This window comes from Dendrobates tinctorius, unplaced genomic scaffold (genome assembly GCF_039654945.1).
Source record: "Dendrobates tinctorius isolate UK_male_01 unplaced genomic scaffold, ASM3965494v1 ptg000211l, whole genome shotgun sequence".
Classification (NCBI taxonomy): domain Eukaryota; kingdom Metazoa; phylum Chordata; class Amphibia; order Anura; family Dendrobatidae; genus Dendrobates; species Dendrobates tinctorius.
Window position 1 is genome coordinate 28,571,778 of NW_027361878.1, and position 72,089 is coordinate 28,643,866.

The following is a 72,089-nucleotide window of genomic DNA, read 5'->3' on the forward strand; positions in this document are numbered from 1 at the left end:
ATGCTGGGGCCCTGCCCAAGCAAGGGGGGCCCACTCGTGGGCGTCGGTACTGGCACTGGGCCCCTCATAGTACGGCCGTGTGTCTGACGGCGGGTGTGCACCACCACCGTCAGAGACACTTGATTGCACTATGAGGGACCCTGTGCCAGTGCCCGCGCCCAAAAGTCGGCCTACCCACCTGTCCAGGGCAACGGCACTCGCACGGTGTTGTGCGCTAGGTGGTGACCCCGGCCATGGGGGGAGGCAGCACAGTTAGGGAGTTTTAGAAAGTGGCATATGCTGATGTTGGACATTCAGCTGATGCAAAAGGCGAAATAGGTCAAGTCCCAGGAAGAGGTGGACCAAAGCAAGCCATTTTTCTGTCACCCTATGTGTCATCAGGGGAAGGTGGGACAAAATCCTTGGAAACCCATGCATGGTTCATTTTAATGAAGGTTAGATCATCCACATTTTGGGTTGACAGATGGGTCCTTTTTTCTGTCAGGATTGATGCAGCTGCACTGAAGACTCATTCCGATAGCACACTTGCAGCTGGGCAAGCGAGCTCCTGTAAGGCATATTGTGCCAATTCAGGCCAGGTGTCCAGTTTAGCAGCCCAATAGTCAAAGGGGAATGACCTGTGTGGGAGAACATCGATATGGGAGGAAAAGTAGTTTGTAACCATAGTTGACAACTGCTGTCTCCTGTCACTTTCCATCGATGCTGTATTACCAGTTGTGCGAGCGGTACTTGAAAAATCAGTCCACAACATTGTCATGAAACCCCTGTCTCCAACGCCACTTCTGCTGTGTGCACCATGAACACCTCTGCCAAGCTGCCCCCGGCCCGTACGGCTCGTGTGAGAACCATCACCGCTGCTGTGTGCTGGGAATGCCTCAAGCAACCGATTTACCAGAGTTGCTTGTTTATTAGCCAATATTAGGTCAAGGTTCTCCTGTGGCATGATGTTTTGTAATTTGCCTTTATAGCGTGGATCCAGGATGCTGGCCAACCAGTAGTCGTCATCGTTCATCATTTTGGCAATGCGGGGGTCCCTTTTAAGGATCCGCAAGGCATAATCTGACATGTGGGCCAATGTTCCCGGTGTCAATGATGCACTGCGAGTGCTGGTTGGAGGAGCACTTTCTGGCAAATCCACATCCCTCCAGTCACGCACAAACCCTGTACCAGACCTTGCCACGCCAACATTTTCACTTGCCCCACGAGATGCATCCTCCTCCCCTAAGTAATCATCCCCATCATCATCCTCCTCTTCTTCCTCCAACTCGTCCAGGAGAGGTCCCTGAGCAGACAATGGCTGAATGTCATCAAGGATTCCCTCCACCTCTTCCTCCTCGTCAACATTGGCTGCAGACGCCTGCTCCTTAAGGTGCGTCAAAGTTTGCATGAGCAGACGCATAAGTGGGATGCTCATGCTTAGGATGGCGTCGTCTGCAGTTACCAGCCGTGTGCATTCCTCGGTACAAAATCCGCAGCATGTTACTTCTTTTGTGCGGTCTTCCATCTCCCCTGTCACCAAATCCGCAGGGGGAAAACCGCGATGGAAAACCGCACAAAAAACGCATGAAAACCGCATGAAAAATGGAAGAAATCCGCAGGAAAAATGCAGGTCATTTGACCTGCGGATTTCTTCCATTCTGCGCGGAAAAATCCGCAGGGCCAAAAAGTCCGTTACAGCGAGTGATCCACTAGCTAGAAGACTATATCTACACCAGCAAGCTAGAAAAATACTTGAAATAAAACTAATCTACTTTATTCAAAATTAGATTTAAAAAGGACTTAGTCCATTCATAAAATATGCACATGTACAAAAAGACAAACACTTACAAGAAAAAACCGCTCAGTCAGATGCGGTAAGACCAAACTTTCAAACACCTTTCCGGTATACCCTTAGTGTCGTTATCCAACTATACATAGACACCCCCTCAGAGTATCCGCTTAGTGTAAATTTCTTTTGAAAAAGCACACTCTCATGGTGCTAAAAAATGTCTTTTACAGATCCATTGTTCTAAATTTATGTGCCACTACTGTGTAACATACATCATCATCACTAACAATGATCCTAGACAAATTTCATAGTAACAGCCTTATTTCAATAATCACCTAAAAATAAAGAATGGCATAGTATACAGTCTGTAATTATGAAACCAGGGTGTGAACCTAAACATTCCTCTTTAGATCATGCAGTTCACCACCTTTACAGATTTTTTATGTCATCTTGTATATCATGGAAAGATCTCACCCAAATCTTTACATTCATGGGTTCCTCCATGTGACGCTCCCTTCTCCCTACGCGTTTCACCAACCAGATCATCAGGGGAGTACTGAGTACAGCGTTATGCCTACATGAGAAAAATGCCATCACTGGGCTGTTCATTTACCCGCTTTTTATAACATGCACTCTTTAGTGTGTTCCCGCCTCATAAAGATGGGCGGGTGTATGCCCGTGACCACTTCCTGTTTCTATGTTACTATAGTGACAAGCCCGTTACTCATATATTCCTTCACATCACTTACTAACTTACTCACATCGCAGGGCCAAAAAGTCCGTCTGCACACAGCCTAAATCTTAGTGGCTATGCAGTAATGACACAAACCATAAAGAGACCAACACATGAATGGAAAACCCCAGAACTCTGACGTACGTTTCGCTAGGTAGCTTTCTCAGAGAGATCATATGATAAGAGGTCCGAGCACGCAGCTCATTACCCATGGGGATAGAAAAATTCCTAAAACTGATTGTGGTGTAATATTGCAGTGCTGAGGCACATAGAAAATGGGAGTAGTAGTCACAGTCAGTGAATAATCCAAAGATTCCAGTGATGGGAAGGTGCTGAAGTCATATTTCTCATTATTTATTCTTCTACCCGTTAAACCAAGGCTTGTGTGTCAGAGAAAGTAGTGTTAAACACGTCACCAATTTTCTAAGCTAATATATTTTTAAAAGTGCTATTGACATGAAATTCTCAATAAATATCAGCAACAATCCATCCAATCCACAAAGGAAGGGATAATGTGTATATCACTTTAAGGTATACACATTGAATGTGATGTGTAATTTCTCACCGAAATATATGTACACCCCAAAGAAATGTATTCAAAAGACGGCAAATTATCAACTTTATTAGTAAGGACAACATGAAACAAGAGACATTATTAAAATATATATATAAAAACGGGAGGGGAAAGGGACGTGTCCAACTGGAATCAGATCTGGGTATTGCATGATAAGCTTTGAGAAATAAATATGTATAAATGCAGGCAATATATAAACATAAATGTGTGATAACAAATTAATAAAAAAAAATCAGAATATCTGTTGACAAAAAATAGACAATAAATATATAAATTTTAAGGGAACAAAAAGATAAATTCCAAGTGACAACAAGGATATATATAAATATATAAGATGACATATGTGTGTTATATCCTACAGCCTAGAAAAAATACAAAAAGAAAATTATTTTATTATAATTGATAACACGCCATCCAGACAACTAAAAATGGCAAAAAGTAAGTATTCACTGCCAGAAAAAGTATTTACAGTATATGTAAAATTGGGAAAGAAAAGACATAAGAGCCAAGGATAAATATCTGACCTGTATATAGTAACAGACACGAGATCAATATTTTATAGGAAATTCCCAAAGCCCCATTGTTCATTGAACCCCTTGGCTTCATGCATTTAATGGTGTGATCCATTTGCTTTCTAATTGGGCCAATTTCTGGGTCATATCACCTCGTCTATTACCTGGATAAAGACAATCAATTCCCCACAAGCAGAGTAAGTGCCACTGATGGAAGTCACAAAAATATTAGGCTAAAGGGTTAAATTTTACATTCGCACCCAAGTCTTCCTGTGGGATCTTTTCTGCCGCCTTAATATCCTTCATGTGTTCAAGGATCCGGATTCTCAATTCCTACGTTTTTATGTGAGCATAAATCAGACCACAAGGGCAAGTTGTAAGATAAATGACTAAGGTCGTCCTGCAGCTCATACAATGTAATATCTTGATATCGTGCTCTCTTGCTGAATCTGAGAAGGTTTCTGTATTGTCAGTTTATTTGCTCACCTGTGGATGAGCGCCAATTGTGACATCACTCATGTGTAGCCCCGCCCCCATGATGTCACTCATGTGTAGCCCCGCCTCCCGTGATGTCACAATTAGGTTCCAATTGTGATGTCACAGAATCCTTGGCTATAACCAGCGATTTTGCAGTGAGATCCTTTGTCTGGAGAAGCTGATTGTGCCGAACACAGTAAGCGATGTTCCTCCAGGCTCCAATGCTGTTTAGACTACTTCTAGTTCTCAGCGTGCTATTAGCACCTGCAGAGGGTGCTCCTATCTTTATGCTCAACCATCTATCAAGACGAGCGCAGGACAGGATCTATGCAGGTAAGGGCATTATCACATATACACTGACTATGGAGTTAACCCCTTCCCGCCTCAGCGAATTTTAATTTTTGGGCTTTTTCCTCCTCTACTTCTTCCAAAAGCTATAACTTTTTCCCTTCATATGGCCGTATGAGGATTGTTTATCTTTTTGCGGGACGAGTTGTAGTTTTGAATGACACCATTCATTTTACCATTCAATGTGAAATTGGGGAAAGATGCAGTTTGGGTTCCAGTGTCCAATCTAATAACCCATAGAGGAGACACCGAGCATTAATACTGCTCTCTCCTTGTTGGATGCACTGACTCCTACATGTAGCAGAAGGCGCCCACAAGAGACAGGCGATAAGCAGCTCAGAAATCAGATATGTCCTTCACATGTAACATTTCACCTCCGGCCCCAGAAACTATTAGGATCCATTATTAGGGCCCAGTTTATGAGCGTCTTCTCCGTGTCATTAGGGGTTCTGTAACTTCTCTTCTGTGACTGGGGATTTATATGACGTCACATAATACGAGTGGAATGGAGGATTTTTCATGTGTTACTTGTAATTTCAGGTGACATCTCCCATCATGTGGATATAAAAGAACAGATCTCTGTATTGTCCATTATATATTGACATGACGGAAAAATATTCCATCATTTTTCCAAACTAAATTCCCCTCTTTTAATAGTCATACTTGGTTCCTCAGTCCGCCCAGTCCATGTATTTGGTTTCCACTTCTGAACACATTCCAGCTCTGGTCACCTGATCACTTATGTTCTTTCGCTTTTTAGAGAATGTCACCGTGCCTCCAAAAACATCTGAGGATCCAGTCTGTAGGATTGTTATACCTGCTGCCGTCACTGTCTTCGTCCTCGCAGTAATCATTGGCGCCATTGCTATCTTCTATTGGTAAGTATAGTAAGTCATGATTTATGGGCTACACAGGAGTCTGTAGAGGAAATGTCACATCTTTAGGTTACTCCAGTAATGGGAATATTTTATGTAGGCCTCTTGTGGTTCACACACTCGTCACCCCTAGGGCTGTGCCCTGTGGGTAACTGATGGGTACATATTAGACTTTGTAGGGATTCACGCTCTCAGGCAGGGATTACGCAGCGTTCACATAGTCAATGAGGTTTGGTCCAGACCGGTGCAGCTTTATTCCTTTCATAAAACTCCAGCTCACAAGCTCCATCCAGCAGACTGAAACATCTGGTGAACACAGGCCCTGGTTTCAGCAAAAAGTTATAGGGGCTTCTTATCAAATCCTGCAAAGCTCGGACTTAACCCTTTCCTACCTGGCTCTGCTACAACTTGTATATACTTTACTAAACTAAATTGCTGATTGTCAAAGACATCAAAATGACTGACTGGTGATCTCTCTACAGATAGGACTAGATAAAATGTTTCATTCTCGCATTCTGCAGAGAATGACACATAAGAAAGACATTGTGATATCCAGTCCGATTTACAGTCACATGGTTCAGCAGAAAACTATGTTTTCTCTGAACGCTGGAGCATTTCTCTGGAGATTGGGTCCCTTGGGTCCCTTTCAGTCTAATGTTCTATTTAGAAGTTATAATAATCTGTAAATGTTAACAATAATCTTAATCACATAGAATCTTGCATTTTATTAAATCTAATTTCAATATTTTGTGTTACAGGAGAATTTGACATTTCCTGTCCTTCTGGTGACATTACAATGCCGCACAAGGCCGGTATATTGGAGGTGAAAGATTCGAAGATTGATCCAGACTTAAATGATTATACATATCATTCTAAGTCCTCACAACCTGGACATCAAACGAGATATTTACGATTCAAACAAGGCCTTAAAAGAAGTGAGTGATTTTCATATGTCAGCTCAAAGTTTATCAAAAGACCATCTTTAATTTCTTACAAAAGTGCTTAGGGCCCCGATTATCAAAACTTTTACATCAGTATTGTTACGGATCAAGCTTTGAAACGTCACAAGATTTTGGCGAATTTCCAGGCTGATGCCAAGCGGGGAGTATTCTGCCCATTCATGTGCAGCAAGCTAAAATTCATAGTGTATTACCAGTTACAGCCTTTAGAAGTTATTTTAAACTCATTTATCTTGTTTCTGTGTACAAGAGAGAATTCTCCTTTAAGGAATAGTGTGTTATGCGTAGAATGCCTCCTTAGTTTTCCCAGGTAGAAAGAGAAATGTACACATCTTTCCTGGGCTTTTCTTAGTGATACACTAGTATCCTGGCTGTCTCGCTTCACTTTAAACTCCCTACAAAGCATTGTTTCTGACCAGCGGATTCCGGTGAGACTAGAATTCATTTATGTGTTTGTGTTAAACAGCCTCTGTGTAGTCTGTATCTCTTAGTTTAGTTAATGCTTTACACTGATTACAGATAGGTTGCATTTCTGAATAGAGCAAGATAGTGTTAGAGCATGAACGTTGCCATAGCTGTGTTGTAATGTTACTGTGCAGCCTCTTTTATGTTAGTTACTGATGTAATTGCACTCTGTATCATGCTGTTGTCTCTGTTATCTGCCACTACTGATACGCTGTTTATTCCCTTGTAGTTTTCACCCGTTCTCCACTATATCGTCCGTCACAAGATCAGCCACAAAATCGACCACATCGTCGATTATGGTCTGTGATTGCCCACCGTCATCGTTCACATGATCACCTTCCTAAATACAGTCGTAAGCATAGATACAGTCTGTTTACGGGGGAAGTGGATAAGGATTAGCTGTATGCTGAAATCCACACAGTACCATACGTGGCAGAAGTCAGAATAGCAAACAGACTGAGAAAAGAACTCAAGGTATCTAGCAGGAGACGATGACTCCACTACAAATCCCTTACATGGTGGCTACCATGTGAGGATCAGGCAACCCGAGATTAAGCAAAAAGAGACAGATTCCGGGCTCGGTCTCTGCTCTCACCCATGGATATGAAACTTAACGGACTTTCCGCAGTCAGACGTGTTCACAGACAAGTGACTTACCTGCTGCATAAAGAGGCAGATTCCAGGCTTGGACTGCTCTCACCTATGGATATGACACTTACCGGACTTTCCGCAGTCAGACGTGTTCACAGACAAGTGACTTACCTGCTGCATGAAGAGGCAGATTCCAGGCTTGGACTGCTCTCACCTATGGATATGACACTTACCGGACTTTCCGCAGTCAGACGTGTTCACAGACAAGTGACTTACCTGCTGCATGAAGAGGCAGATTCCAGGCTTGGACTGCTCTCACCTATGGATATGACACTTACCGGACTTTCCGCAGTCAGACGTGTTCACAGACAAGTGACTTACCTGCTGCATGAAGAGGCAGATTCCAGGCTTGGACTGCTCTCACCTATGGATATGACATTTACTAGACTTTCAGCAGCCAAGTGTACTCACGACACAGGTGAGGTACAGGCTGTAAGAAGAGGCAGATTCCGGGCTCGGTCTCTGCTCTCACCTATTCGCAGCCCAAGGGAAGGGCACTCCTTTAACCATGGTTCCCTAGAGGTTTCCCCCACTGGGGGTTTTTCCTCTCCTGTTAAAGGATGACTCTTCATGAGTCAAGGGCCCATCATCATCAGGGCCACATTTAAGACTATTGTCCTGACTTTTAATGGAAACTTTCACATTATCCAACTTGAATAAAGTTATTAATGAAGTCAGGGTATATCATGTGTATCTGCGCTTTATTTTATGGATCTTTATAATACAGAAGAATATACATAGCACTTGACTACTTTGTATAGTCATTACCTTGGTCAAAATTGAAGGACAGATGAATGAAGCACATTATCAGCAAATTTGTAATCATCTGTCCGGAAGCTGCGCATGGGACGTACTTGGACATTCTAACATGACAAGGATCTAAAACACAAGGCCAAGTTGACCTGTCATAGGCTACAGCAGACCACAGTGAAGGTGTCACAATATGTGACTGGCCCTGCGTGACACGACCTGACGATCGGTCCATCACCATAACAACTGGACAAACAAGGGGACACCAGGGAGACAATTACAATGGTGGGCCTGTCATAGGGAATGGGGAAAAGGACACCTCCTGCACTCTCCTGAGCATGTGCCCTGCTCTTACTAGCGTCCCTATACAGGGTCTTTCAACCTGTCGCCGAGCAGGATACCTTGTCCCTCACTTACCCTGCACCTGTCCCTCACTAGGGAATTGGTAAGTGCAGACACTGGTCCCACCACTGCACTAATAAACACCAAGGGGAGATACAAAAGGCAGGGTTAAACAAAACAACACTTATCTTTCTCTACTACCAATGCTTCAAGCAACAAAGTAAGGCTCCTGAACTCAGCTTTCAGCAGTATCACCACTGCTCCAGATAAGCTGAACCACCACTGCACTAGGTAGTTCCAGTCTTCACCACAGTTGGTATCCCTAAAGGACCTGTCATAACCAAGTCAGCCAATGTACCAGGTAACCTTATATAGGAAGGTGGAAGTGGTCACCACCAGCAAACGCAGACTAACTAAACATGTAGTAACACCAGCGGCCACCGGGGAGAAAAACTAACATTAACCCCCGATGGCATGAAAGGAAAAAAAGTTTATATGGGAGCAGCCCAAACTAGCACACCTCATCGGAAAACCACCTACAGAGAGGACTCCTAAATCCAGCAGAGTTCACCTCAGCAACCACCTGACTCTCAGGTTCATGGCAAACGTGAGCTGATGGAGGTGACAACGTATGCTCTGGAGGCACCGCAAATCTCCCGAGCACCGACCTGGGGAATGAGTTGAGTATGGGCATTACTGGAGGTAACTCCAGTTGCTAAGTCCCCTGGCCAAGGATGGCTAACACCTGATACGGCCTGATCACCCGAGAACTCCAGACCCCAGCAGCACACTTCCACTGGATGTTTTTGGTGGACACCCATACATACTCATTTACACACAAGTCCGGACCGGAACGTTTATTGCCATGCACACGTTTTCCACAAGAAGGTAAACTCTTTAAGGAACTGACAACAGAGGTGTCCTCCTGTGTCACAACACTCACACCCCCACAATTCTGAGAGGGAACCACCACCCTCCTCCGACCCCTCCTCCTTGAGGACTCTGCCTCTCAGGGTTGGCTAATGGTGAGAGTTGAGACATTCCCCTACTCCCTGGCAGCACTGCTGCTGCCCCCACTGGAGAAGAAAGGGACGGTTATAGAAAGGCGGCAGAGATAGTAGCCCCGGGCAACAGCCCTCACATGACTGATCCCAGCTGACTACTTCCCTAGACCGCCAATCTATTACCAGGTTGTGTCTTTCCAGCCAAGGGAGGCCTAAAATGATAGGTGGTGGCATAGCCCCCAAGACGTAGCATGACAGGGACTCTTCATGATGAGTCCCTATATGCAGATGTATATTTTCTACGACTTGGGTCAGCCTCCCCTGGCTCAGTGGGACAGAGTCAATGGCCTGGACACTTAGGGGTTTGGCCAGCATCCTATACCTCAGGCCATGGGTCTGGACAAAGTGAGCGTCCACCAGATTGACTCCCACTCCACTGTCCACAAACACCAGTATGCCCTCAGGTACCCTGCCAACAACCACTTCTGCTGATATAGTACATTGAGAGAATAAAATGGAGGAAATATATACTCCCTGGTCGCCTCCCTCCACACCATCAGGGGAACGTGGCTTCTTTGGTGATACAGAAGTTTTGGCGCGAGCCGGGCAGACCATAAAAAAATGACCAGTCTGCCCACAGCAAAAACATGCCCCCAATGCCCCCAAACCACGACGAACCGCAGGCAACACCGCTGGTGAACCAACTCCTCCCAACTGCCTGGGCTTGTCCGCCTACAACACTGTGTCCTCCTCCCTAGCAAGAACTACATGGGTCATATTAGCCAAAGCCGCAAAAAACTCGTCCACCGACCGTAGAGTTGGTGAATCGGATGGCAGGGAGAAGGCCCAGGATTGGGGATCACCCTTAAGAAGGGATATGATGAATCCCACCCGCTGTTCCACACTCCCTGAAGAACGAGGGGGAGCCTGAAGTTTAGCTTGCAGGCCTCCTGAAAAAACAGAAAATTATCTCTCCCCCCCAGAAAATCTGTCTGGGAGAGATAACTTGGGTTCTGGTTGAGCCTGAACCTGAGCTGAGGCCCCGAACCCCACCAACTGCTGCAGCTGCTACTCCACCACACCACGCAGCACCCCGCTCTCCTCAGTGAGGGTCTGAAGCAATTGGACAAAGGTCTGCATTTGGGCCATGGCTCACCAGAAAAAATGGGCGTTTGGATATAATGTCACGATATGTGACTGGCCCTGCGTGACGCGACCCAAAGATCGGTCAGTCACCAAAACAACTGGACAAACAAGGGGACACTGGGGAAACAATTACAATGGTGGGCCCTGCGATACGAAATGGGGAAATTGACACCTGCAATCTCCTGAGCATGTGCCCTGCTCTTACTAGCATCCCTATACAGGTTCTTTTAACCTGTCGCCAAGCAGGATACCTTGTCCCTCACTTAACCTGCACCTATCCCTCACTAAGGAATTGGTAAGTGCAGACACTGGTCCCACCACTGCACTAATAAACACCAAGGGGATATACAGACAGGGCTAAAAAAAACATTTAGCTTTCTCTGCTGCCAATGCTCCAAGCAGCAGAGTAAGGCTCCTGAACTCAGCTTTCAGCAGTATCACCACTGCTCCAGATAAGCTGAACCACCACTGCACCAGGTAGTTCCAGTCTTCACCACGGTTGGTATCCCTAAAGGACCTGTCATAACCAACAGTCAGCTGATGCACCAGGTGACCTTATATAGGAAGATATAGGAAGGTGGGATTGGTCACCACCAGCACACACAGACTAACTAAACATGTAGTAACACCAGTGGCCACCGGGGGAAAAAATAATATTAACCCCCAATGGCCTGAAAGGAAAAAAGTTTTTATGTGGGCAGCCCAAACCGACACAGATCCAAAAATGGATCGTGATAGAAGGTTCTGGAGTGGCCTTCTCAGTTTCCTGACCTAAGTATCAATTGAGCCACTCTGGGAAGATCTCAAGCACGCAGTTCATGCTAGACAGCCCAGGAATTTACAGGAACTGGAGGCTTTTTGCTAAGAAGAGTGGACAGCTTTACCATCTGAGAAAATAAAGAACCTTGTCCACAACTACCACAAAAGACTTCAAGCTGTCATTGATGTTAGAGGGGGCAATACACGGTATTAAGGAATGGGGTATGTAAACTTTTGAACAGGGTCATTTGTATGTCTTGGGTTGTCATTATGATTTTAAAAGAGAAAACACAGAAGTTTGACAATAAATGGCATCACCTATCCACTAACCATGGGTGTAGAAAAAGTTTTGGTCTTAACATTCATATTCTCTGAAAAAAGGACAAGAAAGCAAAAATTCTGCTGGGGTATGTAAACTTTTGAGTACAATTGTAGGTGTATCTGCAGAAATATAAAAAAATGGAGTCCAGCAAATTACACCACAAAGCAAACTTTTTCTAAGTTCTTTTAAAAGCATAAATTCAAAAATAAAATCATTAAAAACAAGTCCATACATTTGTCATCACAAAACAATCAAATCAAATCAAATTCAATCAAATTTATTTATTATCGCCAAGTACATATTACATATATACAAGGAATTCTTTGTGGCAAAGAGGCAACATAATATATAACAACAGATACAACAAGTAACATCTAACAAGACAGATACAGTATATAGTCTACACATGACGATTTAATTGTTGAACAGAGAGTGGATAGAAGCTGTTCATATGGCGGTTGGTGCTGCATTTGGGGACTCTGAAGCGACGTCCTGAAGGGAGTAGTTGGAATGAGGAGTGTCCCGGGTGAGAGGGATCGGATGACATTTTCAATGCGTGGGATCGAATACTCTTATCATAAAGATCCTGGATTTTAGGCAGGGGGGACCTATAATTCTCTCTGCTGTTCTGAAAGTCCTTTGTAAGCGGAGTTTGTCATGCACAGTGGCTCCCCCATACCAGACTATCAGAGAGGAACAAATCACAGATCTGATGACAGCATTAAAGAATAAGATCAGCAAATTCTTAGACAAACCATATCTTTTCAGCTGACACAGGAAGAACATCCTCTGTTGTGCTTTTCTTAAAACAGCATCCACGTTTTTCCCCCATTTAAGATCATGAGACATGATAACACCAAGGAATTTGGTCTCTGTGACCCTAAGAACCACTTCGTCATGGATGTAGATTGGAAGTATCTCATGTTGATCTTTCCTAAAATTCACAACCATCTCAGCAGTTTTTTTTAGTGTTGAGTACAAGATTATTGGCTTTACACCAGTCACATATTCTTTCCACCTCTCTCCGATACAAGTCTTCAGCATTTCCCCTGATGAAACCAATCAGTGTCATATCATCGGCAAATTTCAAGATTTTTACTGAGTCTGCTGAAGAGATGCAATCATTCGTATAGAGAGAAAACAGTAACGGTGACAAAACACACCCCTGAGGTGCCCCGATGTTTGTGACCAAGGTGTCCGAAGTGAATGGTCCAACTTTTACACTCTGTATCCTGGCTGTCAGGAAGTTATAAATCCACAAGCATAAGTTGAGATGGACTCCAAGAGCTACCATTTTCTTATGAAGTAAATTCGGATCAATGGTATTGAACGCTGAGCTAAAGTCCATGAAAAACAGCTGTACAACAACTCTTTAAACCAATGAAGGCTAAAAAAAAGCTAATAAATACCAGTGGATCCCATGGATTATTAAGTTAGGATCTTGTGACACACAGTTTATTCATCGCTTTTTCAGTGCTTTTAGGATACAACTTTTCCTCCTCATTGATCACTTTAGTCGTAACAGTGCCGGCTCTAGGTTTTCGTGGGCCCAGCACGACAGAGTCTCAGTGGGCCCCTTAAACCTATACTATAATGCATGATGTACAGATACGTCAAAGAAATATAGGTATAGTACAATGCCAAAGATTTCACTTCTTTTATTACATGAGTGATATCTATTGTAAATTCTACAATAGCTCTGAAATCGGACAGTATAGTCATCCATACAATATTATGGCCACGACGTAGTGCTCCATACAGTATAATGAGCTCCATATATTTCTCCATACAGTATTAAGGACACCACACAGTTCTTCAGACAGAATAATGAGCCCCATATATTCCTCCTGTTAAGGGAAGAATATATGGCACATGAATATATACAAGAATCAAAACTGTATCACTATATGGACGCTTTGCTGGATATTGGGATCATGTTGCTTTAAGATACTTCTGATTTTCTTATATTTTCTTATATTTTCTTAGAGTTGTTTCTGTATGGTATCATTCACCTAAGCTTCACCAAATATTGAATAAACTGGGTGGACCAGGGTAAGCCAAGCTAGAAAACAATACTTGTGTATATAAGTATTGTTTAGCAATGTGGGAGCAGTAAACGGTAACCCAGAAGTGTACATAATGATTGTGTAGCGACCTGAGAAAAGCAAATAGTAACTGGAAATATGTCCATGATGTAACTGATGATGTAGCTCAAATTCTGTTATAAAAGCTGTACACGTTTGATTAAAGACAGAGAAGAATCATACTGACACGATACCCTCTTGTCTTGTGTATTCTTTTCTCGAGTATACGTATACCTTGTGCCAAAGCTACAATTCGGCCACAGACAATTAAGACGGGTCGCACCTTAGTGTGACAGAATCATCACTCCTTACAGTACCATGGGCACCACATAGTGCTCAATATAGAATAATGAGCCCCTCATATTGCTCCATACAGCAAACTTTTTCTAAGTTATTTTAAAAGCATAAATTCAAAAATAAAATAATTAAAAACAAGTCCATACAATTGTCATCACAAAACAGCTGTACAACTCTTTAAACCAATAAAGGCTAAAAAAGCAAATAAATACCAGTGGATCCCATGGATTATTAAGTTAGGATCCTGTCACACACAGTTTATTCATTGCTTTTTCAGCCTTCTTAGGATAACAACTTTTCCTCCTCATTGATCACTGATAGTCGTAACAGTGCCGGCTCTAGGTTTTCCTGGGCCCAGGGCGACAGAATCTCAGTGTGCCTCTTAACTAGTGTTGAGCGATACCACCCGATACTGAAAAATATCGGATCGGAATGGATCGGCCGATCTAAAAAAAGTATAGAGTATCGCCGATTCCGAAAGTCCCATTCAAGTCAATGGAACAGAAATATCGGAATAAAAAAACCCCTTTTTTTCCCCTGTAGGTTAATTCTACATGAAGAAAAACAACTAATAATAATGTAGAATGTATTGTGGGAGGTGTAGGAGATATTAAAGCCATAGAGGTTTAGCCCAATCAAATGGAATAGCAGTAATTTTTTTTTTTTTTTAAAGACGTTCGTAGTTACAAAGATATTGACTATGTTAAAGTCTTTAATATTTTGTCAGATATGTATGTTTCACTACTTCCATGCTCTTCACCTTCTTTTTTACTTCTCCCACACTTTCTCCTTCATCATCCTCAGCAGCATCTTTTTCATCAACTTCTTCTTCACCTTATTCATCTTCTTCTTCACCTTCTTCCTATTTTTTTTTTTTTTACATTCTTCATATTCTTCTTATTCAACTATTATTCTTCTTCATATTCTACTTCTTCATCTTCTTCCTATTCTTCTTCATCATATTCTTATTTGTGTCAGGCATTCCTGTAGTTATAATCTATAAAAGTTTGAAGATTACACCTTCTGTTCAGCCTGTCACAAAAGATTTACAACAGGATTTGTCCGCATTCAGTTTGGCCTGCAGCAGCAGGCCTTTTCCAGGGGCAAAACGAGGAGGAACGGACTCACCCCCATACACTGCTTAGTCTTCTTCTGCTTATAAATTAGATATCATTTGCTCAGATTTTTAATCTTATGCTTAATGTTCTTCTGCTTTTGGTTTTTATGCTTCTTGTTCTTCTGTCTCTTGTTGTTCTGCATCTTGGTGGTTGTCTTCAAGTTTTTGTCCTCTTGGTCATCTTCTTCAGGGTCATCTTTTCGGTATTCTTCTGTGTGGTCTTCAGGGTCATCGTCTTTAGGGTCATTGTCAGGGAGAACCAGAGTGAGAATCAAAAACCATTTCCAAAAGCTTGAACTTGGAAAAGTAGCAGAAGGTACAAGAAGGCTGAGGAACTGCCGAGAACCAGCTGACGGTAATGGAACCCGGATGGGTAGCAGAAGGAACAATAGCAAATGAAACTAGCGAGGACCAGTTGACAGTGCTGGAACCCGGAGGGGCAGAAGAAGGAACAAGAGCCAATGGCACAACTGTGGACCAGCTGACGGTGCTGGAACATGGTTACTAAGCAGGAGGTACCTGTGCTACAAAGCACTACCAAGGACCAGCAGACGTTGCTGGAACTCGGATACCAAGAAGAAGGCACCTAGGCCAAAGGCTCTGCCGAGAACCAGCTGACGGTGCTGGAACCCGGATGGGTAGCAGAAGGTACCCATAATCATCAAAGTTGCAAGGCCGCGAGCAGGATGCAGTTACCGAATCCCACAGTCCAATAGGGGGTGCTTGTCCTATTGGCACTACGGAACCAGCTTTTAGTACCAGAACTCGCAGCCCACAAAGGAAGCACCGAAACTGCAGGCACCATAGACTCGGCTAACCCAACTGCAACACGACAGGACAACGTATTGGTGGCAAAGTGACATTGACACTACCCAGAAACAGCAGGCGTGCTGGAACCAGGCTGGGCAGGAGGGAGTACCCGTGCCAAAGACACTGCCGAGAACCAGCTGGTGGTGCTGGAACCCGGATGGGTAGCAGAAGGAACAAGAGCCAATGGCACAACTGTGGACCAGCTGACGGTGCTGGAACACGTTTTCTAAGCAGGAGGTACCAGTGCGTTAAAGCACTACCAAGAACCAGCAGACGTTGCTGGAACTCGGACACCGAGAAGGAGGCACCTCGGCCAAAGGCTCTGCCGAGAAACAGCTGACGGTGCTGGAACCCGGCTGGGCAGGAGGGAGTACCCATTCCAAAGAAATTGCCGAGAACCAGCTGATGGTGCTGGAACCCGGATGGGTAGCAGAAGGTACCCATAATCAACAAAGTTGCTGTGATGGACTCAGCTCCAGCTGAGCCCATTTTTTGAGTGGACCCTCTGGGTCGTGGCACCCACCCACCGAGAGCGAGCTGACCTTGTGAGAATCCACCCCCTATACAGGGAGTGTCAGGGGCAAGACCAAGGGGGTGAGCCACCACGACTGCTGGGACCAGACGGCCAGCTCAGGGGACACTAGACTAGTGTCTGACGACAAGGACGAGCAGGAAGCAAGACGAGACTAGACGTAGGTGCAAGGTATCTTCATTAGAATAACACAGGATCACATACAGAGTAAACAAGCAAAACGTGCAAGGTGCGCGCGTGGGCTCGCCAAGGTCCATAACATGGTACGTGCCAGGTGGCACGCCTAGGCACAGGTAATGGCATGATGGCATCGGACTCCGGACTGCTGGCAAACCGACAGGGTCCAGGAATCAGGCTGCGGACGTCAGCTCCGGACATCAGGCCGTAGTCATCTGGTTCCGGACCTCTGGCAACGGTCGGCAGGTTCCGGGCATCCGGCAGGCAAACCAGTGTTCAGGCATGGAGGCACGACAGATATCCAAGCAGGGTGCGTGTTTAGGGAACACGCCAAGGTCCAAGGCTAGGTGCGTGTGTAGGGGACACGCCAGGGTTCAAGGCTAAGTGCGTGTGTAGGGGACACGCCAGGGTTCAAGGCTAGGTGCAAGGCAAGGTGCGTGTGTAGGGGACACGCCAGGGTTCAAAGCGAGGTGCGTGTGTAGGGGACACGCCAAGGTTCAAAAACGAGACAGGGTGCGTGTGTAGAGCCACACCAAAGCATAGGATAAGAAAGAGTGCGTGTAGAGACATGCCAAGGCACAAGGTACAAGACAGAGTGCGTGTAGAGACACGCCAAGGCACAAGACAGGGTGCGTGTGTAGAGCCACGCCAGGGTCCAAGGTACAAGACAGAGTGCGTGTAGAGACATGCCAAGGTTCAAGGCAGGGTGCGTGCTAAGAGCCACGCCAGGGTTCAAGGCAGGGCTGCGTGCTAGGAGCCACGCAGAGACGCACACCTCACTGGCCAATGCACACGGCTGTAACGCCAGCACGAGGCATGACTAAGGCACAGGAGGCGGGCAAAGGAACCTTCGTGCTAGGAACCACGCCAGGTTCAGGGCAGGGTGCGTGCTAGGAGCCACGCCAGGGTTCAAGGCAGGGTGCGTGCTAGGAGCCACGCCAGGGCACAAGGAAGGGCTGCGTGCTAGGAGCCACGCAGGGGGCAAGCCACACTGGCCAGTGCACACGGCTGTACACAAACACGTGGCACTTACCACGGCACAGGAGACGGCCAAGGGGAACCCATACCGGGGTTCAATGCAAGGACAAGGCAGGGAGCAAGGCAAGGAACACAAGCAGAAACAGAGCCAGGTCAGAGCGAGGACAGAGTCTAGCAGCGGAGCGTGACAGAAGCCCAAAGCCGGGCCAAGGGAAGACCTTGGGACTAGACATAGAAACGAGCACTAAGGAGAGGAGAAATGGTGCGTGTGCCAGGGAGCACTACAGAGCACCATAGGAGAGAGCGAAGCAGAGCAAGCAAAGACTGAGACCATAGGGAGGAACACAAAGCAAGGAATAGCAAGGCAGAGAACACAGGGAGGACTACAAGTCAAAGCATAGCAAAAGCAAGACATGGCAAAACAGGCGAGGCAGAGAACACAGGAAGGACTACAAGTCAAAGCATAGCTAAGGCGAGACATAGCAAAACAGACTAAGACAAAGAACAGCAGAAGGACTACAAGGCAAAGCAAGGCAAAGACAAACATGGCACGAGAGACAACACAAGACAAGAGGCGGAATACGAGCACGGAGCGTGTGCAGAGACGCACTACAGAGCAAAGTGCAAGGGCACAGAATAGAGGGAGCAACCCCACAGACCCAGAGCCTTGCAGGGAAGCAACACAATAATCAGGCCCTGAGCATAGGAAGAGGCGGCCTGATATAGGGCATAGCACCTCCTCTTCCAGGTCAGGACCAGGGGAGCACTTCCGGGATTCTAGACATGACGAGATGATAGCAGAACCAGACAGTGCAGGATCTTAGGAAACATCACATGATCAGGGTTTCAGACATGACGAGAAGATCACAGAAGGCAGAGCAGAAACGCAGGCATCCTGCAGCTCAGACATGAGGTGAGTCTGCACACTGCTCTAGGGAACATGCAGGACAGCAGACAAAACATGCGCATGCACATCGCTCCAGGAGTTCTTGAGACAAACAGACATGGCGGACGTGACAGTTGCAAGGCCGCGAGCAGGACGCAGTTACCGAATCCCATAGTCCAACAGGGGGTGCTTGTCCTATTGGCACTATGGAACCAGCCTTTAGTACCAGAACCCGCAGCCCACATAGGAAGCACCGAATCTACAGGCACCATAGACTCGGCTAACCCGACCGCAACACGACAGGACAACGTATCGGTGGCAAAGTGACGCTGACACTACCCGGAAACAGCAGGCGTGCTGGAAACAGGCTGGGCAGGAGGGAGTACCCATGCCAAAGACACTTCAGAGCAGCAACTGGCGATGTTGGAGCCCAGGGGTCAATCATGCAGCAGGGTGAGGCATACTTGGAGCGAGTTTTATATTGGTTGTACACAACTACTGATTGTAACCGTGCTCCACTTCGGCCTTTGGCTCTACTGTCTCTAGTATTTCCCCTGGCCTCCAACCCCGCCAGTTGCTGCTCTGAAGTGTCATCTGCACAATCCACACTTGTTCCTGGGTTACAGGGGTTCAGTCACGTCAGTTGATTCCATGATGTGTGTCCGGCAAGGTCTCCTGCTCTGTCCACATTCCCACTACTAGTAATGGGAATGGGGACAGAGCAGGAGACATTGCTGGACACAAATCAGGGGATCAACTGACGTGACTGAGCCCCAGTAACACAGGAACAACTGTGGATTGTGCAGACGACACTTCAGAGCAGCGACTGGCGGGGTTGAAGGCCAGGGGAAATACTAGAGACAGTAGAGCAAGAGGCCGAAGTGGACCACGGTTAAAAATCAGTAGTAGTGTGACGGTGTAGGCAGCAGGAGACTTTGCCATTCACACAGCAGGGGAGCAGCTGGCGTTACTGAACCCCACAGACACTGGAGCGAGTGTTTCTATCTGTGCGGACGGCACTTCCAAGCTACAACTGGCTGTGTTGGAGCCCAGGATCAATGCTCCGAGCAGGCTGAGGCCTACTTGGAGCAAGTAGAAAATAAGATGTTGCGTGATTTTGGAGGCAGCAGGAGACTTTGCCATCCGCACAGCAGGGGGACAGCTGACGTTACTGAACCCCACAGACACAGGAGCGAGTGTTTCTATCTGTGCAGACGGCACTTCCAAGCTACAACTGGCTGTGTTGGAGCCCAGGATCAATGCTCCGAGCAGGCCGAGGCATACTTGGAGCAAGTAGAAAATAAGATGTTGCGTGATTTTGGAGGCAGCAGGAGACTTTGCCATCCGCACAGCAGGGGAACAACTGGCGTTACTGAACCCCACAGACACAGGAGCGAGTGTTTCTATCTGTGCGAACGGCACTTCCAAGCTACAACTGGCTGTGTTGGAGCCCAGGATCAATGCTCCGAGCAGGCTGAGGCCTACTTGGAGCAAGTAGAAAATAAGATGTTGCGTGATTTTGGAGGCAGCAGGAGACTTTGCCATCCGCACAGCAGGGGAACAGCTGGCGTTACTGAACCCCACAGACACAGGAGCGAGTGTTTCTATCTGTGCGTACAGCACTTCCAAGCTACAACTGACTGTGTTGGAGCCCAGGATCAATGCTCCGAGCAGGCTGAGGCATACTTGGAGCAAGTAGAAAATAAGATGTTGCGTGATTTTGGAGGCAGCAGGAGACTTTGCCATCCACACAGCAGGGGAACAGCTGGCGTTACTGAACCCCACAGACACAGGAGCGAGCGTTTCTATCTGTGCAGACGGCACTTCCAAGCTACAACTGGCTGTGTTGGAGCCCAGGATGAAGCATGCAGCAGGCAGAGGCCAACTTGCAGCTGGTTTTATAGAGGTTGTAGACTACTACTGATTGTAACCTTGCTCCACTATGGCCTCTGGCTCCACTGTCTCTAGTATTTCCCCTGGCCTCAAACCCCGCCAGTTACAGCTCTGAAGTGGCGTCTGCACAATCCACACTTGCTTTTGTGTTACTGTGGCTCAGTCACGTCAGTTGATCCCCTGATGTGTGTCTGGCAAGGTTTCCTGCTCAGTCCTCATTGACACTACTAGTAATGGGAATATGGACAGAGCAGGAGACCTTGCCAGACACACATCAGGGGATCAAATGACGTGACTGAGCTCCAGTAACTCAGGAACAAGTGTGGATTGTGCAGGCGCCACTTCAGAGCAGCAACTGGCGGGGTTGGAGGCCGGGGGAAAAACTAGAGACAGTGGAGCCAGAGGCCTAAGTGGAGCATGGTTAAAAATCAATAGTAGTTTGAATGTGGATGGAGCAGGAGACTTTGCCGTCTACACACCAGGGGACCAGCTGGCGTTACTGAACCCCACTAACACAGGAGCTAGTGTGTTTTTCTCTGGGAAGACGGCACTTCTGAACACCAACTGGCGTTGTTGGAGCCCAGGATGAGGCATGGAGCAGGTTGAGGCCTGATGTTGTTGGCATGTGGAGGCAGAAAGAGACTTTGCCGTCTACACAGCAGGGGAACAGCTGGCATTACTGAACCCCACTAACACAGGAGCTTGTGTGTTTTTCTCTGTGAAGACGGCACTTCTGAACACCAACTGGCGTTGTTGGAGCCCAGGTTGAGGCAGGGAGCAGGCTGAGGCCTGATGTTTTGGGCATGTGGAGTCAGCAGGAGACATTGCCGTCTACACAGCAGGGGAGCAGCTGGCGTTACTGAACCCCACTAACACAGGAGCTAGTGTGTTTTTCTCTGGGAAGACGGCACTTCTGAACACCAACTGGCGTTGTTGGAGCCCAGGATGAGGCATCGAGCAGGCTGAGGCCTGATGTTGTTGGCATGTGGAGGCAGCAGGAGACATTGCCGTCTACACAGCAGGGGAACAGCTGGCATTACTGAACCCCACTTACACAGGAGCTAGTGTGTTTTTCTCTGTGAAGATGGCACTTCTGAACACCAACTGGCGTTGTTGGAGCCCAGTATGAGGCATGGAGCAGGCTGAGGCCTGATGTTGTTGGCATGTGGAGGCAGCAGGAGACTTTGCCGTCTACACAGCAGGGGAACAGCTGGCATTACTGAACCCCACTAACACAGGAGCTAGTGTGTTTTTCTCTGTGAAGACGGCACTTCTGAACACCAACTGGCGTTGTTGGAGCCCAGGATGAATCATGGAGCAGGCTGAGGCCTGATGTTGTTGGCATGTGGAGGCAGCAGGAGACTTTTCCGTCTACACAGCAGGGGAACAGCTGGCATTACTGAAACCCACTAACACAGGAGCTAGTGTGTTTTTCTCTGGGAAGACGACACTTCTGAATGCCAACTGGCGTTGTTGGAGCCCAGGTTGAGGCATGGAGCAGGCTGAGGCCTGATGTTTTGGGCATGTGGAGTCAGCAGGAGACATTGCAGTCTACACAGCAGGGGAACAGCTGGTGTTACTGAACCCCACTAACACAGGAGCTAGTGTGTTTTTCTCTGGGGAGATGACACTTCTGAACACCAACTGGCGTTGTTGGGGCCCAGGTTGAGGCAGGGAGCAGGCTGAGGCCTGATGTTTTGGGCATGTGGAGTCAGCATGAGACATTGCCGTCTACACAGCAGGGGAGCAGCTGTCGTTACTGAACCCCACTAACACAGGAGCTAGTGTGTTTTTCTCTGGGAAGACGGCACTTCTGAACACCAACTGGCGTTGTTGGAGCCCAGGATGAGGCATGGAGCAGGCTGAGGCCTGATGTTGTTGGCATGTGGAGGCAACAGGAGACATTGCCGTCTACACAGCAGGGGAACAGCTGGCATTACTGAACCCCACTTACACATGAGCTAGTGTGTTGTTCTCTGTGAAGATGGCACTTCTGAACACCAACTGGCGTTGTTGGAGCCCAGTATGAGACATGGAGCAGGCTGAGGCCTGATGTTGTTGGCATGTGGAGGCAGCAGGAGACTTTGAAATCTACACAGCAGGGGAACAGCTGGCATTACTGAACCCCACTTACACAGGAGCTAGTGTGTTGTTCTCTGTGAAGATGGCACTTCTGAACACCAACTGGCGTTGTTGGAGCCCAGTATGAGATATGGGGCAGGCTGAGGCCTGATGTTGTTGGCATGTGGAGGCAGCAGGAGACTTTGCCATCTACACAGCAGGGGAACAGCTGGTGTTACTGAACCCCACTAACACAGGAGCTAGTGTTTTTTCTCTGGGAAGATGACACTTCTGAACACCAACTGGCGTTGTTGGGGCCCAGGTTGAGGCAGGGAGCAGGCTGAGGCCTGATGTTTTGGGCATGTGGAGTCAGCATGAGACATTGCCGTCTACACAGCAGGGGAGCAGCTGGCGTTACTGAACCCCACTAACACAGGAGCTAGTGTGTTTTTCTCTGGGAAGACGGCACTTCTGAACACCAACTGGCGTTGTTGGAGCCCAGGATGAGGCATGGAGCAGGCTGAGGCCTGATGTTGTTGGCATGTGGAGGCAACAGGAGACATTGCCGTCTACACAGCAGGGGAACAGCTGGCATTACTGAACCCCACTTACACATGAGCTAGTGTGTTGTTCTCTGTGAAGATGGCACTTCTGAACACCAACTGGCGTTGTTGGAGCCCAGTATGAGACATGGAGCAGGCTGAGGCCTGATGTTGTTGGCATGTGGAGGCAGCAGGAGACTTTGCCGTCTACACAGCAGGGGAACAGCTGGCATTACTGAACCCCGCTAACACAGGAGCTAGTGTGTTTTTCTCTGTGAAGACGGCACTTCTGAACACCAACTGGCGTTGTTGGAGCCCAGGATGAATCATGGAGCAGGCTGAGGCCTGATGTTGTTGGCATGTGGAGGCAGCAGGAGACTTTGCCGTCTACACAGCAGGGGAACAGCTGGCATTACTGAACCCCACTAACACAGGAGCTAGTGTGTTTTTCTCTGGGAAGATGACACTTCTGAACACCAAATGGCGTTGCTGAAGCCCAGGTTGAGGCATGGAGCAGGCTGAGGCCTGATGTTTTGGGCATGTGGAGTCAGCAGGAGACATTGCCGTCTACACAGCAGGGGAACAGCTGGTGTTACTGAACCCCACTAACACAGGAGCTAGTGTGTTTTTCTCTGGGAAGATGACACTTCTGAACACCAACTGGCGTTGTTGGGGCCCAGGTTGAGGCAGGGAGCAGGCTGAGGCCTGATATTTTGGGCATGTGGAGTCAGCATGAGACATTTCTGTCTACAGAGCAGGGGAGCAGCTGGCGTTACTGAACCCCACTAACACAGGAGCTAGTGTGTTTTTCTCTGTGAAGACGACACTTCTGAACACCAACTGGCGTTGCTGAAGCCCAGGTTGAGGCGTGGAGCAGGCTGAGGCCTGATGTTTTAGGCATGTGGAGTCAGCAGGAGACATTGCCGTCTACACAGCAGGGGAACAGCTGGCGTTACTGAACCCCACTAACACAGGAGCTAGTGTGTTTTTCTCTGTGAAGACTGCACTTCTGAACACCAACTGGCGTTGTTGGAGCCCAGGATGAGGCATGGAGCAGGCTGAGGACTGATGTTGTTGGCATGTGGAGGCAGCAGGAGACTTTGCCGTCTACACAGCAGGGGAGCAGCTGGCGTTACTGAACCCCACTAACACAGGAGCTAGTGTGTTTTTCTCTGGGAAGACGGCACTTCTGAACACCAACTGACATTGTTGGAGCCCAGGATGAGGCATGGAGCAGGCTGAGGCCTGATGTTGTTGGCATGTGGAGGCAGCAGGAGACTTTGCCGTCTACACAGCAGGGGAACAGCTGGCATTACTGAACCCCACTAACACAGGAGCTAGTGTGTTTTTCTCTGTGAAGATGGCACTTCTGAACACCAACTGGTGTTGTTGGAGCCCAGGATGAATCATGGAGCAGGCTTAGGCCTGATGTTGTTGGCATGTGGAGGCAGCAGGAGACTTTGCCGTCTACACAGCAGGGGAACAGCTGGCATTACTGAACCCCACTAACACAGGAGCTAGTGTGTTTTTCTCTGTGAAGATGGCACTTCTGAACACCAACAGGCGTTGTTGGAGCTCAGCATGAGGCATCCAGCAGGCGGAGGCCAACTTGCAGCTGGTTTTCTAGAGGTTGTAGACTACAACTGATTGTAACCGTGCTCCACTTAGACCTCTGGCTCCACTGTCTCTAGTATTTCCCCTGGCCTCCAACCCCGCCAGCTACAGCTCTGAAGTGGCGTCAGCACAATCCACACTTGTTCCTGTGTTACTGGGGCTCAGTCCCGTCAGATGATTCCCTGATGTGTGTCTGGCAAGGTCTCCTGCTCTGTCCTCATTTACACTACTAGTGGGAATGTGGACAGAGCAGAAGACCTTGCCGGACACACATCAGGGGATCAACTGACGTGACTGAGCCCAAATAACACAGGAACAAGTGTGGATTGTGCAGACGCCACTTCAGAGCTGTAACAGGCGGGGTTGGAGGCCAGGGGAAATACTAGAGACAGTGGAGCCAGAGGCCTAAGTGGAGCACGGTTAAAAATCAGTAGGAGTTTTAATGTGGATGGAGCAGAAGACTTTGCTGTCCACACAGCAGGGGAGCAGCTGTCGTTACTGAACCCCACTAACACAGGAGCTAGTGTGTTTTTTCTCTGTGCAGACGATACATCTGAGCGACAACTGGCTGTGTTGAAGCCCAGGGATTATAGTTCAGGTGGTAGAAACATGAACAGACCAGGAGACCTGGATAAAGTTGCCAACCAATTATTTAGTCGGGAAGAGGACTGGCAAATTCTGGAGAGATCCAGGCCTTGTTCATTTTCAGAAAAGTAAGCCGGTCGACGTTATCAGAAGATAGTCGCGTGCGACGGTGTTATGAATGAGTCACTGGAGGAGGAAAAACAAAAATACAAGCTAAGTCCAGAAAACCGGAGAGGTTGGTAGCTAGCGGATTGCAGACCCCTGATCCTATTCACAACAACTAACAGTAGCCATGGGGTGTTCCTACGGTGGACCTAGACACCTCGTTCACAGCCGGAGAACTAAATAAACCTAAAGAAAGAAAGAGGAAATCTAAACTGCCCCAGAGCAGACCCCAAAGCAATAGACAGCCCCCAACATGTATTGACGGTGAAAACAGATGAAAACACAAACACAGACAGAAAGACAGGCTGAGCAAACGATGGGGCCCTCACTAACTAGATAGGACAGGAAAGAATAGCAACTGTCTGCAATCACGCAAAAACCCTGCCAAAAATAATGTCCAACACGTCTGATAGAAAAGGCCCTGAAGTCACTAGACTTCAAAATCACTATATCAGCACTCAGGTATATTCTGAAAACAGAGCAAAGAGATCAACTGATCAGAAATAAAAAATGGAGTTCAGCCAGTCCCAACCAGGGCTGGCTGAACACAAACACTAAGTAAACCAGACAAAATCTCATGGAACAATAGCAGAGCAAAAACTTAGCTTTAGTAGACAGGACTAAACTGGAGGCCAGAGCTCAGAGCAGAGAGGATCACCAGCAACCCAGCAGGGCGTCGGCGGCCTTATATCCACTCAGAGATTCCGGATGTCCAATCACACTCCACCTGTTCAGATGACAGGTTTTTCCTATCCAAATCAATTTCACTACCTCCTTTCACCAGCAGAGGGAGTTCATCGAACATCAAAGGTGAAGGAGAAATTGAGCTCATAACAGTACCTCCCCCTTGAGGAGGGGTCACCGAACCCTCATCCACGCCACCAGGGCGATCTGGATGGGCCCGATGAAAAGCACGAACCAATCTTTCGGCATGAATATCGGATGCAGAGACCCAAGAATTATCCTCCTGGCCATAACCCTTCCACTTAACCAAATACTGGAGTCTCCGTCTAGCCAGACGAGAATCCAGTATCTTCTCAACCTCATATTCCACATTACCTTCAACCAATACAGGGTCAGGAGGTGCCACCACAGGAACTACTGGCTCAACAAACCTCTTCAACAGAGACTTATGAAACACATTATGGATTTTGAAAGTAACAGGAAGAGCCAATCGAAAAGAGACCGGATTAAGAATCTCCAAAATCTTGTAAGGTCCAATAAATCTAGGTTTAAACTTTGGAGAAGCCACCTTCATAGAGATATTCTTTGATGACAACCAAACCATATCACCCACCTTAAACCGGGGACCAATGGTCCTCTGCCGGTTGGAAAACTGCTGGGCCATTTCCTGGGAGAGAGACAACTTATCCACCACTTGGTCCCAAATCTGGTGCATTCTTTCCACCACAGTCTCAACACCTGGGCAGGCAGAAGACTCCACCTGCCCTGAAGAGAATCGAGGATGAAACCCAAAGTTACAAAAAAAAGGTGACATCAAAGTGGCAGAACTAGCTCTATTATTTAAAGCAAATTTGGCCAATGGCAAAAATGAAACCCAATCATCCTGATCAGCAGAAATAAAACATCTCAAATAAGACTCCAAAGTCTGGTTTGTTCTCTCTGTCTGCCCATTGGTCTGAGGGTGAAACGCAGAGGAGAAGGACAACTGAATTCCCAGCTTGGAACAAAAAGTCCTCCAAAATCTAGAAACAAACTGAACTTCTCTGTCAGACACAATGTTCTCAGGAATCCCATGAAAGCGAACCACCTGTTGCAAAAACAAGGGCACCAACTCTGAGGAAGATAGCAACTTAGTGAGTGGTACAAGATGGACCATCTTAGAGAATCTATCACAAATCACCCAAATAACAGTCATTCTCTGAGAGACAGGCATATCAGAAATAAAATCCATTGAAATATGGGTCCATGGCCTCCTGCGCACCGGCAAAGGCATCATAACCCAATAGAGCGAGAACAAGGTTTAGACCGGGAGCAAGTCCCACAGGACTACACAAAATTCCTGACATCACGAGACAAGGCGGGCCACCAAAAAGACCGACTCCCCAAATCTCTAGTACCAAAAATACCTGGATGACCAGCCAATGCGGAGCAATGAACTTCAGACATTACTCTCTTCCTCCACTGGTCAGGAACATACAAATTTTCCAATGGGACAACGCTCAGGTTTGTCCTCCTGTAACTCTTCCAGAGCACGTCTCAAATCGGGCGAGATGGCAGAAAGAACTACCCCCTCACCTAAGATGGTAGCAGGCTTGGTCACAATAGGAGAATCAGCAAAGAAACTCCTAGAGAGGGCGTCTGCCTTGACATTCTTAGTGCCCGGAAGAAAAGAGACCACAAAATCAAAACGTGTGAAAAACAAGGCCCACCAAGCCTGTCTAGGATTCAAGCGTTTGGCCGACTCAAGTTAAATCAAATTCTTGTGGTCAGTAAGGACCACGACTTGATGTTTAGCTCCCTCCAACCAATGTCTCCACTCCTCAAATGCCCATTTCATGGCTAACAGTTCCCGATTCCCCACATCATAGTTGCGTTCGGATGGGGAGAACAATCGGGAAAAGAAAGCACAGGAATTCATTTTAGATGTTACCGGATCTTTTTGGGACAAAACAGCTCCAGCACCAATCTGAGAAGCGTCCACCTCTACCTGAAACGGGAGTGAGACATCAGGTTGCCGCAAAACCGGAGCAGAAGTGAACCTCCGCTTAAGCTCCTGAAAGGAAGAAACAGCCTCTGGAGACCAATTCAGCACATCAGCACCCTTCTTAGTCAAATCAGTCAATGGTTTGGCAATCCCAGAAAAATTAGCTATAAATTTACGATAAAAATTAGCAAAACCCAAAAACTTCTGGAGGGCCTTCAAAGAAGTGGGCTGAACCCAATCATAAATGGCCTGTACCTTGGCCGGGTCCATTTCAATAGTTGACGGAGACAAAATAAATCATAAAAATGAAATACTCTGTACACCAAAAAGGCATTTCGATCCCTTAACATACAGGGAATTCTCCCTCAAAATCCGGAACACAGTCCGCACATGTTCCACATGAGAGTCCCAATCCCTGGAAAAGATCAAAATATCATCCAGATAGATGATCAAAAATTTATCCACAAAGTCTCGGAAAATATCATTCATGAAGCACTGGAAGACAGAAGGGGCATTAGTGAACCCAAAAGGCATCATCAGGTACTCAAAATATCCCTCCGGAGTATTAAACGCCGTCTTCCATTCATCCCCATGCTTAATGCGAATAAGATTATACGCCCCCTGAGGTCAAGCTTGGTAAACCAGCAAGCACCTTTAACTCTGGAGAATAGATCAGAAATCAGGGGTAACGGATACTGATATTTAACAGTAATTTTGTTGAGTGAACGATAGTCAATGCAAGGCCTTAATGAACCATCTTTCTTGGCCACGAAAAAAAAAACAGCACCCAAGGGTGAAGAGGATGGTCTAATATGACCCTTCTCCAATGACTCCTTAATATAAGATTGAATAGCCTCATGCTCGGGTACAGATAAATTGAAAAGTCGACCCTTGGGAAATTTACACCCAGGGCTCAGCTCAATTGCACAGTCATAACTCCTATGAGGAGGCAAAGACGCAGACTTATTCCCACTAAATACATCATAAAAATCAGCCAAATAGTCAGGAACATCATGCGACTGGGGAGAGGTGGAGAAAACAGGAGCATCACCAAGAGCACACCGATAACCCCAACTCACCACAGACACAGATTTCCAATCCAAAACTGGATTATGAATTTGCAACCAGGGAAATCCCAGAACAATGGTATCATGCAAATTATGCAACACCAAAAATCTGCAATTTTCTTCATGGTCTGGGGCGACCCGCATTACCACCAGGGTCCAAAACTGAGGTTTATTCTTCTCCAAAGGAGTATCATCAATACCCCTCAAAGGGATAGGCGTCCGCAGAGGTGTCATAGGAAACCCACAATGTTTAGCAAAATCCAAGTCCATCAGGTTCAGAGCCGCTCCTGAATCCACAAAAGCCTTAGCGGAAAATGTGGACAGGGAGCAGATCAGAGTAATTGCCAGAAGAAACTTAGGTTGTACACCACCCACAGCAAATGTGTGTGCAAAACGTTTCTCTCGTTTAGGGCAGACAGAAACAATATGAGAGGCATCTCCACAGAAAAAACACAGCTTATTACTCCATCTGAACTCCTGACGTTGCGCCCTAGACAAAACTCTATCACATTGCATAGGTTCAGACATTTGTTCAACAGGTGGCAACATGTCTTGTGTACTTTTACGTTCACGTAAACGCCGATCGACCTGAATGGCTAATGACATAGAATCGTCAAGACCAGAGGGAACAGGAAATCCCACCATAGTATCTTTTACGGTTTCTGACAAACCCTTCCGAAAGAGAGCTGTCAAGGCACCATCATTCCAGGTGGTAAGGACCGCCCACTTTCGGAATTTTTGACAGTATAACTCTGCAGAATCCTGACCCTGGCTCAATGCCAACAGGGCTTTCTCAGCTTGATCAATACCATTAGGTTCATCATACAACAACCCCAAGGCTTGAAAAAATGCATCCACATTAGTTAGAATAGGATCATCAGGTGTCAAAGAAAACGCCCAATCCAGGGGATCGCCGCGCAGCAAAGAGATGACAATTTTAACCTGCTGCGCAGAGCTCCCCGATGAGTTAGGCTTCAAGGCAAGAAATAATTTACAATTATTCTTAAAATTCAAAAATTTAGACCGATCCTCAAAAAACACATCAGGAGTAGGAATCTTTGGTTCAGCAGCATGTGAATGAGCAAGATACGTGGAAATTCCCCGCACTTCAGCAGCCAGCTGCTCCACACGATCAGACAATTGCTTAATCTCCATTAAGAAAAAATTCCTCCTACGGCCCCAGAGAAAAAGAGGAAAAAATATACATTGAAAAAAAAATTCTGACACTTTTTTTTTTTTTTTTCAATTCTTTCCTGCTATTGAGTACCCTAGAATCTGCGGTATGGCTGGTGATTCTGTTATGAATGAGTCACCGGAGGAGGAAAAAACAAAAATACAAGCTAAGTCCAGAAAACCGGAGAGGTTGGTAGCTAGCGGATTGCAGACCCCTGATCCTATTCACAACAACTAACAGTAGCCGTGGGGTGTTCCTATTGTGGTCCTAGACACCTCGTTCACAGCCGGAGAACTAAATAAACCTAAAGAAAGAAAGGGGAAATCTAAACTGCCCCAGAGCAGACCCCAAAGCAATAGACAGCCCCCAACATGTATTGACGGTGAAAACAGATGAAAACACAAACACAGACAGAAAGACAGGCTGAGCAAATGATGGGGCCCTCACTAACTAGATAGGACAGGAAAGAAAGGCAACTGTCTGCAATCACGCAAAAACCCTGCCAAAAATAATGTCCAACACATCTGATAGAAAAGGCCCTGAAGTCACTAGACTTCAAAATCACTATATCAACATTCAGGTATATTCTGAAAACAGAGCAAAGAGATCAACTGATCAGAAACAAAAAATGGAGATCAGCCAGTCCCAACCAGGGCTGGCTGAACACAAAAACTAAGTAAACAGACAAAATCTCATGGAATGATAGCAGAGCACAAATTTAGCTTTAGTAAACAGGACTAAACTGGAGGCCAGAGCTCAGAGCAGAGAGGATCACCAGCAACCCAGCAGGGCGTCGGCAGCCTTATATCCACTCAGAGATTCCGGATGTCCAATCACACTCCACCTGTTCAGATGACAGGTTTTTCCCATCCAAATCAATTTCACTACCTCCTTTCACCAGCAGAGGGAGTTCATCGGACATCAAAGGTGAAGGAGAAATTGAGCTCATAACACGACAGTCTGTTAGTACACCACCTACGGCACTAAAGACGCGTTCCGATAATACACTGGCAGCAGGGCAAGCCAGCACCTCCAATGCATACTGGCTAAGCTCTGGCCATGTATCCAGCTTAGAGACCCAAAACTTGAAGGGGGAAGAGCCATCTGGGAGTACACTGACAGGGAAAGACATGTAATCTGTCACCATCTGACAGAAATGTTGCCTCCTGCTGACTGGAGCCGTCTGTGATGGTGTAGACAATTGTGGCGGACACACAAAACTTTGCCACATTTGGGCCATGGTGGTCTTGCCTTGTGCTGAGGCGCTGCCTCTGCTCCCTCTTTGTGCCGTGTTTCCTCCACTGCCTCGACACACAGAGCTGCTTTGTAAAGCACTAGCACCACTGCTGTCGGGTGGAATGTAAAACATGATGGACTGCATCAGTGTGTCTTGGTACTCCCGCAGTTTACGCTCCCGGTTCAACGTTGGTATGAGGCTTTGTAAGTTGTCCCGGTAGCGAGGGTCTAGGAGGGTGTACACCCAATAATCAGCCATGTAGAGAATGTGGGCGATGCGTCGGTCGTTTCTCAGGCACTGCAGCATGAAATTAACCATGTGCTGCAGACTCCCAACTGCCAAAGAACCGCTGTCCCCTGCTTGAGGCGTGATCTCTGCCTGCTCTGCATCACCCCACCCTCGCTGTACATACTGACTAGCGCTTTGTGTACCTCCTTCCTCTGGAGAGATGTCTTCCTCCTCCATCGACTCCTCCTCATCCTCCTCACAAAGTGTCCCCTGCCTAGGCCTTTGTGAGGAACCACATTGCGCAGACTGTCCAGAAGCAGATGGCATTTGGGACTCCTCATCCTCCACCTCTTCCAAAACCTCCTCCCTTAGTGCTTGCAGTGTTTTTTGAAGCAGGCAGATAAGGGGGACAGTCATGCTGACTAGTGCATCATCTGCACTCGCCATCCGCATGGAATCATCGAAGGCACGTAAATCGAGGCAGATGTCCTTCATAGAGGCCCACTCAGTGGTGCTGAAGTGTGACCGGCGCAGTGCGACTTGTTTGCGCCTGATGCAGCTGGTACTCCATGACTGCTGCCTGCTGCTCACACAACCACTCCAACCTATGTAACGTTGAATTCCACCTGGTGGGTAGGTCACATATGATGCGATGTTCCAGAAGGCGGAATCGGCGCTGCAGAGCAGCAAGGCGCGATCTTGCCGTGCTGGAACGCCGCAAGTGAGCGCACTCTATGCGGACCTTGTGCAGCAGTGCATCAAGATCCGGATAGTCCCTCAGAAAGCTCTGCACGACCAAGTTCAGCACATGTGCCAGACATGGGATGTGAGTGAGGTTGCCTAGGCCAAGAGCTGCCACCAGATTTCGGCCATTGTCACACACTACCAAGCCCGGCTGGAGATTCGCTGGCACAAACCACACGTCGCTCTCCTGCTTGATGGCATTCCAGAGCTCCTGCGCTGTGTGGCTTCTATTCCCCAAAGAAATTAATTTGAGTATGGCCTGTTGACGTTTGGCCACGGCTGTGCTCATATCGGTCATAACAGGCTCCTGCTGCGCTGTTTCTGAGGAACTTGAGTAGGAGGAGGAGTATATGTGTACAGACTGGATTCCTGCAATCCGTGGAGTTGGCAGAACACGTTCAGCGCCACTCTCCAGATCTGTACCCGGCTCCACAACATTGACCCAATGGACAGTGAGGGAAAGGTATCGTCCCTGTCCATGGTTACTGGTCCACGCATCAGTGGTCAGGTGGACATTGCTACTAACGGCGTTTAGTAGCGCATGTTTTATTTTTCCCTCCACATGTTTCTGCAGGGCAGGGACGGCTCGCCTGCTGAAATAAAAGTGGCTGAGCATGGTGTATTGTGGGACTGCCAATGCCATGAAGTCCCGGAAGGTGTCAGTCTCCACCAGCCTGAATGAGAGCATTTCAAGTGCCAGTAGTTTGGCAATGCCAGCATTCAGAGCCTGCGCTCGGGGATGGTTTGCCGAGTATGGCCGCCTTTTATACCATGCCTGTGCTACCGATGGCTGTCGAGTGGCCTGGGAGTGTGAGGATGACTGGAAACGTGGTGCTGTGGGTGGAATGTCACAGGGTTTCCGGACCACAGTGCCAGAGGTTCTTCCTTGGCGATCCTGTGAGGAAGCCGAACCAGCTGTGTGTGAGCTGGAGGAAGAGGCCCCAACACGAGCTGAAGAGGTGGTAGGTGGTGCTGTACGTTGGCCTACGTCTTCAGTGTGTCTGTGTAACTCCACCTCATGCTTGGTCCGCACATGTTTCCACATATTAGTGGTATTGAGGTTGCTGACATTTTTCCCTATTTTGACTCTCTGATGACACAGCTTGCATTTGACAAAGCAAATGTCATCTGCAACTGTGTCAAAAAAGGACCACTGTTGTGAGTTCATTTTCCCCTTCACCATTGAGGTCTGATGAACTCCCTCTTCTGGTGAAGGAAGGTAGTGAGGCTGATTACAAAGCATCTGAGCAGAATGATGATGACTGGGTGACTGGAATTGCTGACTGGATATAAGGCAGCCCACGCCCTTCTGCCTTGCGGGTGATTTCTCTGAGGGATTCTTGGAGACCAGTCTGATTCCTGCTCCTCAAAAGCTAAGTTTTCTTCTCTGCTTTTTGCATTTGTGCTTAGGTTTTGTTTTGCCTTGTTTTTCTGGATTTCTTCCTTTCCCTGCTGGGTGAGCTGAATTCCTTTTTGCTCTGTCTTCAGAAAATACCTGAGTACTGATATAGTCTTTTGAAGCCTAGCGTCTTCAGGGCTTTTTTCCCTATCAGTCTGTTGGCTCTTGCTTTGAGAGGGTTTTGGCGGATTGCAGACAGCAGCTTTTCTATCCTGTCCTATTTAGTTAGCTTGGGCCCCATCATTTGCTCAGCCTATCTTTCTATCTGTATGAGTGTTTTTTCATCTTGCTTCACCGTCATTATATGATGGGGGCTGCCTATTGCTTTGGGGTCTGCTCTGGGACAGTTTAGATTTCACTTTCTGTCTTTAGGCTATGTAGTTCTCCGGCTGTGATCGAGGGGTCTAGGGCACCGTAGGAACCCCCCACGGCTACTGCTAGTTGTTGTTGTTAGGTTCAGTGGTCTGCAATCCGATAGCTGCCAACTTCTCTGGTTTTCTGGACTTAGCTAGCAATTCTGTTTTTGCCTCCTACGGTGACTCATTCATAACAGACCACGCACTGCAAGTCTTGGGAGCGCCCGTTTTGGCTTTTGAAAGAGGAATGCTCCTAACGGGTGCTGAATTGGAGGCTACAGTCAACCAAGTCTGCCCCCTCCCTCTCCCTCCTGTTTTGGCCGTTCGGGGAATCTCTTCCTCAGAGCCGCTCCCACCACCTTCCTGTTCCTCACGCCATGATGGGTCAAGGACCTCATCATCTACGCTCCCCTCTTCAAACACCTGCTTCTCCCGGGTTGTCTCGCCAGCACTGTACGCACCAGAAAGTGGCACCTGTGTCTCGTCATCATCTGATGCGTACTGTGGTGTGCTGACCATAGGCACTGGCCCACCCGCCTCTTCAGATTCAGAGGGACAAAGAAGTTGCGCATCACTGCATACTCCCTCTTCTTCACATTCTGGAATGCTGCTTGGCTGGCCCCCTCTTTCCAAGCCAACAGATTCAGAGAACAGAAGTAGAGACTGTGATGGCTCCTGTCCAGGGCTCTCTGACTGCCTGGGCACTTTGGCAGGTGGTGAAGAGACAGATGGTTGCTCTTCGGTGCTCTGGCCCTGAGAGGATGTGGAAGTCATTGAAGTCGATGCGTTAGCTGCCATCCATCCGACAACGGCCTCAATTTGTTCCTCCCGCAGCAGTGGGGTACGGCAAGGTCCTACAAAGCTGCGCATAAAGGACTGTTGCCTGCTAAAACTGGGGGATGCTGACTCACTGGTGCCTGCAGCAGGCACAGAATCCACACTTCCTCTCCCTGCAGAATCCCCACGTCCTCTCCCTGCAGAATCCCCACGTCCTCTCCCTGCTGAAACTCCACGCTCACGCCCACGTGCCTTACTCCCTGCCTTCTTCATCTTGCTAGACTGATAAAGATAGGCAGAAAAGTACAAAGGGGGGGCTTAGTGTGCTTATTCCTGAACAGCTGGTTACAGGTAGAAGAAACACTAATTTTATGAAGTGTGTGTGTGGACTACACTTTAATAGGAGCTAATGTGGCCTACACAACTTTCAAATGTAGTGTTTGGTGAACTTTATTGTTTTTTTTTTTTTTAAAAACTAAAAGGATGTGACCAAAGATTTGAAAGTGATAGTATCACCAACTTTTTGGAGCTATTACAATGCAGGCAGGAAACCTACAATGCAAAAGATGAGGCTCCAAAAAAATTGGGTAATACTAATCTGGCTGCAGATGAAGGGCACAAGCCAGAAAAAAGGCTCCTCTATCTACTCCTATATAGTATTTGCAACCAACCAATGTAGATGGATACGGATGGATGCACACTAATAGGAGAAGAAAAAATGAGCTGCAATTAAAGAAAAATATGTGTGAGGCAGTGAAGCACGCTGAGCAGCCTACAACCAGACGTAGCTGCAGGACACACTACTCAGTGTGAGCTGCACTCACACACAGTCAGAGACCTCTCAGACAGCCGTGAACAGTGCAGCTAAGTGGGCACTAGCACTGAAAGGCTGCAGTAAGGCTCCGCTGTCTACTACTAGTGTTTGCAACCAACGTATATGGATACGGATGGAAGCACACTAGATAGAATTTTTGAAAAATAAGCAGCTCAAGAAGAAAAATATGTATGAGGCAGCAGTGAGGCACGCTGGGCGGCCTAAACCAGATGTGGCTACAGGACCCACTCCACAGCGTGAGCTGCACTCACACAGCCCTTGCAGACAGCTGTGAACACTGCTGCTAGGGAAAAGAAAGCTACAGTGGTGGTTTATGTAGCCTGGTTAAAGCACAATATGTTTTGTAGAATCACTATTTCTAACTGTCCCTCACAGTCTTCAACAGCAGCCTGTCCCTAACTGAATTCACAGCAGAGTGACCAGAAATGGCGGCAGCAGTGGCTTTTATAGTGCATCATCACATCATTTCAGCAGCCAATCACAGCCATGCCAATAGTTAACATGCCTACATGCCTAACAGGATGTGCCCACACTTCTGAGGATTCCCATTGGCTGAATCAAAGCGAGCAGGCTCATAGCATTATGGGAACTTCCGATTCCGTTATCCGATATGAAAAAAGTATCGCAAGTCAGTATCGGATTTCCGATACAGCTAATATCGGCCGATACCCGATACTTGCGGTATCGGAATGCTCAACACTACTCTTAACCCTTTTACCCCCAAAGGTGGTTTGCACGTTCATGATCGGGCCAATTTATACAATTCTGCCACTGTCCCTTTATGAGGTAATAACTCTGGTACGCTTCCAGGGATCCCAGTGATTCTGACATTGTTTTCTCGTGACATATTGTACTTCATGTTAGTGGTAAAATTTCATTGATATAACTTGCGTTTATTTGTGAACAAAATGGAAATTTGGCAAAAATTTTGAAAATTTAGCAATTTTCCAACTTTGAATTTTTATGGCCTAAAATCACAGAGATATGGCACACAAAAAACTTTATAAATAACATTTCCCATATGTTTCCTTTATATCAGCACAATTTTGGAACCAAAATTTTTTTTTGTTAGGAAGTTATAAGGGTTAAAAATTGACCAGCGATTTCTCATTTCTGCAACACCATTTTATTTTTAACGACGGCATCACATTTGAAGTCACTTTGAGGGGTCTATATGATAGAAAATACCCCAAAGTGATACCATTCTAAAAACTGCACCCCTCAAGGTGCTCAAAACCACATTCAAGAAGTTTATTAACCCTTCAGGTGCTTCACAGGAATTTTTTGAATGCTTAAAAAAATGAACATTTAACTTTTTTTCACAAAAAAATTACTTCAGGTCCAATTTTTTTTTATTTTACCAAGGGTAACAGGAGAAATTGGACTGCAAAAGGTATTGTGCAATTGGTACTGAGTATGGTGATACCTGATATGTGGGAGAGAACCACTGTTTCGGCGCATAGCAGAGCTCAGAAGGGAAGGAGCACCATTTGACTTTTTCAGTGCAAAATTGGCTGGAATTCAGATCGGACGCCATGTCACGTTTGGAGAGACCCAAGATGTGCCTAAACAGTGGAAACACCCCACAAATGACCCCATTTTGGAAACTAGACCCCCCAAGGAACCTTTCTAGATATGTAGTGAGAACTTTTAACCCCTAAGGGCTAATCAGAAGTTTATAACACCGGGAAAATAAAAAAAACACAAAATCACAAACATGATCTTTTAGTCCCCATTTTTTATTTTGCCAAGGGTAACAGAAGAAATTGGACCCAAAAGTTGTTGTCCAATTGGTCCTGAGTACACTGATACCCCATATGTGGGAGGAAACTACTGTATGGGCACACGTTGGGGCTTGGAATGGAAGTAGTGACGTTTTGGAATGCAGATTTTGATGGAATGGTCTGCGGGTGTCATGCTGCATTTGGAGAGCCTCTGATGTGCCTAAACTGTTGAAACCCCCCACAAGTGACCCCATTTTGGAAACTAGACCCCCAAAGGAACTTATCTAGATGTGTGGTGAGCACTTTGAACCCCCAAGGGCTTCACAGAAGTTTATAACGCCAGGGTGTGAAAATAAAAAATCATATTTTTTCCACAAAAATGATATTTTTGCCCCATTTTTTGTTTTCCTAAGGTTAACAGGAGAAATTGGACCCCAAAAGTTGTTTTGAAATTTGTCCTGAGTAGGCTGATACCCCATATGTGAGGGTAAAACACTGTTTGGGCGCATGGCAGAGCTTGGAAGGGAAGGAGCACCGTTTGACTTTTTCAACGCAGAATTGGCTGGAATTGAGATCAGACGCCATGTTGCATTTGGAGAGCACCTTATGTGCCTAAACAGTGGAAACCCCCCAATTCTAACTCCAACCCTAACCCCAACACACCCCTAACCCTAATCTCATCCCTAACTCTAGCCCTAACCCTAGCCCTAATTGGAAAATGGAAATCTTTTAGTCCCCAATTTTTTTATTTTCCCAAGGGTAAAAGGAGAAATTGGACAACAAAAGTTGTTGTCCAATTTTTACTGAGCACGCTGATACCCCATATGTGGGAGAAAACTACTGTATGGGCACATGTCGTGGCTCTGAAGGGAAGTAGTGACATTTTGGAATGCAGACTTTGATGGAATTGTCTGCGGGTGTCATGTCGCGTTTGGAGAGCCTCTGATGTGCCTAAACTGTTGAAACTCCCCAATTCTAACTCCAACCCTAACCCCAACACACCCCTAACCCTAATCTCAGCCCTAACCCTAGCCCTAAAGCTAGCCCAAATGGGAAAATGGAAATAAATACATTTTTTTAATTTTATTATTTTTCCCTAACTAAGGGGGTAATAAAGGGGAGTTTGATTTACTATTTATGGTGGGTTTTTATGTTTGGCAGCTGTCACAAGCTAATAGATGCTTTTTATTGTAAAAATAGTTTTTGCATCACCACATTTTGAGAGCTATACTTTTTCCATATTTTGACCCACCGACTCATGTGAGGTCTTATTTTTTGCAGGATGAGTTGATGTTTTCATTGGTACCAATTTCGGTCACGTGACATTTTTTGATCGCTTTTTATTTCGATTTTTGGGACGCAGAATGAACAAAAACCATCAATTCATGAATTTCTTTTGGGGGGTGAGTTTACAACATTCCGCATCCGGTAAAAGTGGTTTTATTCTTCGGGTCAGTATGATTACACCGATACCTCATTTATGTCTTTTTCTATGTTTTGGCGCTTTTATGCGATGAAAACAATTTTATATACAAAATAATTATTTTTGCATCGCTTTATTCTTCGAGCTATAACTTTTTATTTTTTCACTGATGATGCTGTATGGCGGCTCATTTTTGCGGGACAAGATGACGTTTTCAGCGGTACCATGGTTATTTATATCCGTCTTTTTGATCGTGCGTTATTGCACTTTTTGTTCGGCGGTATGATAATAAAGCATTGTTTTTGCTTTGTTTCTTATTTTTATTTTTTAAGGGGTTCGCTAAAGGGGTTAACTAATCGTACAGTTTTATAGGGCGGGTCATTATGGACGCGGCAATACTAAATATGTGTACTTTTATTGTTTGTTTTTTTTATTTCCAAAAAATGAATTTATTAGGGAATATTTTTTTTATATTTATTTAAAGATTTTTTATAAATTATTTTTACACTATTTTTTTCTTTTTTTACTTTATTACATTGTGCCGGGGCGGACATCACTGTTATATGTCAGATTGCTGATCTGACACATCACACAGCGCTGTGACAAATCAGCCATGTGACAGGCAGCGCAGGAGGATTCCTCATGCCTGCTCTCTGCAGGCAATGAGGAAGCCGCCTCCCTGCAGGCCCTTGAAGGTCCCCGCCACCATATTGGATCCGGGGACCTGCAGGGAAGGAGGCCCTCAGCGCAGCGCAGCACATCGTGCTGTGCTGGGGGTCTCAGAGAAGCACGGAGGGAGCCCCCTCCCTGCCGATGCTTCTCTAAACCCCTGGTACACTGCCATCATGTTTGATGGCAATGTGCCAGGGGTTAACATGTCGGGGATGGTCCATGACCATCCCTGACACATAGTGCCGGGTGTCAGCTGTGATAATCAGCTGACACCCGACCGCGATCAGCGGCGCCCCCCGGAGCGCCGCTGATCGCGATGACGTACTATCCTGTTCCTGGTCATAAGGTCCCGTGGATGAGATAGTACGTCAGATGTCAGAAAGGGGTTAAACCTATACTATAATGCATGATGTACAGATACATCAGAGAAATATAGGTATAGTACTATGCCAAAAATTTCACTTCTTTTATTACATGAGTGATAGCTATTGTAAATTCTACAATAGCTCTGAAATCGGACAGTATAGTAATCCATACAGTATTATGGCCATGACATAGTGCTCCATACAGAATAATGAGCCCCATATATTTCTCCTTACAATACTGTGGGCACCACATAGTGCTCAATATAGAATAATGAGCCCCTCATATTGCTCCATACAGTATTATGAACACCACATAGTGCTCTATATAGAATAATGAGCCTCGTACTGTATATTGCTCCATACAGTATAATGAGCCCCATTGTTATGAATGAGTCACTGAGGAAGAAAAAAACAAAAAGCAAGCTAAGCCCAGAAAACCGGAGAGGTTGGTAACTAGCGGATTGCAGACCCCTGATCCTATCCACAACAACTAGCAGTAGCCGTGGAGCGTGCCTACGGTGGTCCTAGATGCCTCGTCACGGCCGGAGAACTAAATAAGCCTAAAGAAACAAAAAGGGAAAATCTAAACTGCCCCAGAGCAGACCCCAGAGCAATAGACAACCCCCAACATGTATTGTCGGTGAAACAAGATGAAAACACAAACACAGATAGAAAGATAGGCTGAGCAAACGATGGGGCCCTCACTAACTAGAAAGGACAGGAAAAAAAAGCTGCTGTCTGCAATCACGCAAAAAATCCTGCCAAAATGTCCAACACGTCTGATAGAAAAAAGCCCTGAAGTCGCTAGACTTCAATTCCCTATATCAGCACTCAGGTATATTCTGAAGACAGAGCAAAAGAGATCAACTGATCAGAGACAAAATTGGGATTCCGCCCAGTCCCAGCCAGGGCTGGCTGAACACAAAAACTAAGTAAACCAGACAAAAACTCATATGAACAATAGCAGAGAAAACTTAGCTTTAAGAACGCAGGAACCAAACTGAAACCCAGAAGCCACAGTCAGGAAAAAACACCAGCAAGAAACTAGGGAGTCGGCTGCCTTAAATCCAATCAGAAACTCCTGATGTCGAATCACAGTCCTCTTCCTCAGGTGGCCGGTCTCTGCCTTTTAGATCAGCTTCATTACCTCCCTTCACCAACAGAGGGAGTCCAGATAGAGAACTCACTACTTCTCTGTCAGCACAGCCAGCTCCATAACCCTCACCAGAAGCCAGAGGCAAACCCGAAAATGAGCTCACAACACCCATATAATGTTCTATACAGTATATGATGGGCCCCATGTAATGTTCCAGTATATGCTGGGTGTTGTGAGCTCATTTTCTCGTTTACATTTGATGTCCGATGAACTCCCTCTGCTGGTGAAAGGAGGTGGTGAAACTGATTTGGATGGGAAAAACCTGTCACCTGGACAGGTGGATTGCGATTGGACATCCGGAATCTCTGAGTGGAAATAAGGCAGCCGACGCCCTGTAGGGTTGCTGGTGATTTCTCTGCTCTGAGCGCTGGCCTCCAGTTCAGTTCCTGTCTACTAAAGCTAAGTTTTGCTCTGTTATTGTTCCATGAGATTTTGTCTGATTTGCTTAGTTTTGTGATCTGCCAGCCCCGGCTGGGGCTCTGTTGAATTTCCATTTTTGTCCCTGATCGGTTAAATCTCTTTTGCTCTGTCTTCAGAATATATCAGAGTACTGATATAGGGATTTTGAAGTCTATTGACTTCAGGGCTCTTTTTTTCTATCAGACGTGTTGGGACATTTTTAGTAGGGTTTTTGCGGATGGCAGCCAGCATCTTTTCTGTCCTTTCCTATCTAGTTAGTTGGGCCCCATCATTTGCTCTGCCTGTCTTTCTGTCTGTGTTTGTGTTTTCATCTCTTTTCATAGACAATACATGTTGGGGGCTGTCTATTGCTTTGGGATCTGCTCTGGGGCAGTTTAGATTTCCCCTTTCTTTCTTTAGGCTTATTTAGTTCTCCGGCTGTGAAGAGGCGTCTAGGACCACTGTAGGAACGCTCCACGGCTACTGTTAGTTGTTGTGAATAGGATCAGGGGTCTGCAATCCGCTAGCTACCAACCTCTCCGGTTTTCTGGACTTAGCTTGCATTTTTGTTTTTTCCTCCTCCGGTGACTCATTCATAACAGAATCACCAGCCATACCGCAGATTCTAGGGTACTCAATAACAGGAAAGAATTGTAAAAAAAAAAAAAAAAGTTAATGTATATTTTTTCCTCTTTTTCTCTGGGGCCGTAGGAGGAATTTTTTCTTAATGGAGATTAAGTAATTGTCTGATCGTGTGGAGCAGCTCACTGCTGAAGTGCGGGGAATTTCCACCTATCTTGCTCATTCACATGCTGCTGAACCAAAGATCCCTACTCCTGATGTGTTTTTTGGGGATCGGTCTAAATTTTTGAATTTTAAGAATAATTGTAAATTATTTCTTGCCTTGAAGCCTAACTCATCGGGGAGCTCCGTGCAGCAGGTTAAAATTGTCATCTCTTTGCTGCTCGGCGATCCCCTGGATTGGGCGTTTTCTTTGACACCTGATGATCCTATTCTAACTAGTGTGGAGGCATTTTTTCAAGCCTTGGGGTTGTTGTATGATGAACCTAATGCTATTGATCAAGCTGAAAAAGCCCTGTTGGCATTGAGCCAGGGTCAGGATTCTGCAGAGTTGTACTGTCAAAAATTCCGAAAGTGGGCGGTCCTTACTACCTGGAATGATGGTGCCTTGGCAGCTCTCTTTCGGAAGGGTTTGTCAGAAACCGTAAAAGATACTATGGTGGGATTTCCTGTTCCCTCTGTTCTTGACGGTTCTATGTCATTAGCCATTCAGGTTGCTCTGTGTTTACATGAACGTAAAATTACACGAGAAATGTTGCCACCTGTTGAACAAATATCTGAACCTATGCAATGTGATAGAGTTTTGTCTAGGGCGCAACGTCAGGAGTTCAGAAGGCGTAATAAGTTGTGTTTTTTCTGTGGAGATGCCTCTCATAATATTTCTGTCTGCCCTAAACGAGAGAAACGTTTTGCACACACATTTGCTGTGAGTGGTGTACAACCTAAGTTTCTTCTGGCAATTACTCTGATCTGCTCCCTGTCCACATTTTCCGCTAAGGCTTTTGTGGATTCAGGAGCGGCTCTGAACCTGATGGACTTGGATTTTGCTAAACGGTGTGGGTTTCCTATGACACCTCTGCGGATGCCTATCCCTTTGAGGGGTATTGATGCTACTCCTTTGGCGAAGAATAAACCTCAGTTTTGGACCCAGTTGGTAATGCGGGTCGCCCCAGACCATCAAGAAATCAAGAAATCAAGAAAATTGCAGATTTTTGGTGTTGCATAATTTGCATGATACCATTGTTCTGGGGTTTCCCTGGTTGCAAATCCATAATCCAGTTTTGGATTGGAAATCTGTGTCTGTGGTGAGTTGGGGTTGTCTGTGTGCTCTTAGTGACACTCCTGTTTTCTCCACCTCTCCCCAGTCGCATGATGTTCCTGACTATTTGGCTGATTTTTATGATGTATTTAGTGAGAATAAGTCTGCGTCTTTGCCTCCTCATAGGAGTTATGACTGTGCAATTGAGCTGAGCCCTGGGTGTAAATTTCCCAATGGTCGACTTTTCAATTTATCTGTACCCGAGCATGAGGCTATGTGATCTTATATTAAGGAGTCGTTGGAGAAGGGTCATATTAGACAATCCTCTTCACCCTTTGCTGTTTTTTTTTTCGTGGCCAAGAAAGATGGTTCATTAAGGCCTTGTATTGACTATCGTTCCCTCACCAAATTTCTGTTAAATATCAGTATCCGTTACCCCTGATTTCTGATCTATTCTCCAGAGTTAAAGGTGCTTGCTGGTTTACCAAGCTTGACCTCAGGGGGGCGAATAATCTTATTCGCATTAAGCATGGGGATGAATGGAAGACGGCATTTAATACTCCAGAGGGACATTTTGAGTAGCTGGTGATGCCTTTTGGGCTCACTAATGCCCCTTCTGTCTTCCAGTGCTTCATGAATGATATTTTCCGGGACTTTGTGCATACATTTTTGATCATCTATCTGGATGATATTTTGATCTTTTCCAGTGATTGGGACTCTCATGTGGAACATGTTCGGATTGTGTTCCGGATTTTGAGGGAGAATTCCCTGTATGTTAAGGGGTCGAAATGCCTTTTTGGTGTACAGAGGATTTCATTTTTAGGATTTATTTTGTCTCCGTCAACTATTGAAATGGACCCGGCCAAGGTACAGGCCATTTATGATTGGGTTCAGCCCACTTCTTTGAAGACCCTCCAGAAATTTTTGGGTTTTGCTAATTTTTATCGTAAATTTATAGCTAATTTTTCTGGGATTGCCAAACCATTGACTGATTTGACTAAGAAGGGTGCTGATGTGCTGAATTGGTCTCCAGAGATTGTTTCTTCCTTTCAGGAGCTGAAGCGGAGGTTCACTTCTGCTCCGGTTTTGCGGCAACCTGATGTCTCACTCCTGTTTCAGGTTGAGGTGGACGCTTCTGAGATTGGTGCTGGAGCTGTTTTGTCCCAAAAAGATCCGGTAACATCTAAAATGAATCCCTGTGCTTTCTTTTCCCGAAAGTTCTCCCCATCTGAACGCAACTATGATGTGGGGAATCGGGAACTGTTAGCCATGAAATGGGCATTTGAAGAGTGGAGACATTGGTTGGAGGGAGCTAGACATAAAGTCGTGGTCCTCACTGACCACAAGAATTTGATTTACCTTACCTTGAGTCGGCCAAACGCTTGAATCCTAGACAGGCTAGGTGGGCCTTGTTTTTCACACGTTTTGATTTTGTGGTCTCTTTTCTTCCGGGCACTAAGAGTGTCAAGGCAGACGCCCTCTCTAGGAGTTTCATTGCTGATTCTCCTATTGTGACCAAGCATGCTACCATCTTAGGTGAGGGGGTAGTTCTTTTTGCCATCTCGCCTGATTTGAGACGTGCTCTGGAAGAGTTTCAGGAGGACAAACCTGAGTGTTGTCCCATTGAAAAATTGTATGCTCCTGACCAGTGGAGGAAGAGAGTAATGTCTGAAGTTCATTGCTCCGCATTGGCTGGTCATCCAGGTATTTTTGGTACTAGACATTTGGGGAGTCGGTCTTTTTGGTGGCCTGCCTTATCTCGTGATGTCAGAAATTTTGTGCAGTCCTGTGGGACTTGCTCCCGATCTAAACCTTGTTCTCGCTCTATTGGGTTGTTGATGCCTTTGCCGGTGCCCAGGAGGCCATGGACCCATATTTCAATGTGTTTTATTTCTGATCTGCCTATCTCCCAGAGAATGACTGTTATCTGGGTGATTTGTGATAGATTCTCTTAGATGGTCCATCTTGTACCACTCCCTAAGTTGCCATCTTCCTCAGAGTTGGTGCCCTTGTTTTTGCAACAGGTGGTTCGCTTGCATGGGATTCCTGAGAACATTGTATCTGACAGAGGAGTTTAGTTTGCCTCTAGATTTTGGAGGAATTTTTGTTCCAAGCTGGGAATTCAGTTGTCCTTCTCCTCTGCGTTTCACCCTCAGACCAATGGGCAGACGGAGAGAACAAACCAGACTTTGGAGTCTTATTTGAGATGTTTTATCTCTGCTAATCAGGATGATTGGGTCTCATTTTTGCCCTTGGCCGAATTTGCTTTAAATAATAGAGCTAGTTCTGCCACTTTGATGTAACCTTTTTTTGTAACTTTGGGTTTCATCCTCGATTCTCTTCAGGGCAGGTGTGAGGCTCTGAGCCATGTTCCTGTTCTGTTTGACTTTGCCCTTACTTTTGCCCTTATCAAAGATGGAGTAAGTAGCTTCACAAGGGGCCATCTTGTTCCTGTTTGACTTTGCCCTTACTTTTGCCCTTATCAAAGATGGAGTAAGTAGTTTCACAAGGGGCCATCTTGTTCCTGTTTGACTTTTCCTGTTTCCTGCCTGCTGTGTACTAAAGGGACTCAGCACATTATACCTGTGCTTGTGTATCTGGATCTTCACCTGCTGCCAAGCTTGGAGAACTCGCATTGTGCCTGCTTCTTCTATACCTCGGGATTCCCCGTTTGTTACTTACCTGCCGTCCTGCCTGACCGCCTCTCCTGTCCGGATCTGCTCTGCTTCATTCATCTCTGCAGCCTGCTCGCCGCTTGAAGCCCGGTCCAGGCTCAGGACTTTAGGACTGTGTGCTCCCGGACCTCAGACTCTCGCCAGTTGGTTCGTACAGACTCTACCTGTTGCCAGAACTTATATCTGCTTACCGTGTAATACTGAAGCCTGCTTCCTGCAATACCCCTGAACTATCTTTGCATAATACTGTGACCTGTTGCTACAATACAATACTGAACCTTTGAACATATACTGTGTCTGTCTTCTCTGACCCATGCTACCGAGTTCCATAGAACCTACAGTACCAATTTGACAGGATACACAAGAAAATAATATGGAGCTCGCTGGGTCAGATTCTGTGGAAGTACGCCTTAAAAAGATATGCACATTTATCTCAGGACTTCAAGGGGAGCTTCAGGCTACCAAAACAAAATTGTCGGCACTAGAGACTCAAGCTAACCATAATGCTACCATAGCCGATACGTCCATTCAGGCGTTAGCTACTCGTCTCTCAAAACTAGAGACTACAGTTTCAGCCCCAGCCGCAACCCCACCTTCGATTCCAGCTTTCCCTAAACTTTCAGGTTCGGTGGCGAAAGAGAAAAGTTCCGAGGGTTCCTAAATCAGTGTCAGCTGTATTTTGCTGCGCATGCGGCTCAGTTTCCAACAGGACGAGACAAGGTGTTAGCTATGATAATGCTGTTAACCATCAAGGCTCTTGCTTGGGCAAATCCCCTGATTGAAACTAATGATTAGTGTTGAGCATTCCGATACCGCAAGTATCGGGTATCGGCCGATACTTGCTGTATCGGAATTCCGATACCGACTTCCGATATTTTTTCAATATCGGAATTCGGCATCGGAATCGGAAGTTCAGTTGATTGACGGCCTGACGTCATCATGATGCGCGGTGTGTGCGCATCATGATGCGTCGTCATTTCGGGCCTTCCGGGGGTCTCTGCCGGCCTGCCGGGGGGCTGTGCCGGCCTGCCGGGGGGCTGTGTGGACTGCCCGGGGTCTGTGTGGACTGCCCGGGGTCTGTACCGGCCTGCCGGGGGGCTGTGCCGGCCTGCCGGTGGTCTGTGCACCCTGTGGGGGTCTGTACCGGCCTGCCGGGGGGCTGTGCCGGCCTGCCGGGGGGCTGTGCTGATGTCCGGGGGTCTGTGCAAGCATCGTCCGATGGGACTACAAGTCCCATCGGGCGATGCCTGCTACCATGACAGTGATTGACACATTAGCCAATGATGGGACAGTAGTAGTCCCATCATCCGGCTAATGTGTTAAATGTTAAAAAAAAAAAAAAAAAAAAATACTACATACATACTACATGCATGCTACATACATACTACATGCATGCTACATACATACTACATACAGTGGGGCAAAAAAGTATTTAGTCAGTCAGCAATAGTGCAAGTTCCACCACTTAAAAAGATGAGAGGCGTCTGTAATTTACATCATAGGTAGACCTCAACTATGGGAGACAAACTGAGAAAAAAAAATCCAGAAAATCACATTGTCTGTTTTTTTTCCATTTTATTTGCATATTATGGTGGAAAATAAGTATTTGGTCAGAAACAAGCAATCAAGATTTCTGGCTCTCACAGACCTGTAACTTCTTCTTTAAGAGTCTCCTCTTTCCTCCACTCATTGCCTGTAGTAATGGCACCTGTTTAAACTTGTTATCAGTATAAAAAGACACCTGTGCACACCCTCAAACAGTCTGACTCCAAACTCCACTATGGTGAAGACCAAAGAGCTGTCAAAGGACACCAGAAACAAAATTGTAGCCCTGCACCAGGCTGGGAAGACTGAATCTGCAATAGCCAACCAGCTTGGAGTGAAGAAATCAACTGTGGGAGCAATAATTAGAAAATGGAAGACATACAAGACCACTGATAATCTCCCTCGATCTGGTGCTCCACGCAAAATCCCACCCCGTGGGGTCAGAATGATCACAAGAACGGTGAGCAAAAATCCCAGAACCACGCGGGGGGACCTAGTGAATGAACTGCAGAGAGCTGGGACCAATGTAACAAGGCCTACCATAAGTAACACACTATGCCACCATGGACTCAGATCCTGCAGTGCCAGACGTGTCCCACTGCTTAAGCCTGTACATGTCCGGGCCCGTCTGAAGTTTGCTAGAGAGCATTTGGATGATCCAGAGGAGTTTTGGGAGAATGTCCTATGGTCTGATGAAACCAAACTGGAACTGTTTGGTAGAAACACAACTTGTCGTGTTTAGAGGAAAAAGAATACTGAGTTGCATCCATAAAACACCATACCTACTGTAAAGCATGGTGGTGGAAACATCATGCTTTGGGGCTGTTTCTCTGCAAAGGGGCCAGGACGACTGATCCGGGTACATGAAAGAATGAATGGGGCCATGTATCATGAGATTTTGAGTGCAAACCTCCTTCCATCAGCAAGGGCATTGAAGATGAAACGTGGCTGGGTCTTTCAACATGACAATGATCCAAAGCACACCGCCAGGGCAACAAAGGAGTGGCTTCGTAAGAAGCATTTCAAGGTCCTGGAGTGGCCTAGCCAGTCTCCAGATCTCAACCCTATAGAAAACCTTTGGAGGGAGTTGAAAGTCCGTGTTGCCAAGCGAAAAACCAAAAACATCACTGCTCTAGAGGAGATCTGCATGGAGGAATGGGCCAACATACCAACAACAGTGTGTGGCAACCTTGTGAAGACTTACAGAAAACGTTTGACCTCTGTCATTGCCAACAAAGGATATATCACAAAGTATTGAGATGAAATTTTGTTTCTGACCAAATACTTATTTTCCACCATAATATGCAAATAAAATGAAAAAAAAACAGACAATGTGATTTTCTGGATTTTTTTTTTCTCAGTTTGTCTCCCATAGTTGAGGTCTACCTATGATGTAAATTACAGACGCCTCTCATCTTTTTAAGTGGTGGAACTTGCACTATTGCTGACTGACTAAATACTTTTTTGCCCCACTGTATATACTACATACATACTACATACATGCTACATACATACTGCATGCTACATACATACTACATACATACTACATGCATGCTACATACATACTACATATATACTACATACATACTACATACATGCTACATACATACTGCATGCTACATTCATACTACATACATACTACATGCATGCTACATACATACTACATACATACTACATACATACTACATGCTACATACATACTACATACATACTACATACATACTACATGCATGCTACATACATACTACATATATACTACATGCATGCTACATACATACTACATGCTACATACATACTACATATATACTACATACATACTACATACATGCTACATACATACTGCATGCTACATACATACTACATACATACTACATACATACTACATGCATGCTACATACATACTACATGCATGCTACATACATACTACATGCATGCTACATACATACCACATACATACTACATGCTACATACATACCACATATATACTACATACATACAATACATTCATACAATACATACATAGACATACAGTACATATAACATAGAGTAACATACTTACCAATACTTGTCACATTGTTCCCCGAAGCCATTGTCTTTTCCGGGATAAATATTAACATAACAAACCACAAAAATACTCACCCACGATCCGAAGCAGTCCACGAGTGTGTCCCACGACGATCTTGGGTAGAGAACTGCAGCATCAGATGATGCTGCCGTTCTCTACGGGCTGCAGGAATCCAATGACGGAAGGTAGGTATCCTTCCGCACTGTATTCCTCCGCCACTTAAAAAAAAAAAGTCCCTAGTCTCACTTTATGCCATTGCTGTGTGGGAATTTCCCACACAGCAATGGCATAAAGTGAGACTAGGGACTTTTTTTTTTTTAAGTGGCGGAGGAATACAGTGCGGAAGGATACCTACCTTCCGTCATTGGATTCCTGCATCCCGTAGAGAACGGCAGCATCATCTGATGCTGCAGTTCTCTACCCAAGATCGTCGTGGGACACACTCGTGGACTGCTTCGGATCGTGGGTGAGTATTTTTGTGGTTTGTTATGTTAATATTTATCCCGGAAAAGACAATGGCTTCGGGGAACAATGTGACAAGTATTGGTAAGTATGTTACTCTATGTTATATGTACTGTATGTCTATGTATGTATTGTATGAATGTATTGTATGTATGTAGTATATATGTGGTATGTATGTAGCATGTAGTATGTATGTAGCATGCATGTAGCATGCATGTAGTATGTATGTAGCATGCATGTAGTATGTATGTAGCATGCATGTAGTATGTATGTAGTATGTATGTAGTATGTATGTAGCATGCAGTATGTATGTAGCATGTATGTAGTATGTATGTAGTATATATGTAGTATGTATGTAGCATGTAGTATGTATGTAGCATGCATGTAGTATATATGTAGTATGTATGTAGCATGCATGTAGTATGTATGTAGTATGTATGTAGTATGTATGTAGCATGCAGTATGTATGTAGTATATATGTAGTATGTATGTAGCATGCATGTAGTATGTATGTAGTATGTATGTAGCATGCAGTATGTATGTAGCATGTATGTAGTATGTATGTAGTATATATGTAGTATGTATGTAGCATGCATGTAGTATGTATGTAGTATGTATGTAGCATGCAGTATGTATGTAGCATGTATGTAGTATGTATGTAGTATGTATGTAGTATATATGTGGTATGTATGTAGCATGCAGTATGTATGTAGCATGCATGTAGTATATATGTAGTATGTATGTTGCATGTAGTATTTATGTAGTATGAATGTAGCATGTATGTAGTATGCATGTTGTATGTATGTAGCATGTAATTTTTTTTTTTTTTTTTTTACATTTAACACATTAGCCGGATGATGGGACTACTACTGTCCCATCATTGGCTAATGTGTCAATCACTGTCATGGTAGCAGGCATCGCCCGATGGGACTTGTAGTCCCATCGGACGATGCCTGCACAGACCCCCGGAGCCTGCACAGCCCCCCGGCAGGCCGGCACAGCCCCCCGGCAGGCCGGCACAGCCCCCCGGAGCCTGCACAGCCCCCCGGCAGGCCGGCACAGCCCCCCGGAGCCTGCACAGCCCCCCGGCAGGCCGGCACAGCCCCCCGGCAGGCCGGCACAGCCCCCCGGAGCCTGCACAGACCACCGGCAGGCCGGCACAGACCACCGGAGCCTGCACAGACCCCCTGGCAGGCCGGCACAGCCCCCCGAAAGGCCCGTACAGACCCCAGAGAGGCTGTACAAGGGCAGGAAAGGGTTTTTCTTATTCCGATACCGGAAGTCCCATAGACTTGAATGGGACTTCCGGTATCGGAATCGGCGATACCGATACTTTTTTTAAAGATCGGCCGATACCATCCGATACGATACTTTGAAGTATCGGACGGTATCGCTCAACTCTACTAATGGTGTCTGTTTGAATTCTTTAAATGACTTTATTTCCGCAATGTGTCAGATGTTCGATGACCCCAACTGAAGTGCCACAGCAGAAACCGCATTGCTGGCCCTCCATCAGGGAAAGCGTCCTGTCGTAGAATACGCGATGGAATTTCGGAGGTGGGTGTTGGATACCACATGGTGCGACTCAGCAAAATACGCAGTGTTTAGGAGGGGGTTATCTGCCGCAATTAAAGACGAATTGGCTAGAGGCGAGTCACCCACTGCCCTGGGAGACTTCATAAACCATTGCATTCGTATTGATATTCGTCTTGCAGAACGCCGGCAAGAGAGATGGGCAGATGCTAACCGCAGTAATTTTTTAACCTTGCCGTCTCCCTCCAGGGAAGCTCAGAACAAGTCTTTCCTCCCGGTTGAGTCAGAACCTATGCAGGTCGATGCAGTCCGGAGATCCTCCTGACCCACGCAAGGAGCACCGTTTTCGAGAAAATTTATGCTTCTATTGTGGAAAATCAGGTCACTATATTTCAAATTGTCCCGGTAAGAATCGCAAGACCATGGCTGCGGTAATCGAATGTGACTTTTCGGATGTATCTTCAGTAGTTTCCCACTCAAACCCTCCTAGGAAGGAAATAGTCGACTGGAATCACGACTTCTCCGACTGTACTTCAGAAATATTCTCACCGGTGAATGCAGCCATCTCATCAGTAAGTTCCACTACTTCGACCTTGGACGGCTCAAGGAAGGACTCGCACTGTTATATCCCCATCAAGATATGGACCCAGTCCCAGTGGATTACTAGTTTCGCTATGGTTGACTCAGGGGCCAGCGGCAATTTTATGGACATTACATTCGCTAAAGAACACAGTATATGTTCACAAAGGAGGATTTCTCCGGTATTGATGGAAACTGTGGATGGTTCCCCACTGGTATCCGGGCCCGTAGACCTTGAAACAACGTCACTGAAAGTCCGTATGGGGGCGGATCACTCAGAAAGACTGTCCTTCTTGTTAATTTCTTCCCCTCATTTTCCCATAATCCTAGGATTACCATGGCTACGACTGCAAAACCCTACTATCAATTGGGAGACGAAAGAAATACAGTTTCCAAGAAGACAGATATCATCTAAAGAACCAGCTTTAGTTGGGTCAGCATGCTTAGTTGACCTAAATCTACCAATAGAGTATCAGGATTTCATCGATGTATGTGACAAAAAAAATGCAGACAAATTACCTCCACATCGGCCGTACGATTGCCCCGTGGAACTGCTACCTGGTGCCGCGATTCCGTTCGGTAACATTTACCCTTTGGCTGGGCCAGAACTAAAAGCCCTCAAGGAGTATATCGATGAGAACCTAGCCAAGGGATTTATACGACCATCTTCCTCCCCAGCGGGTGCCCCAATCTTCTTCGTAAAAAAAAAGGTATTTTTCACTCCGCCCATGTATTGACTACCGAGAACTCAATAAAATTACGATCAGGTACTCCTATCCACTTCCATTAATTCCCGAACTACTTGAAAGGGTGCGACACTCTAAAATCTTCACGAAATTAGATCTCCGTGGAGCATACAATCTAGTACGGATCCGCCCCGGTGACGAGTGGAAAACAGCCTTCCGGTCACGCTATGGGCATTTTGAGTACCTCGTCATGTCTTTTGGTCTCCGTAATGCGCCAGCTACATTTCAACACTTGGTGAATGACATTTTCAGAGACATACTCGATATTTTTGTTGTTGTTTATTTGGATGACATTTTGATCTTTTCCAGCAACATCGAGGAGCATCAGCAGAACGTGAGAGTAGTCTTGGATCGTCTACGGCAGAATCACTTGTATATCAAGTTGGAGAAATGCGAATTTCACAAGACGGAAATCCAATTCTTGGGGTATGTTATTTCTCCTCAGGGTCTCAGCATGGATGCCAGTAAAACTCAAGCCATTCAGGAGTGGCCAATTCCCAAGTCTGTGAAAGAAGTACAACGATTTATTGGATTCGCCAATTTTTACAGACGATTCATTAAAAATTTTTTGGAGATCGTCATACCCATCACCCAATTGACCCGGAAGAAGATACCATTTGTCTGGTCACCGCAAGCGCAGACAGCATTTTCCAAGTTAAAAGCTAAATTCACATCAGCACCGATCCTCGTACACCCGGATCCGGATCGAGCTTTCATAATGGAAGTAGACGCTTCCGACTGTGCGATAGGGGCCATACTCTCGCAAAGAACAGGTGAGAAAGATCTTTTACACCCTTGTGCCTTTCTTTCGCAGAAATTGTCGCCCGCAGAGAGAAATTACGATGTTGGGAATAAAGAGCTATTGGCCATTATAACCGCATTCAAGGAATGGAGGCATCTACTACAGGGAGCATCTCACCAGATTGTTGTATTTACGGATCATCGGAACCTCGAATTCATGAGATCGGCAAGGTGTCTAAAACCTAGACAGGCCCGATGGACTTTATTTCTTAATCAGTTTGACTTCATTGTTTCCTACAGGCCAGGCTCTCTTAATGGGAAGGCCGATGCACTATCTAGGATTCACTCAGGAAACGTAACTCCAGCATTACCTCCGAGGACTATACTCTCAGAAAGAAACTTCATAGGAGTGTTACACAATCAAGATCTATTAACAGGTATTAAGGAAGCCTACGCTAGAGACCCACTACTGATCCGACCCCCCAATCAGGTAAACCTAACCTTGAAAAACAGACTTTGGTTTCAGGGGCAACGCCTGTATATTCCAGAAACGGTCAGACTAAGTGTACTAAAATTAATGCATGACTCAAAGATCGTCGGTCATAGAGGAGTCCAGAAGACTCAGGAATTCTTGTCTCGCTTCTTTTGGTGGCCGACCTACCAGAGAGACGTTCAGCATTACGTCAATGTCACGGGGGCTTAGTTCAACTAAGGCTGAAGGACCCGGGGCCCCTGTGGTGTCCCTTTACTAGGGGAAACCCTGTCTGACCCTCAACCCAGGGTTTTTGCTGAAGGTGCAAATGCCTGAGCCTCCGACCTTTCCTTATCTCCTGCTCAGCCCTGCACTTAACCCTCCACCCTCCACCCAGTGAGAAGTCACCACCAAAGCTCCCACACAAATAATGACAGACAGGGAGAACTTAAACTGCACTGCGCCGCACACACACAGGAATAAACAGTAATGTGAACAGGGCACAACTAAACACAAATATGGGAAGGAGAAAGGATAACGACGGATCATACGACACCAGATATGAATCTCTCTCTCTTGAACACCTCCACTCCAGACCGGAACCACTTGGTATGAAACACAAGCTATAATCGGCGACGCCCATAGGCCAGCATGACTATTTAAAGACCGTGGGCGTGACTAACCATCCAACCTGGTCTCCAGCAGGATTAACCCCCGAGAGCCTGAAGATCAGGCCGGCGCCACTGAGGCTATAGTGGCTGGAGGTGGAACTACCTCTGCCTGCCGGATGCTGTGGTGTGAACAGCGTCCGACATGACAGTACCCCGTCTTCTACGAGGGACCCCAGGGCCCTCAAGACTCATAGGACCCGGCTTGTCCGGATGACGACGGTGAAAAGAACTGACCAGCCGATCCGCATGTATGTCTGAGGCTGGAACCCAAGACCTCTCCTCTGGACCATACCCCCGCCAGTGCACCAAATACTGAAGAGTACGGCGTACTACTCGAGAGTCCACTACCTTGGCGACCTCGAACTCTAACTCGCCATCCACCATGACTGGAGGTGGCATCGGCGTTGTGTCCACAGAGCCTACCACCTTTTTCAATAAAGCCCTGTGAAACACGTTGTGTATCTTGTACACTGCGGGAAGTTCCAACCGATAAGCCACTGGGTTAATGATGGCAGAAATCCTAAAAGGCCCAATAAACCTTGGACCCAGTTTTAAAGAAGGGATTTTGAGTTTTATGTTCTTCGTAGCTAACCACACCCATTCACCCACACACAGGTCCGGACCTGGCACGCGTCTACTGTCAGCCACCCGTTTGTACCTGGCACTCATGCTCAACAAACGCTGTTTCACCCGCCTCCAGACTGATGACAATTGGGCTCCTAGCTGATCCTCCTCCGGGACACCCCCGGAGTCACCCTGACGTAAGGTACAAAACTGAGGATGTTGACCGTACACACAAAAGAATGGAGACTCTCCTGATGACTCTTGGCGGTGATTATTTAATGCGAATTCGGCCAGAGGAAGGAAAGTAGACCACTCCTCCTGGTTGTCGGACACAAAGCATCGTAAATACTGTTCAAGATTTTGGTTCATGCGCTCAGTTTGTCCATTAGACTGTGGATGAAACGCCGATGAATGTGACAACTTGATCCCCAACCTTGAGCAAAAAGCTTTCCAAAACCTCGCCACAAATTGCGTACCCCTATCAGATACTATGTCAGACGGTACTCCGTGGAGTCTGACCACCTCCTTCACAAATACCTGAGCCAACGTCTTAGCATTGGGCAAAGAAGACAACGCCACAAAATGCGCCATCTTTGAAAAACGGTCAACCACCACCAGGATGACCGTGTTCCCTGCCGAGGCTGGCAAGTCAGTGATAAAATCCATGGAGATTTCTGTCCATGGCCTATTGGGTACCCCCAGAGGCTGTAGCGTGCCAGCAGGACAGGTTCGGGGTGACTTAGCCCTAGCGCACGTGATGCAAGCTGCCACGTACGAGACCACGTCCTGCCGGATTTTGGGCCACCAGAAACGACGCGATACCAGCTCTAAGGTGCCCTTCACCCCTGGGTGACCAGCCAGTACCGAATCGTGGTGTTCCTTCAACACCTTAGGCCGAAGATGCAGGGGTACAAATGATTTGTTGGCGGGAAGTCCTGGTGGTACCTCCTCTTGGGCCTCGGCAATCTCCGCCTCTACCTCAGTCGTGAGAGCCGAGACCACTACCCCTTTCTGGAGGATGGGTACCGGCTCTTCCCGAGGTTCTCCCCCCGGAAAACACCTAGACAAAGCATCCGCCTTGGTGTTTTTAGCCCCGGGACGGTACGTCACAAGAAAATTGAAACGAGTAAAAAACAATGCCCAGCGAGCCTGCCTAGGAGACAGACGCTTGGCCGACTCCAGGTAGAGCAGATTCTTATGGTCGGTGATAACTGTGACCTGGTGAGCCGCCCCCTCCAAGAAGTGTCGCCATTCCTCAAAAGCCAGTTTGATGGCCAACAACTCCCTGTTGCCGATATCATAATTCCGTTCGGCCGGCGACAACTTCTTGGAGAAGTAGGCGCATGGATGCATCTCGCTCAAGGACGAGCCTTGAGACAGTACTGCCCCCACTCCCACCTCCGACGCATCAACCTCTACCACAAAAGGTTTAGACACGTCTGGTTGCACCAGAATGGGGGCTGAAGCAAAACTATTCTTCAGACGCTCAAATGCACGTATAGCCACCTCAGGCCAGTTCGCCAGATCGGCACCCTTTTTTGTCATGTCCGTGAGCGGTTTGGCGACAGTCGAAAAGTGTTTTATAAATTTCCTATAATAATTCGCAAACCCCAGGAACCGCTGGAGTGCTTTCAGACTCTCCGGCCTCTCCCATTGCAACACCGCTTGCACCTTAGCGGTGTCCATTTTAAAACCAGCTGCGGACACAATATATCCCAAAAAGGGCAACTCCTGGACAAAAAATAAACATTTTTCCAGCTTAGCATAGAGCTGGTTCTCCCGGAGCAACTGTAACACCTGCCTAACATGCTGCAAATGAGTGTCCCGATCGCTAGAATAAATGAGGATATCATCCAGGTATACAATCACAAATCTCCCCAGGACATGAGCAAAGACATCATTAATAAAATGTTGGAAAACGGCAGGCGCGGTGGTCAACCCAAACGGCATAACCAGACTCTCAAAATGACCCTCAGGAGTGTTAAACGCCGTCTTCCACTCATCCCCCTGACGGACCCTTATGAGGTTATACGCCCCCCTGAGGTCCAGCTTGGAAAACCATTTTGCCCCCGCTACCTGGTTGAACAAATCCGGGATCAACGGCATTGGGTAGGGATCACGGATAGTAATCTGGTTTAACTCTCGGAAATCCAGACACGGGCGTAACCCCCCATCTTTCTTCTTAATGAAGAAAAACCCCGCGGCTACAGGCGAGGACGAAGGCCGGATGTGACCTTTGCTCAGACTCTCCGCGATGTAGTCTTTCAGAGCTTGTCTCTCAGGACCAGAAATATTAAACATCCTGGCCTTAGGTAATTTGGCCCCGGGTTTTAGCCTAATAGCACAGTCATAGGCTCTATGTGGAGGCAGTTCTGAGCAACCCTTCTCAGAGAAAACATCCGCGAAATCCTGCAAAGCCTCCGGCAGGCTGGGCGTCACGGTGGACACACATGTGGCCAAGCAATTGTCTTGGCAGAAACCACTCCATTGTACTATGTCCTGAGTTTTCCAATCAATTACCGGGTTGTGCCTGGACAGCCATGGAAAACCCAGGACCATTTGAGCTGGGAGATTACGGAGGACCCTACATGTAACCGACTCAGAATGTAGGACCCCAATGTGGAGTTTCACCTCTGCCACAAACTCAGTAATCTCCCCTTGAGGGAGGGGAACAGCATTAATGGTCACCACCTGTATGGGGTGAGGAAGTTTTTCAATCTTAAACCCGGCGGTGTGTGCAAACTCCTCATCTATGAGATTGGTGGCGGAACCGCTATCCACAAACACTGATATAGGTAGCTCTCTGCCGGCGACAATAACCTTGGCAGGGAGCATACATTGAGATACCATCATGGAGGATATGCATACGCTCAGTTGGGTCTCCTCCATACCCTCTGAGCTTAACAGTTTTCCGCCGGTGTGACCCTCTTAGGTAGTACCGGGCAAACGTTAACATAATGACCACCTTTACCACAGTAGAAACATGCTCCGGACTTCCGGACTCCCGGAGCGCGAGGCTGAACCTGTGCCACGCCAGCAATCTGCATAGGTTCAGGGGACTCATCTACTTCAACCACACCTGCACCTCTGTTTTCCCCCAGAGGTAGCGTCTCCTGTGCCCCCTGACGAAAACGGTGATCAATACGTATCACCAAACTCATGGCAGACTCCAATGATGCTGGAGTCTCATACATCAGGAGGGCTTGTTTCACCCTCCCTGATACCCCATGAATAAACTGGCTCCGCAGTGCTGGGTCATTCCACTGTGTGTCTACAGCCCAGCGGCGAAATTCCGAACAATAGTCTTCTGCCAAGCGCTCCCCCTGGCGGAGGGCGCGGATTTTAGATTCCGCTAGAGCCAGTCGGTCAGGGTCATCGTAAATGAGCCCGAGGGCAGAAAAAACATTATCGACCGAATGAAATGTAGCAGAGTCAGGTGGTAAGGAAAATGCCCATGCTTGGGGTTCACCACTCAGTAATGACAACACCAGCCCTACTCGCTGGGCCTCATTACCTGAGGATATTGGCCGCATGCGGAAGTATAATTTGCAGGCCTCCCGAAATACGACAAATTTGCTGCGATCGCCTGAAAATCGTTCTGGCAGCGGAAACTTCGGCTCTGCACCGATACCTGCAGATGCCGTTTGCACCTTTGCTACTACCAGGCCCTGCTGCTGAACTGCCCCATTCAACTCGGAGACCTGTATGGACAGCGCCGCCAACTGGCGGGTTATGGAATCTAATGGATCCATGGACTCCTGAAAAAATGTGGGCCGATTATAATGTCACGGGGGCTTAGTTCAACTAAGGCTGAAAGACCCGGGGCCCCTGTGGTGTCCCTTTACTAGGGGAAACCCTGTCTGACCCTCAACCCAGGGTTTTTGCTGAAGGTGCAAATGCCTGAGCCTCCGACCTTTCCTTATCTCCTGCTCAGCCCTGCACTTAACCCTCCACCCTCCACCCAGTGAGAAGTCACCACCAAAGCTCCCACACAAATAATGACAGACAGGGAGAACTTAAACTGCACTGCGCCGCACACACACAGGAATAAACAGTAATGTGAACAGGGCACAACTAAACACAAATATGGGAAGGAGAAAGGATAACGACGGATCATACGACACCAGATATGAATCTCTCTCTCTTGAACACCTCCACTCCAGACCGGAACCACTTGGTATGAAACACAAGCTATAATCGGCGACGCCCATAGGCCAGCATGACTATTTAAAGACCGTGGGCGTGACTAACCATCCAACCTGGTCTCCAGCAGGATTAACCCCCGAGAGCCTGAAGATCAGGCCGGCGCCACTGAGGCTATAGTGGCTGGAGGTGGAACTACCTCTGCCTGCCGGATGCTGTGGTGTGAACAGCGTCCGACATGACAGTCTCGTCATGTGAGGTATGTGCAAGATCAAAGGTTCCCCGCTCCTCACCTACGGGACTGTTACAACCCCTCCCTATTCCATCTCGCCCTTGGGGGTCTGTTTCAATGGATTTCATTGTAGAATTGCCTACTTCTAAGGGGAAAAACACTATCCTAGTAGTGATCGACCGTTTGACCAAGGCTGCCCACTTCATTCCCTGTATCGGTCTTCCGACAGCCAAACAGACAGCGGACCTCATCGTACAAAATGTTTTTCGGCTACATGGAGTTCCTGACGAAGTGATATCAGATCGAGGGGTCCAATTTACCTCAAAATTTTGGCAAAGCTTCTGTGACGCCCTGGACATCAAGGTAAATCTATTATCTGCTTTTCATCCGCAGTCTAACGGACAAACGGAACGGACTAATCAAACCTTGGAGCAGTATTTACGTTGCTACGTATGCCACTTGCAAGATGATTGGGTAAACTTACTCCCGATGGCCGAATTTACATATAACAACTCGCAGAGTGCCTCCACCAAGCAGTCTCCTTTCTTCGCCAATAAGGGGTATCATCCCAGCATCCTCCCTCGACTCCCGATAGACACGTCTGTACCCACAGCAGCTGACCGAATTACGTGTTTACAACAGAATTTAGAGTCTTTGAAACAAACGCTGGCTACAGCTCAAGAGAGATACAAGAGAGCTGCAGACAGGTTCCGTAAACCAGCACCAACATACAAGGTAGGAGACATGGTCTGGCTTTCGACAAGAAATTTGAAATTAAGGATTCCGACATCTAAGTTGGGACAGAAATATGTTGGCCCATACAAAATCGACAACATAGTGAGTCCTGTAGCCTGCCGTCTTAAGTTGCCTACATCTTTGAAAATACACCCTGTTTTTCATGTCTCCTTGCTTAAACCGGTAGTACCGAATCCTTTTCCTGGACGTACACCTGTTCCACCTGGTCCGGTTCTCATTGACGGGCAAGAAGAATTTATCGTGGAAGGGATCATCGACTATCGGATCCATTGGGGGAAACTTCAGTACTTGGTGAAATGGCAGGGTTACCCATCGGAGGAGAATTCCTGGGAACCTCAGGAGAACATTCGAGCTCCCCGTCTGATCCAACGGTTCCACAGCCGATACCCCATTAAACCTGATCTAAGGTCGTCCGGAGGACATCCTTGAAGGAGGGAATAGTGTGAGGCTCTGAGCCATGTTCCTGTTCTGTTTGACTTCGCCCTTACTTTTGCCCTTATCAAAGATGGAGTAAGTAGCTTCACAAGGGGCCATCTTGTTCCTGTTTGACTTTGCCCTTACTTTTGCCCTTATCAAAGATGGAGTAAGTAGCTTCACAAGGGGCCATCTTGTTCCTGTTTGACTTTTCCTGTTTCCTGCCTGCTGTGTACTAAAGGGACTCAGCACATTATACCTGTGCTTGAGTATCTGGATCTTCACCTTCTGCCAAGCTTGGAGAACTCGCATTGTGCCTGCTTCTTCTATACCTCGGGATTCCCCGTTTGTTACTTACCTGCCGTCCTGCCTGACCGCCTCTCCTGTCCGGATCTGCTCTGCTTCATTCATCTCTGCGGCCTGCTCACCGCTTGAAGCCCGGTCCAGGCTCAGGACTTTAGGACTGTGTGCTCCCGGACCTCAGACTCTCGCCAGTTGGTTCGTACAGACTCTACCTGTTGCCAGAACTTATATCTGCTTACCGTGTAATACTGAAGCCTGCTTCCTGCAATACCCCTGAACTATCTTTGCATAATACTGTGACCTGTTGCTACATTACAATACTGAACCTTTGAACATATACTGTGCTTGTCTTCTCTGACCCATGCTACCGAGTTCCATAGAACCTACAGTACCAATTTGACAGCAGGTGGAGTCTTCTGCCTGCCCAGGTGTTGAGACTGTGGTGGAAAGAATGCACCAGATTTGGGACCAAGTGGTGGATAAGTTGTCTCTCTCCCAGGAAATGGCCCAGCGGTTTTCCAACCGGCATAGGACCATTGGTCCCCGGTTTAAGGTGGGTGATATGGTTTGGTTGTCATCAAAGAATATCTCTATGAAGGTGGCTTCTCCAAAGTTTAAACCTAGATTTATTGGATCTTACAAGATTTTGGAGATTCTTAATCCGGTCTCTTTTCGATTGGCTCTTCCTGTTACATTTAAGATCCATAACGTGTTTCATAAGTCTCTGTTGAAGAGGTTTGTTGAGCCAGTAGCTCCTGTGGTGGCACCTCCTGACCCTGTATTGGTTGAAGGTAATGTGGAATATGAGGTTGAGAAGATACTGGATTCTCGTCTGGCTAGCCGGAGACTCCAGCATTTGGTTAAGTGGAAGGGTTATGGCCAGGAGGATAATTCTTGGGTCTCTGCATCTGATATTCATGCCGAAAGATTGATTCGTGCTTTTCATCGGGCCCATCCTGATCGGCCTGGTGGCATGGATGAGGGTTCGATGACCCCTCCTCAAGGGGAAGGTACTGTTGTGAGCTCATTTTCTCGTTCACCTTTGATGTCCGATGAACTCCCTCTGCTGGTGAAAGGAGGTGGTGAAACTGATTTGGATGGGAGAAACCTGTCAACTGATCAGGTGGATTGCGATGGGACATCTGGAATCTCTGAGTGGAAATAAGGCAGCCGACGCCCTGTAGGGTTGCTGGTGATTTCTCTGCTCTGAGCTCTAGCCTTCAGTTCAGTTCCTGTCTTCTAAAGCTAAGTTTTGCTCTGTTATTGTTCCATGAGATTTTGTCTGATTTGCTTAGTTTTGTGTTCTGCCAGCCCCGGCTGGGGCTCTGCTGAATTTCCATTTTTGTCCCTGATCGGTTAAATCTCTTTTGCTCTGTCTTCAGAATATATCGGAGTGCTGATATAGGGATTTTGAAGACTAGTGACTTCAGGGCCATTTTTCCTATCAGAAATGTTGGGATATTTTTGGTAGGGTTTTTGTGGATTGCAGCCAGCATCTTTTCTGTCCTTTCCTATCTAGTTAGTTGGGCCCCATCGTTTGCTCTGCCTGTCTTTCTGTCTGTGTTTGTGTTTTCATCTGTTTTCACCGACAATTCATGTTGGGGGCTGTCTATTGCTTTGGGATCTGCTCTGGGGCAGTTTAGAATTCCCCTTTCTTTCTTTAGGCTTATTTAGTTCTCCGGCTGTGAAGAGGCATCTAGGACCACCGTAGGAACGCTCCACGGCTACTGTTAGTTGTTGTGAATAGGATCAGGGGTCTGCAATCTGCTAGCTACCAACCTCTCTGGTTTTCTGGACTTATCTTGCATTTTTGTTTTTTCCTCCTCCGGTGACTCTTTCATAACAGCTGGGCCTTATATATTGCTCCAAACAGAATAGGCCTCATATAATGCTCTAATTATAATGGGCCCAATAAAATGCTACATATAATGGGCTCCATATGATGCTCCATATATAATAGGCCCCATATATTATGCTCCAATGTATGATGGGCCCCATATAATGCTAAATATATAATGGGCCCCATATGATTGTCCCCATACATTGCTCCAAACATTAAAAAAATGAAATACCTCTCTTTGCTGGCGGCTGCTGCTCTGCTCGGCCCACTGACCTGAAACTTCACAGTCAGGAGACGCGGAAGATGCCGTAATGGAGTAATGGGGAGAGGTAAGTATTAGTAGCACTGGTGTCCTTGACCGCAAGATCCCCCGCCTGCTCAGGGCCCTGCCACTTACCTGGGTGCTAACGCCGGTGCTGAGTCTTAGGATTCTACTCTCCAAGTGTGATTGGAATAACTGCACAATGTGGGGAATCTGATAATCTATGGAGCTGTTCACATGGTATTGTTTTTTACGGATCAGAATGGGAGTTTAAATGCCAAATGTCAAATTTTTTGCATATCTACAAATTGTACAAACATTTTGCACTGATTCAAGTTGTTTTATAGCAGAAAACTGGCTTAACTTCTTAGTGACAAGTGACTGATATAGCACATCATGAACAGGTGTTACGTCTCGCACCTTGATGTGCTATGTATGTCATGCATTAACCCCTTAACGACCGCCGATACGCCTTTTAACTGTGGTAATCAAGGGTACTTAAACCACAGCGCCATGAACTCACGGCGCTGTGGAGTAACTAAATAGCGCCCTCCAGTGTCGGATTTTTTCCTGGGTCTCGGCTGCCGGAGGTAGCCGAGACCCCAGAGAACATGAATCGGGTCGGTTTTTACTGACCCTGCTTTTGCGATCGCCGTTATTAACCCTATAACGGTGATCGCAAAAAAAGCTGCGATTTTGCATTTAATTTCTCTTTCCTCTGATGTGATCGCACATCAGAGGAGAGAGAAATAGGGTCCCCGATCCCCCCTGTACCTCCCGGTGACCCTGGATTCCCTCCCGGTGGTCCTCTGTCCCTCCGGCGTCCTCCGGTGGGCGCCGCCATCTTGGATCCGGAAGAAAATGGCGGGCGCATGTGCAGTGCGCCTGCCGCGAATCTGCCGGCTGGCAGTTTCCATTAATTCATTTTGATCACTATGATAAACTATCATAGTGATCAAAATAAAAAGAATAGTAAATAACCCCCCGTTTATCACCCCCTTAGTTAGGCAAACATAATGAAATGAAAATATTTTTTTTTTTCATTTTTCCATTAGGGTTAGGGTTAGGGCTAGGGTTAGGTTTGGAATTAGGGTTAGGATTGGAATTAGGGTTAGGGCTAGGGTTAGGGCTAGGGTTAGTGCTAGAATTAGGGTTAGGGTTGGAATTAGGGTTAGGGATAGGGTTAGAATTAGGGTTAGGGTTAGAATTAGGGTTAAAGCGAATTAGGATTAGGGTTAGGATTAGGGATTAGGGATTAGGGTTAGGATTAGGGGTGTGTTGGGATTAGGGTTGGAGCAAGAATTGAGGGGTTTCCACTATTTACCAACTTAGGGGGTATAATTTCTCCTGTTACCCTTGGGAAAATAAAAAAATTGGGGACTTAAAAAATCACTTTTGTGGAAAACAAAAAGACTTTTATTTTCATGGCTCTGCGTTATAAACTTCTGTGAAGCACTTGGAGGCTCAAAGTGCTCACCAGACATCTAGATAAACTCCTTGGGGGAGTCTAGTTTCCAAAATGCGGTCACTTGTGGGGGGTTTATACTATTTAGGCACATCAGTGGCTCTGCAAACGCAACATGACGCCCGTAGACCATTCCATCAAAGTCTGCATTCCAAAATGACGCTCCTTCCCTTCCGAGCTCTCCCATGCGCACAAACAGTGGTTCCCCCCCACATATGTGGTATCATCGTACTCAGGACAACTTGCACAACAACTTTTGTGGTCCAATTTCTCCTGCTACCTTTGAGAAAATAAAACATAGGGGGCTAAATTATCATTTTTGAGGGAAAAAAAGTGATTATTTTCACTGCTCTGCGTTATAAGCTTCTGTGAAGCACTTGGGGGTTCAAAGTGCTCACCACACATCTAGATAAGCTCCTTGGGGGGTCTAGTTTCCAAAATAGTGTCACTTGTAGAGGTTTTTCACTGTTTAGGCACACAAGCGGCTCTCCAAAAGCGACATGGCGTCCAATCTCAATTCCAGCCAATTCTGCATTGAAAAAGTCAAACGGTACTCCTTCCATTCTGAGCTCTGCCGTGCGCACAAACAGTGGTATACCCCCACATATTGGGTATCAGCGTACTCAGGACAAATCGCACAACAACTGTGGGGGTATGATTTCTCCTGTTGCCCTTGTAAAAATAAAAATTTGGGGGCGAAATATCATTTTTGTGGAAAAAAAAATTATTTTTATTTTCACGACTCTACGTTATAAACTTCTGTGAAGCACTTGAAGGTTCAAAGTGCTCACCACACATCTAGAAAAGTTCCTTAATGGGTCTAGTTTCCAAAATGGGGTCACTTGTTGGGGGTTTCCACTGTTTAGGAACATCAGGGGCTCTCCGAATACAATATGGCATCCGATCTCAATTCCAGCCAACTCTGCGTTGAAAAAGTCAAACGGCGCTCCCTCCCTTGCGAGCGCTGCCATACGCTGAAAAAGTGGTTTACCCCCACATTTTGGGTATCAGCGTATCCAGGAGAAATTGCACACCAAATTTTGTGGCTCATTTTCTCTTTTAACAATTGTGAAAATAAAAAAAATTGGTTCTGAAGTAAATTTTTGCAACAAAAAGTTCAATGTTAATTTTTTCCTTCCACATTGCTTTAGTTCCTGTGAAGCACGTAAAGGGTTAATAAACTTCTTGAATGTGGTTTTGAGCACCTTGAGAGGTCTAGTTTTTAGAATGGAGTCACTTTTGGGTATTTTCTGTCATGTACACCCCTCAAAATGACTTTAAATATGATGTGGTCCCTAAAAAAATGGTTTGTAAATTTTGTTGTGAAAATGAGAAATCATTAGTCAACTTTTAACCCTTATAAGTTCCTAACAAAAAAAAATGTTGTTTCCAAACTTGTGCTTAAGTAAGGTAGACATGTGGGAAATGTTATTTATTAAGAAATTTGTGTGATACATCTCTCTGATTTAAGGGCATAAAAAATTAAAGTTTTAAAATTGCAAAATTTTCAAAATTTTCGGCATATTTCTGTTTTGTGAAAACAATGACGACACACAGTGACAGCTGAGTGCCCACAGTTGTCTCTTATCACTTTCTTGCACAATCACCTCTGGAGCCCTGCTCAGATGACAGCCGAGGTCCTGCAGTAACAGCCAGGGACAATGCCAGCACTGCCCCTCCCTGATCAACCCCCCAGATGTCTCGATGAAAAGTGATTGCGACATTTAGAAGGTTGTGAAGAGATGTGGGGACCAGTGTCAGTAGTCCCCTGCTCTCTGATCACTGTGATTAGATGGTCAGTGTAACTATCCAATCACGCTATGTATCCAATGCGGGAAAGAGCAGCTCAGCTCATTCTTTCAGTGACTTTTTTTGGAGATCAGAGCTTTACTGCTGTCAGATAGGTGCTATATCTCTAAAAGTCTAAATCACCTATATCTCCCAGTGTCACCCCAGTCTCCCCGTCGCTCCTCCCACCTCTAATGTGATTTTTTATATATATTATTTTTCTATATCTTCATTTTTTTCTTCAATGTTATTTTGTCTTGTCCATACATCCATCATTCAATAGCTTTAGTTAGGTGTAGGTTAGTTACAGGAGCAATTAGATTAGAAATAGTTATCTAGCGCTAACGTTAGGGTATGGGTATTTGTGGTGCCCCTGAGGCTTCAGTCGTCACAGAGGTACTGCACCTTCTCCTAAGGTGTGGTGCCCCACCATCCAGGTAGGGTGGGAACTCCCTTCCACTTTCCAACACCTGAACCCCACACACAGGATAGTTCAGCAGGGACCCATCCATGCTTTATGCTGGAAAGGTCATAGGGTGCCTTTTGTGGTCCCTGGCTTAGTAACACGGGAGGTGCTGGGGAGGAGGGTGAAGTTAGATATAAAAGAGAGGGAAGGTGTAGGATTTCAGTCAGTCAGTCGGTCAGTCTGAAGAAGAGGGCAGGCGGAGTAGGAGAGGACAGCCACTCAATGAGGAGTGGGGATCCCTGGAAGAAAGGATGGAGGAAGGAGTGCTGCAGCTGCCCCAGTGAACTGGGCCAGCTGACACGGGTAGGAAGAGAAGGAGAAAGAGATGTAGACTGGAGACTACAGATTCCATAAGAGAGATAGAACAGATCGGAACGAAGGAGAATAGAAGGACGGTGGGAATCAGGTTGAGAAAGAGAGATAACTAGTGTTGAGCATTCCGATACCGCAAGTATCGGGTATCGGCCGATACTTGCTGTATCGGAATTCCGATACCGACTTCCGATATTTTTTCAATATCGGAAGTCGGCATCAGAATCGGAAGTTCAAAGTTGATTGACAGCCTGACGTCATCATGATGCGCGGTGTGTGCGCATCATGATGCGCCGTCATTTTGGGCCTTCCGGGGGTCTCTGCCGGCCTGCCGGGAGGCTGTGTGGACTGCCCGGGGTCTGTACCGGCCTGCCGGGGGGCTGTGCCGGCCTGCCGGTGGTCTGTGCACCCTGTGGGGGTCTGTACCGGCCTGCCGGGGGGCTGTGCTGATGTCCGGGGGTCTGTGCAAGCATCGTCCGATGGGACTATAAGTCCCATCGGGCGATGCCTGCTACCATGACAGTGATTGACACATTAGCCAATGATGGGACAGTAGTAGTCCCATCATCCAGCTAATGTGTTAAATGTTAAAAAAAAAAAAATACTACTTGCATACTACATACATACTACATGCATGCTACATGCATACTACATGCTACATACATACTACATATATACTACATGCATGCTACATACATACTACATACATACTACATACATACCACATATATACTACATACATACTACATACATACCACATATATATTACATACATACTACATGCATGCTACATACATACTACATACATACATACCACATATATACTACATGCATGCTACATACATACTACATACATACTACATACATACATGCATGCTACATACATGCTACATACATACTACATACATACTACATGCATGCTACATACATACTACATGCTACATACATACTACATATATACTACATGCATGCTACATACATACTACATGCTACATACATACTACATATATACTACATACATACTACATACATACTACATACATACTGCATGCTACATACATACTACATACATACCACATATATACTACATACATACTACATGCATGCTACATACATACCACGTACATACTACATACATACTATACATACTACATGCATGCTACATACATAACACATATATACTACATGCATGCTACATAAATACTACATGCTACATACATACTACATACATACTACATACATACTACATGCATGCTACATACATGCTACATACATACTACATGCTACATACATGCTACATACATACTACATATATACTACATACATACTACATGCATGCTACATACATACTACATATATACTACATACATACTACATACATACTACATACATACTGCATGCTACATACTACATACATACCACATATATACTACATACATACCACATACATACCACATACATACTACATACATACTACATACATACTACATGCATGCTACATACATAACACATATATGCTACATACATACTACATGCTACATACATACTACATGCTACATACATACTACATATATACTACATACATACATACTACATGCTACATACATACTACATATATACTACATGCATGCTACATACATACTACATATATACTACATACATACTACATGCATGCTACATACATACTACATACATACCACATATATACTACATACATACTACATGCATGCTACATACATACCACATACATACTACATACATACTACATGCATGCTACATACATAACACATATATACTACATGCATGCTACATACATACTACATACATACTACATACATACTACATGCATGCTACATACATACTACATGCTACATACATACTACATATATACTACATACATACTACATGCATGCTACATACATACTACATATATACTACATACATACTACATGCATGCTACATACATACCACATACATACTACATACATACTACATGCATGATACATACATAACACATATATACTACATGCATGCTACATACATACTACATGCTACATACATACCACATATATACTACATATATACTACATGCATGCTACATACATACTACATACATACCACATATATACTACATACATACTACATACATACCACATATATACTACATACATACTACATGCATGCTACATACATACCACATACATACTACATACATACTACATACATACTACATGCATGCTACATACATAACACATATATACTACATGCATGCTACATACATGCTACATACATACTACATACATACTACATACATACTACATGCATGCTACATACATACTACATGCTACATACATACTACATGCTACATACATACTACATATATACTACATACATACTACATACATACTACATGCATGCTACATACATACTACATGCTACATACATACTACATATATACTACATACATACTACATACATAGATCATACATACTGCATGCTACATACATACTACATACATACCACATATATACTACATACATACTACATACATACCACATACATACCACATACATACTACATACATACTACATGCATGCTACATACATACCACATACATACTACATACATACTACATGCATGCTACATACATAACACATATATACTACATGCATGCTACATACATACTACATGCTACATACATACTACATATATACTACATACATACTACATACATACTACATGAATGCTACATACATACTACATGCTACATACATACTACATATATACTACATGCATGCTACATACATGCTACATACATACTACATGCATGCTACATACATACTACATACATACCACATATATACTACATACATACTACATGCATGCTACATACATACCACATACATACTACATACATACTACATACATAACACATGCATGCTACATACATAACACATATATACTACATGCATGCTACATACATACTACATACTACATACATACTACATACATACTACATGCATGCTACATACATACTACATGCTACATACATACTACATATATACTACATGCATGCTACATACATACTACATATATACTACATACATACTACATATATACTACATACATACTACATACATACTACATGCATGCTACATACATACTACATGCTACATACATACCACATACATACTACATACATGCTACATGCTACATACGTACTACATATATGCTACATGCATGCTACATACATACTGCATGCTACATGCATGCTACATACATACTACATACATACTACATGCTACATACATACCACATATATACTACATACATACTACATGCATGCTACATACAATACATACATAGACATACAGTACATATAACATAGAGTAACATACTTAGCAATACTTGTCACATTGTTCCCCGAAGCCATTGTCTTTTACGGAATAAATATTAACATAACAAACCACAAAAATACTCACCCACGATCCGAAGCAGTCCACGAGTGTGTCCCACGACAATCTTGGGTAGAGAACTGCAGCATCAGCTGATGCTGCCGTTCTCTACGGGCTGCAGGAATCCAATGATGGAAGGTAGGTATCCTTCCCCACTGTATTCCTCCGCCACTTAAAAAAAAAAAGAAGTCCCTAGTCTCACTTTATGCCATTGCTGCGTGGGAAATTCCCACACAGCAATGGCATAAAGTGAGACTAGGGACTTTTTTTTTTTTTAAGTGGCGGAGGAATACAGTGCGGAAGGATACCTACCTTCCGTCATTGGATTCCTGCAGCCCGTAGAGAACGGCAGCCATCAGCTGATGCTGCTGTTCTCTTCCCAAGATCGTCGTGGGACACACTCGTGGACTGCTTCGGATCGTGGGTGAGTATTTTTGTGGTTTGTTATGTTAATATTTATTCTGTAGACGACAATGGCATCGGGGAACAATGTGACAAGTATTGGTAAGTATGTTACTCTGTTATATGTACTGTATGTCTATGTATGTATTGTATGAATGTATTGTATGTAGTATGTATGTAGTATATATGTGGTATGTATGTAGCATGTAGTATGTATGTAGTATGTAGGTAGCATGCATGTAGCATGCAGTATGTATGTAGCATGCATGTAGTATATATGTAGTATGTATGTGGTATGTATGTAGCATGTAGTATGTATGTATGTAGCATGCATGTAGTATGTATGTAGTATGTATGTAGCATGCATGTAGTATATATGTAGCATGTAGTATGTATGTAGCATGCATGTAGTATGTATGTAGTATGTATGTAGCATGCATGTAGTATATATGTGTTATGTATGTAGCATGTAGCATGCATGTAGTATGTATGTAGTATGTATGTAGTATGTATGTGGTATGTATGTAGCATGTAGCATGCATGTAGTATGTATGTAGTATATATGTGGTATGTATGTAGCATGTAGTATGTATGTAGCATGCAGTATGTATGTAGCATGCATGTAGTATATATGTAGTATGTATGTAGCATATATGTAGTATGTATGTAGCATGTAGTATATATGTAGTATGCATGTAGTATATATGT